The sequence below is a fragment of the Bos indicus x Bos taurus genome, chromosome 5 (genome assembly GCF_003369695.1).
Source record: "Bos indicus x Bos taurus breed Angus x Brahman F1 hybrid chromosome 5, Bos_hybrid_MaternalHap_v2.0, whole genome shotgun sequence".
Lineage (NCBI taxonomy): Eukaryota > Metazoa > Chordata > Mammalia > Artiodactyla > Bovidae > Bos > Bos indicus x Bos taurus.
Window position 1 is genome coordinate 99,177,370 of NC_040080.1, and position 72,089 is coordinate 99,249,458.

The 72,089-nt window shown below is 37.2% G+C and overlaps 1 protein-coding gene across 2 annotated transcripts; it reads left to right on the plus strand.

Annotated features, from left to right (window-relative positions):
* The first annotated feature begins 15,510 nt into the window (after positions 1-15,510).
* On the plus strand, positions 15,511-54,443 carry DCN (decorin). 2 transcript variants are annotated; one of them, XM_027543178.1, is made up of 8 exons: positions 15,511-15,890; positions 19,674-19,920; positions 31,796-31,908; positions 38,552-38,765; positions 39,567-39,680; positions 45,381-45,474; positions 49,331-49,469; positions 53,727-54,443. In XM_027543178.1, the coding sequence occupies exons 2-8, from the start codon at positions 19,707-19,709 to the stop codon at positions 53,919-53,921; spliced, it is 1,083 nt and encodes a 360-aa protein (XP_027398979.1). In that variant the 5' UTR covers positions 15,511-15,890; positions 19,674-19,706; the 3' UTR covers positions 53,922-54,443. The 2 variants fall into 2 exon arrangements, with proteins under 2 accessions (XP_027398979.1, XP_027398977.1); XM_027543176.1 differs by lacking the exon at positions 15,511-15,890 and adding an exon at positions 18,730-18,942.
* Positions 54,444-72,089: the final 17,646 nt, after the last annotated feature.

Sequence of the window (72,089 nt, forward strand, 5' to 3'; positions counted from 1 at the left end):
CTATTGGGGTACAGGAGTTCAGCTGCTTTGCTGAGTTGGAGTCAAGTGTAAAGTTCACTCAGCTCCAGAGCTTTCCATCGGATCTGCCAGTATTGCAGTTGTGACCTCAACACAGTTCAACTTTTTCTGTCTTCCCTCTCTCCCTTATAAGGGTGTCTTCCCTTTCTCCCTTACAACTCTGCTTCCCTCTCTCCCTTGTGAGGGCTGTTTCTGAGCTATTTTTCCAATCAATCTTTATGCCAGAAAGATTTGTCTTAGGATCTACTTTCTGATGAACCTGACCTAAGAAATTTCTAAGTATACAGATAGGTAAGAGTCTTCACTGTTAAAGAAACTATTGGGGGGCAACCTTGTAAATAAGATAAGGCAATATTAAGGGAATCTATTAGGCAAGTCTAAAGTTGGATTTAAGGCTTCTCTGAAGGCTCAGTTGGTAAAGAATCCACCTGTACTGCAGGTGACTCATGTTCGATCCCTGGGTCAGGAAGATACTCTGGAGTTGAAAATGGCAATTCATTCCAGTATCCTTGCCTGGAAATCCCATGGACAGAGGAACCTGGCAGACTACAGTCAAACACGACTTAGTGACTAACCAACTACCTGGAAATCCAATGCTGGATTTCCAGGGTATTAGAAAATAACATTCCAGGTAACTTGATCCAATAAGAGCATTGTAGGTAACTAGCCCAGGATCCATACAGAGTAGATTTAACACAAAGAAAGTAAGACTAGTCTAGTCTTTAGATTGCTGTTATTGGGAATGTCTGTGACACTGAGAAAGAGATTTGAATGACTTCACAAACATGGAAAACTAGGGACATGTTTCTGACCCAGTTCCAACAAACTAATGGGGCCTCACGTAGGAAAACCTCAAATATCGATATGCCCGTTATCTGTTACGGATTAACCATTACTAATATCAAATTAAGTATAAAGTATTGAAGTGTAGTTTTAAAAGCACTGGGTAAGATTACTAAGTATTTTCCAAAAGAGTAAAGCCTGTCTCATTGATAGTAAGCAACGTGCATTTAAGGAGTTAACTATACTAGTTATTTGCTTAAACATATTGTTAAGTTGTGTCCGCCTCTTTGTGACCCCATGGACTACAGCACACTAGGTTACCCTGACCTTCACAATCTCCCGGAGTTTGCTCAAATTCATGTCCATTGAGTCAGTGGTACCATCCAAACATCTCATCCTTTGTCACACCCTTCTCTTCCTGCCCTAAATCTTTCCCAGCATCAGAATATTTTCCAATGAGTCACTCTTCCCATCAGATCACCAAAGTATTGGAGCTTCAGCTTTAGTATCAGTCCTTCCAGTGAATATTCAAGGTTGATTTCCTTTAGGATTGACTAGCTTGATCTCCGTGCTGTCCAAGTGCCCCTCAAGAGTCTTCTCCAGCATCAGTTTGAAAGCATCAATTCTTTGGCCCCCAGCCTTCTTTACAGTCCAACTCTCACATCCATAAATGTCTACTGGAAAAACCACAGTTTTGACTATATGAACCTTTGTTGGCAAAATGATGTCTCTGTTTTTTAATATGCTAAGTTTCTTTAAATATATTAAAAAAATAACTACCATGTGGTTTTTTAGACTTTATTATTATTTGGAATAATAGTCATTAAGTGAATAATTAATAATCAAGTAAAGTTAATAATTATTGAGCAAAACAGCGAAGATAGAAAGCTATGATGGCCGTAATCAACTTCCTAAATTTTGAAAATCACTGAGTTAAAGGGGAAATGACAGTCTTGAAAGAAAGAGGCAGGGTGAAAAAAAACTTTGGATAGAGAAATGGAAGTAAAGAAGAACATAAGAAAGTTTAAACAGAAGAGGATTTGCAATTCTCTGTATGGGTACCTGGGGATCATCTGTGGGGCTTCAGAGAGCAACTAGGGATGGTGAAGTCTGAACCCTGGAACATGGCAGGGAAAGCTGAGAGGACTGAAATCTCCAAAATTATCAATCTGAAAGGAGCAACTTGAACTTGATCCTGTGCCGACTACGGGTCTTTACCAGTGAAGACAGCTTCTTCCAGATATTTAACGATGTAGCATGGAAGAATTGAATGTTGTACGCCCTGAAGCTGGGGAACATCAGACTCTACAGGGCCAATATTCAACAACTCTTGACTTAGGTCTACCATGGGCCATGCCTGTTTAAACACAAGAAATATTGCAGTGAGACAAAGGGCAAATATCCCCTCTTTGATGGAATTTTCATTCTGGCACCCTCAACTAGGATGCCTTAGTATAAATTAAATTTGGAAGAAACTGAGCTATGAGTTTTAAACTGTGAATGAGAGTAACTTCACGTTTCCCAAGGTAGGTTTTTGTCTGGCACTGAGATTTTTTTCCTAAAAATCTTTGCACATGATTTCTGTTGTTTGGAATTAAATATTTAAGAGGTTTGTGTTTAATTGTAACATATACAATGATTTAAAAAGAAATTTTAAAAGCATTTTACATAAATAGATGCTACTCTTTCAGGAAGATATTATCTTTAGTACTTTCATAAAAATAGCTAGTTTGTGCAGAAAGTATCTCTAGTAAGACCAAGATTAAAGGTTTTATTTGGCTATGCCATGTTAGTTTAAATGTATTTTATAGTCACAAAACATACCCTTTTGTTCCTCATTTCACAGAACTGCTGTGACAAGACACAGACATTTTGCTAAAGCTCAGTTACCAGCACTGAGCAAAGAACTGAAAATGAATGCTTGCTAAAGAGTGTCAGTACCATCATTCCCAATGCATTAACTGGCCTGCAAATTACATTCTCAATGTTTATAAACAAACATTTGGTGATAAGAAAGCTTCCTTGGTGAACTTTTTTTACAGATAATTCAGTTTAATTCAGTTCAGTTCCTCAGTCGTGTCCAACTCTTTGCGACCCCATGAATCGCAGCACGCCAGGCCTCCCTATCCCTCACCAACTCCCGGATTTCACTCAGACTCACGTCCATCGAGTCAGTGATGCCATCCAGCCATCTCATCCTCTGTCATCCCCTTCTCCTCCTGCCCCCAATCCCTCCCAGCATCAGGGTCTTTTCCAATGAGTCAACTCTTCACATGAGGTGGGCAAAGTACTGGAGTTTCAGCTTTAGCATCATTCCTTCCAAAGAAATCCCAGGGCTGATCTCCTTCAGAATGGACTGGGTGGATCTCCTTGCAGTCCAAGGGACTCTCAAGAGTCTTCTCCAACACCACAGTTCAAAAGCATCAATTCTTCGACACTAGCTTTCTTCACAGTCCAACTCTCACATCCATACATGACCACTGGAAAAACCATAGCCTTGACTAGATGGACCTTTGTTGGCAAAGTAATATCTCTGCTTTTGAATATGCTATCTAGGTTGGTCATAACTTTCCTTCCAAGGAGTAAGCGTCTTTTAATTTCATGGCTGCAGTCACCATCTGCAGTGATTTTGGAGCCCAAAAAAATAAAGTCTAACACTGTTTCCCCATCTATTTCCCATGAAGTGATGGAATCAGATGCCATGATCTTCGTTTTCTGAATGTTGAGTTTTAAGCCAACTTTTTCACTCTACTCTTTCACCTTCATCAAGAGGCTTTTTAGTTCTTCTTCACTTTCTGCCATAAGGGTGGTGTCATTTGCATATCTGAGGTTATTGATATTTCTCCCGGCAATCTTGATTCCAGCTTGTGCTTCTTCCAGTCCAGTGTTTCTCATGATGTACTCTGCATATAAGTTAAATAAACAGGGTGACAATATACAGCCTTGACGTACTCCTTTTCCTATTTGGAACCAGTCTGCGGTTCCTTGTCCAGTTCTAACTGTTGCTTCCTGACCTTCATACAAATTTCTCAAGCGGCAGATCAGGTGGTCTGGTATTCCCATCTCTTTCAGAATTTTCCACAGTTTATTGTGATCCACACAGTCAAAGGCTTTGGCATAGTCAAGAAAGCAGAAATAAATGTTTTTCTGGAACTCTCTTGCTTTTTCGATGATCCAGCGGATGTTGGTAATTTGGTTTCTGGTTCCTCTGGCTTTTCTAAAACCAGCTTGAACATCTGGAAGTTCACGGTTTACGTATTGCTGAAGCCTGGCTTGGAGAATTTTGAGCATTACTTTACTAGTGTGTGAGATGAGAGCAGTTGTGCGGTAGTTTGAGCATTCTTTGGCATTGCCTTTCTTTGGGATTGGAATAAAACTGACCTTTTCCAGTCCTGTGGCCACTGCTGAGTTTTCCAAATTTGCTGGCATATTGAGTGCAGCACTTTCACAGCATCATTTTTCAGGATTTGAAATAGCTCAACTGGAATTCCATCACCTCCACTAGCTTTGTTCATAGTGATGCTTTCTAAGGCCCACTTGACTTCACATTCCAGGATATCTGGCTCTAAATGAGTGATCACACCATTGTGATTATCTGGGTCATGAAGATCTTTTTTGTATAGTTCTTCTGTGTATCCTTGCCACCTTTTAATATTTTCTGCTTCTGTTAGGTCCATACCATTTCTGTCCTTTATTGAGCCCATCTTTGCATGAAATGTTCCCTGGGTATCTCTGATTTTCTTGAAGAGATCCCTAGTCTTTCCCATTCTGTTGTTTTCCTCTATTTCTTTGCATTGATCACTGAGGAAGGCTTTCTTATCTCTTCTTGCTATTCTTTGGAACTCTGTATTTAGATGCTTATATCTTTCCTTTCTCCTTTGCTTTTCGCTTCTCTTCCTTTCACAGCTATTTGTAAGGGCTCCTCAGACAGCCATTTTGCTTTTTTGCATTTCTTTTCCATGGGAATGGTCTTGATCCCTGTCTCCTGTACATTGTCACGAACCTCCGTCCCTAGTCTATCAGGCACTCTGTCTATCAGATCTAGTCCCTTAAATCTAATCTCACTTCCACTGTATAATCATAAAGGATTTGATTTAGGTCATACCTGAATGGTCTAGTGGTTTTCCCCACTTTCTTCAATTTAAGTCTGAATTTGGCAATAAGGAGTTCATGATCTGAGCAGCAGTCAGCTCCTGGTCTTGTTTTTGTTGACTGTATAGAGCTTCTCCATCTTTGGCTGTAAAGAATAGAATCAATCTGATTTCGGTGTTGACCATCTGGTGAAATCCATGTGTAGAGTCTTCTCTTGTGTTGTTGGAAGAGGGTGTTTGCTATGACCAGTGCATTCTCTTGGCAAAATTCTATTAGCCTTTGCCCTGCTTCATTCCATACTCCAAGGCCAAATTTGCGTGTTACTCCAGGTGTTTCTTGACTTCTACTTTTGCATTTCAGTCCCCTATAAAGAAAAGGACATCTTTTTTGGGTTTTAGTTCTAAAAGGTCTTGTAGGTCTTCATAGAACCATTCAACTTCAGCTTCTTCAGCATTACTCGTTGGGGCATAAGCTTGGGTACCGTAATATTGAACGTTCTGGAAATGTGATATTGAATGTTCGCCTTGGAAACCAACAGAGATCATTCTGTCATTTTTGAGATTGCATCCAAGTACTGCATTTCGGACTCTTGTTGACCATGATGGCTACTCCATTTCTTCTAAGGGATTCATGCCCACAGTAGTAGATGTAATGGTCACCTGAGTTAAATTCACCCATTCCAGTCCATTTTAGTTCACTGATTCCTAGAATGTCGACATTCACTCTTGCCATCTCCTGTTTGACCACTTCCAATTTGCCTTGATTCATGGACCTAATATTCCGGTTCCTATGCAATATTGCTCTTTATAGCATCGGAATTTGCTTCTTTCACCAGTCACATACACAACTGGGTTTTGTTTTTGCTTTGGCTCCATCCCTTTATTCTTTCTGGAGTTATTTCTCCACTGATCTCCAGTAGCATATTGAGTACCTACCGACCCAGGGAGTTCCTCTTTCAGCATCCTATCATTTTGCATTTTCATACTGTTCATGGGGTTCTCAAGGCAAGAATACTGAAGTGGTTTGCCATTCCCTTCTGCAGTGGACCAAATTCTGTCAGACCTCTCCACCATGACCCTCCGGTCTTGGGTGGCCCCACACGGCATGGCTTAGTTTCATTGAGTTAGACCAGGCTGTGGTCCGTGTTATCAGATGGCTAGTTTTCTGTGATTATGGTTTCAGTGTGTCTGCCCTCTGATGCCTTCTCACAATACTTACCGTCTTGGGTTTTTCTTACCTTGGACGTGGGGTATCTCTTCAAAGCTGCTCCAGCAAAGTGCAGCCGCTGCTCCTTACCCTGGATGAGTTGCCCTTCCTGACCTTGAGTGTGGGGTAGCTCCTCTCGGCCGCCACCCCTGACCTCTGACATGGGGTAGTTCCTCTCGGCCACTGCCCCTGACCTTGGATGTGGGGTAGCTCCTATTTGACATAAACATAGCAAGCTCCCAGGCCCACTTATCAGGCTTAATGACTGAGGCCAGGGATTTCTTCCTTGAAGAAACCCATCCCTTGAAGCACCATAGTTCCAGCTGTTTCAGTGCCCCTGCTCATTTCTTCCCATTCTACTCTCCCTCCATTTAAATACACTTAAAAAAAAAAAAAAGCAAAAAAAATAAAAAAACTTAGTTTCCCTTAAATTACAAAGTTGTTGCGATTCTCCTTCATGTGAGGTATCTAGAATAGGAAAATTCATGGAGACAGTAAAACAGAGATTACTGGGGACAGAAAGGTGAAGGAAATGTGTAGTTATTATTAAATGGATACAGAGTTTCTATTTGAGAACATGAAAAAGTTCTGGAAATGGAAAGAAGTGATGGTTGCACAACATTGTAAGTGTACTTAATGACATTAAATTGAACACTTAAAAAGTAAATATGATAAAATTTATGTTATTTATATTTTTACAACAGTAAAAACACACAGAAAAAATAAAGCTCTTAACACCACAGATCTGCCATGGCATCATTAAGTACTTGTTAATATAATGTTGATGCCATTAGGTATTAATTGCCAGCTGGCAACCATCAACGTTTGCAACTACATAGATTAAAAACAAACAAACAAAAAATCTTCCCAGTATTTCCTGTTCTCTCTGAGCAGCTTTCACTGTGGTTTTACTCTTCTCAGACAGGCACATAATGTTCTTGTCATTTAGTAGGTAGGAATCCATTAGGAGCTGGTTTGATAGAACCAATTTGTATGATTTTTGGCCTATGGGAAGAATTAAGTACTCTGTTTCTATTTAAATTTTTTATTGTCTCAGACCGCTGACTAGTGCCAGAGAAGTTATCGAAACTGGCCTCCAGGAAGGAAGATGTTTCATAAGAAGCCAACCTTTTGATACAGAAAGCTCCAAAGAGATTTAAACATGAAGCAACAAATGTGATTATGCCTCCAATTTTCTGTTTTTTTCACCATAGACTCATAATCATTTTAAAGTAGGCTCACACATTGGTGATTTATTGCTTTTATCAATAATATGCTCAGACATCATTCTCCAAAAAATGGGCACATAAATTACTTCTAAACAATAATATTTCTTCAAGAAGTTAAGGTGGATTTATTCAAAATAAAAAAGAATTGGTTCCAAAAAAATAAAAGTACTCATGAGACTTAAATAGGAGAGCACAGTTCACTTTGTTTTCATGTTAGTATCTATCTGCATCAAAGAATTCATCTCATGAATTACTTAAAAATAACCTAAATAAGACAAATTACAAGGGATGAATTATTGCTATTGAAAGGATAACTTGAATCAAGTCAAATAATTCTTAAGGGGCTATAATTATCCCAGAAAAAGTTCCTAAGCAAAGCCATTATTTTGCAGTACAGACATTAGAATCGAACTTTTCATTCATTTGCCTACTTAAAGTGTAGAGGACTGTATCCTGTGGTGGAGCATTTCTTTTTCCTAGGATACAAGGTAAACTCAAAGTAGAATATTTACAGACCAAATAGGTGCCCTGCAGTAAGTACACTGCACAGACCTGACCGGCATTTGAATGCTCCAAACCAAACAGGACAGAACTTTCAGGCAAGAGCATGAATAAAACAAGACGAAGGAGAACATTTCTTAAGTTCTCAGTTTGTTCTGAAATTTGCATTGCTCGACAGAAACTCACAAAGCTTATCCTACAGGACAGGTCCTGTTCTAAACCCTTTGCAAATACAGACTCATTTTATCCTTCTGTGTAATAAAGTGCGATCATTACCCTTGTGTGATAACCTGTGGTCCTTAATGGGGAAATTGCATGAGATCACACAGGTAATCAGTGAGATCACAGAGCCAAGAATCAAAACCTGAGCATTCTGGCCCCAGGGCCTGTGTGCTCAACTCACAATTCAGGCATTACACATTATTGTTGTCTTCTCATCTTCTACTTGGTTTACTTTTGTCTAGGCAGAATGTTTTTCTTTGCTTGAAAAGAAAGTACAGCATTGCCAAACTTTGGTGTGTTTACAGTAGCAGGTCTTATTTCCAGCAGCACTAGTTAATAAGCACACAGGCAGGAGCAAGGCTGGGGGTGGTCTTTCTTTTATCTCTTTCTTTGGTAGTTCCCACTCACTTTTGATAGGTACATCTCCAAATGTGCTCTCACCTGTAAAATGTCACCTTTTTGTCATCACTCTGTGGGAAGCAAGACTTGGTGCAACCCAAGGGCGTTTCCCATGTGAGAATTCACAGACAAAGGTTAGATGTAAATCCTTTCTTTTTTTTTTTAATTCCATACTTCAGATTGCATGATTTCTCCATAATTACTCACACTAAAGTTGCTATCAAGACTACTGATTATCTTAATGCCTTAAAAGTGGTACTCACATAAAATGGTTAATTTCTCATGACTTTTGCAGTCATCAAGAGCTTTAGTTAATCATCTCTGCTGGTCTTTTCCATTTAACAATGTTCTTCTTACAGATAAAGATGCAAGCAAGGAAGTTAACTATTTTCCTGGATTGCTTACATGACAAAGGCCACATACAGAGCCTCTTCAAGCCCTAGTTCCAGGCTTTTAAAACTGATTATGAAAATTAAAGGAGATCAGCCATGAGTGTTCTTTGGAAGGAAAGATGCTAAAGCTGAAACTCCAGTACTTTGGCCACCTCATGTGAAGAGTTGACTCATTGGAAAAGACTCTGACGCTGGGAGGGATTGGGGGCAGGAGGAGAAGGGGACGACAGAGGATGAGATGGCTGGATGGCATCACCGACTCGATGGACATGAGTTTGAGTGAACTCCGGGAGATGGTGATGGGCAGGGAGGCCTGGCGTGCTGCAATTCATGGGGTCGCAAAGAGTCGGACACGACTGAGTGACTGATCTGAACTGAACTGATGAAAATTAATTATGATAGTGCTTAACTGATAAGGTTATCAAGAATCTCAATTGAGTTAATGAATTTTGAGAACATACCCAGTGCTTGGCACAAAACACATGGTCTAAACATTTATCTTTAATATATCATATCAGCTTTGTGACCAGTGGCCTAAGTTTTTGCCAGCTCATTTTCTTGTTGCTAAGGTATTATTCATAATACTTCAACACTAAAGCAATAACCGTCTAACTAGTTTCTTGATTCCAGTTTCATCACACTGCATACACTTGCTAGATGTGATTTGTTACAATAACATTTTATCATCTTATATCTCATTCAAGTACCTTTGAGGACATCCAGCTGCTAGCACAGGAAACTGGCACACAGTCATCATCAAATGAATATTTGCTGAACAAATGAATGAATAAATAAGTGCCCCAAGGGAGACTTTCAAGTCCTGTCACAGTCAGACTCTGCACTCATTTCTTTCCTTATCTGCCTTTAGTTATTACCATAAACACGGAACATTCATTTACTGTGTGACATCGACATGTCAGATACCAGAGTGGTTGTTGAATATTCAAGGATGAGAAAAGAGCTTAGAGCGTCTTTGAATAGAGTCCTTTTAAGCCAAATTGACTGATTTATTGTCTCTTGCTTTCCCATTGCCAAGGTTTTGATAGTGTTGTTCCTCCAGCCTAAAAAGCTGCCTCTCAACTTTCACATTCTTTTTATCCTTCAAGATTCAGCTCGAACTGTTCCTCATTCTGCATAAACACTTACCTAACCACCCATGTGTAAAGTGATCTCTCCCCCATTCCTCTTCTGACTTGCTAAGACAATTATTTTTAATTACATCATACTTTACTTTCGCCAGGAGTTATAATTATATAGTACATTATACTTTTTCTGATACTGCAATACTAAAATGTTATTTTATATATATATATATATACACACACACACACACAAATAACTCTAAAATGTTATTTTATATATATGTGTTTGTGCTTAGTCTTTTAGTCGTGTCCAACTCTTTGTGACCCTATGGACTGTAGCCTGCCAGGCTCCTCTGTTTACAGGATTCTCTAGGCAAATATATTGGAATGGGTTGCCATGCCCTCTCCCAGGGGATCTTCCCAACCCAGGGATTGAACACATGTCTCTTGCATTGCAGGCAAATTCTTTACCAACTGAGCTACAAGGGAAGCCCATATATGTGTATATATAACTCTAAAACGATATCATATATAGATGTATATAATATAATATAGCTTATACCCTACCTCCTTACTGCAGTGAAAGTCCTTTGAGGTCATGCCTTTCACTTTTTATTTTCTGTTTATTAATATCCTCTACAAGTCCTAGGATCAACATTTTCTCCCACAGCTGTTCCTCAGTCAATATGTGCTGATTCATTGATTATTTAGTAGATTACTAGATATTCAGATATTTAATATGCTGGCTTGGTGTCCCAGTACAACTTATCGAACTTATGAAAAAAATAATAAATCTCTTGACTGCAATTGACAAAAGAGATGCTCCTGAACATTCAGGAGTCAGAGAATAAAGCAACTGAATGCTTCCTTGTCATGAAAGAGAGGCACGTATCTCCGTAGCTTTATTTTAATTCATCTCTTGCCCAGTCCTTGTCTCTATTCCCATTTTGCCTTCATTTTTCAGAGTAGAGATTCTTTACCTGGAATCTCTGGATCCTTATACAGTCCTACAAATGGATTTTGTCAAGTTTTGGAAACCAGCACAATGTCATGCATTCTAGGATTAGAAGAAGAAAACTAGACAGTTTTTTTTTACAAGTAGAGGTTTAAACCCAAGCTTATCTAACTGAAAAGTCCCTGTTTTTCCAGCTATATCATTTATTATATCATAGCATTTATAGGATTTCTTGAGTTGCTAGGCAGATAACATCTGTGGGCTAGGACCGGGATGTGATCCAATCACCAAACTGGTATGTCCAAGGAAAGGTCTGTAACAACCACGCCCGCAGGAGTGGCCATAGCAGAAACAATGACGAACACGTATATATTATTTGAGATATGTCAGATGCAGCTCTAAGTGCTTGATGTATTATGTTTTTTTGTTTTTAAACCTCACAACAAATATATAAGGTAGGTAGTACTCAAGTGAAGTGAAGTCACTCAGTCGTGTCAGACTCTTTGCGACCCCATGGACTGTAGCCTTCCAGGCTCCTTCGTCCATGGGATTTTCCAGGCTTTCCCGACCCTGGAATCGAACCCGGGTCTCCCACATTGCAGGCAGACGCTTTATCGTCTGAGCCACCAGGCAAGTAAACAAAGGTAGTACTAAGGTTAGGTATATTTTATAGATTAAAACCCTAGAACACAGAGAGGTGAAGTTACTCATATGCACAGCTCAGGGACACTAAACACAGTGTTGATAGGGTGGGGGGGTGGAGTAATATGGGGAAGACAGAAGAAATGTTCCAGTCCATCCTGCATGCTAGGCTGGCCTGAATTCCACCTTAGCTTGCTTTCTTGGCTAAAGAAGAAAAACTGTCTAGGATGGCTAATAAAGAGCCAGACACCCATTCCAGCTGCTGACCTTACTTTGAAGAGTCAGTCTAAGAATAAACCAGTCACAGGTTTGTAAAGATAATCACTTGCTTCCAGACCTCTTCGAAAATAAAGGGTGTCAGAAGACAACCTTCCGAAGCTCTGGCATTCTTCACATCTTAGTGTGCAGGTACAGTTTAGACCAATTGTGTTTGATGTTGGTGGGAAAGAGTGACTAGCTTGAAATGAACATTGACAACATGCAGAATATAGTCACTCGGTTAACTAGTGAGTTGTCAGTAGAAATCACTGTTTAAGTGGTTTTTACAGCAGATGTGGTATCTGCTCTGAATCTGAATATTTCAAATATCTATAACAGCAGCCAAGGTTTAAGTGAACCCTACCCCCAAACATTCCAAGCCAGGATAAGTTTCAGCCTTCTCCGCACATGCATGGCTTCTTGCCTCAAAATTGTTTCATTTCCCATTTGATTGCAAGAGACCTAGATTTTGACAGTGGTCCCTATGGCATCTTTATGACTTGCTATGTGTGACTTTTTGTAACTTCATTTCTTCTATCTAAAAATAGGTATGACAACAGACGCAATTTAACATCCGGTTAAAGGCACACATTTGAAATAAACTAACATTCAGTAAAGTCCTTAGGATTTGGGAGGTGAGGGTCTTACTAAAACTTAAAAGATAGAAATGTTTGTTCCTCCAGAAAGATAAAGTTTAAAAAGAATTGTAAAACCTGGTCACAGTTTTTAAGCAAGTCTACAAAGACATGTTACTCAAAGTTTTTTATTATTAATTTTCTATAACTTAAGAGTTTGAGCTTTCTTAAAATGAAGTATAGTAAACAATAAAATAGATTAGGTACTAGAATACTTGGATATTTACTCCTGTGTGCTTCTTACTGGCTCTGTGAGCTTGGGCAGGTCGTTGGACTTCAGTAAAATGATTTCCCTTGCCCAACTTAAACGATTGTTATGATATATATCAGAAAACAATAAAAGCTAACATTTACAGGAAGCTTAATTTCCTGGGATAACAGCCATGCTCTGAATTACATGCCTTAAACCTTTGCCTCATTTCATCTTTATTTCAACATTATGAATTAAGTATTACTTTTAACCTGTTTTACAGATATGGGAACTCAGAGAGGTCGAGTGTGCTGAGTTCATACAGCTTACTATCAGAGGAAAGAAACTGGATGTGAAACTTAGCTAAAACGGTTCTGCTTTATAAAATTAAGATGGTCTGCATATCAAGATAATGTGTCTTCTCCTCCTGCTCTAATTGTTCTTCTTTTTCTTTAATGCCCTATTCCCCTTCTCTTTCTCCTTTTACCTCTCTCTCTGGTGACAACCGCTGCTGTTATTCATCGTGTACCCTGTAGTACTGCAGTAGATTGTTCTTTTCTTTAATTTTTATTTATTTATTTATGTTGGGGCTGTGCTGGGTCTTCCTTGCTGTGCGTGGGCATTCTCCAGTTGCGGCGAGTGGCCAGGGGCTACTCTTTGTCCTGTTATGTGGGCTTCTCACTATGATAGCTTCTCCTGTTGCCCAGAACAGGCTCCACGGTGCACAGGCTTCAGCAGTTACCGCGCGGGGGCTCAGTAGTTAAGGTTCAGGGATCCAGAGCACAGGCTCAGTAGTTGTAACATGGACTTAGATGCTCCCCAGCATGTGGGATCTTCCTGGACCAGGGATGCAATCCGTGTCTTCTACAGTGGCAAGTGGATTCTTTACCACTGAGCCACCAGGGAAACCCAGATTGGGTTTTGATAAAGAGTGAACCAGACCCAGGTAAAACAATAATCATCCTTAGTCAATGATCTTTCTTCATGTTATAGTCGCTCACGAAGCGTTTCTTGAGAATTTACTTTGTGCTGGTAGTGGGGACACAACTGTGAAGAGGCTGTGCTTTATTCCTTGAGATGAAAAGTGAAGTCGCTCAGTTGTGTCCGACTCTTTGCGACCCCGTGGATTGTAGCCCACCAGGCTTCTCCATCCATGGGATTCTCCAGGCAAGAATACTGGAGTGGGTTGCCATTTCCTTCTCCAGGGGATCTTCCTGACCCAGGGATCATCTCCTTGAGATGAAAGATGTACATAAATAACCCTAATATGAACAAATGATTGCATGTTATAAGAATGAGATAAATGTAAGAGGAGTTCAAGAGGAAAAAATTAATTGATTCTGGACTTCCCTGGTGGCTCAGACGGTTAAGCGTCTGTCTACAATGTGGGAGACGCAGGTTCGATCCCTGGGTCGGGAAGATCCCCTGGAGAGGGAAATGGCAACCCACTCCAGTACTCTTGCCTGGAAAATCCCATGGACGGAGGAGCCTGGTAGGCTACAGTACATGGGGTCGCAAAGAGTCGGACACGACTGAATGACTTCACTTCCAAGAGGATCATAGGGCTTCCTTTGCCATTCAGCTGCTAAAGAATCTGCCTGCAATGCAGGAGACCTGGGTTCGATTCCTGGGTCAGGAAGATCACTTGGAGAAGAAAATGGCAACCCACTCCAGTCTTCTTGCCTGGAGAATCCCATGGACAGAAGAGCATGGTGGGCTACAGTCTATGGGGTTGCAAGAGTCGGATACCACTTTAGTGACTAAACCACCACCAAGGGGATCATGGATTTTGCACCAAGGTCCAGGGAAAATATTTGCCTTCTTCTAAACCATCAGATTTAAATCATCTTCTTCTAAATCATCAGATTTAAATCAGATCTAAATCATGAGACTAACCAGGCATGGGGTTAAATGCCAAGAAGAAGAGTGGGGTAAGGTGTTAACATTATGGACACTGGGCTTGGAAAATAAGGCAAGTATCATGTGATAACAGCCTTACCCCCTCTTCTTTAGGTAACACACATAAAAATTTAATCCCTTCAAGTTTCATCAAGGCAAAATATATTTACTGTAGAATTGTGTCCTTAGATGGCTAGAGAAGGGAAGAAGGGAGGGTGGAGAATGGAAGGGTTATCCTCTCATGTTTCACAGATGTTGATTTCAAGTTTCCACCTGGTAACAGCCTAGGGGCCAGGGCATAAAGATACAAGTCAAAACATAGAATCACACAGAGAACTGACAGCATCCAGCAAGGGAATTACAAAAACTCAAAAAAGCTTTCACAGGCTGAATAAATATCTTTCCTTGTATTTGCACTTTCTTTTTTCTATTTACTGAATTTGGAAAGAGCCATAGACTTTATTGCCTTTTCAAAGTTCTGGATTACATAAAAATATAGCCTACGAAAATATAATTTTTCATATACAAGCTAAATTAAATTGTGATCATCTTTTAGTATCTATGTGCTTTATTTAAAAAAAAAAACACACACATAACTGGTAGACAACAAGAAAGGTTTTAAATTATAAGTAAGGAAAGTAATAAATGGTGTGCTTTTCATATAAAGTCATGGCTTACTTCCAGGGAACTTTAGAAATATGTTCAAGATATATAGAAAACCTCCATAGCATAGTACTTGAATTTTTGAATGTGCACAAATAGCCCAAGGCAAGTAAGAATCCGAATGAGTACTCATTTATTTTCATAGCCCACACTTAAAATAATTTCATTCCATTTGCCAGACTTACACATCCTGAAAGCAAAAACAAAACAAAACAAACAAACTGTCATTTCGGAAGTATGATAAATGTGACTCATAAAGAAGACTAGAAAGAGTGGATAAAGGAGTAGGGTTGGGGGTGGGGAAATAAACACTTTCGTTACAATTTCAGGGAAATGAGTGGACACAATGAAACAAATTCCAAGTCAAGTTGCTCCACTACTATATTACAGAAGCAGTTTAGAATTTTAAGCAGATGCAAAAGGAATAAAGCATTTAAATGGAGAGAAAAAAAGGCCGATAAAGTTTCTGGCTACAATACAAGAGACATATCATTACCATATGATCTAATGTGGGTGTCAGCCGGATTGTGTTCATTGAGGGAAACCTTATTTTTTAACTGTGCTATGGAGTAGAAGCAGGAGGTTTTCAGCCTAGTGACAGTCACAGAGCAGCACCTTCCCCCTCCTCCTTTCCACACCTGCAAACTCTTTTGCTTGGGCTGAATATTTAGTGTAATTACATCTCAGCTTTGAGGGCTCCCGTGGCAAATCCCCGGATTAAAAGGTATGGTTTTCAATAATTGTCCTGAACTCTGCTACAGACTAATAAAACTTTGATCAAGTTAAGAAAAAAGGAGTTATTTGGTAAGAGAAAAAGAGAAAAAAAAATGTGTACTGAACTTTTAGTAATGTTTATGCAGTGTTTTAAACAAGTATTGCTTGAAAACAGAAACGAAGTATTTGGTAAAATGGTTGTAATGCATTGTTTTAGTTCTTTCTCTCTGTTCTTTGCAAAGATGTTTCTTAGAGAAACTATAACCTAACACGGTGACTCTCTTTATTGATATATTTTGTGTTTTTACTATGAAATGTTTAGGAAATGTTTATAGAAAAGTATTCTAGACTGGCATGCTATTCATAGTTGGATTGTATATTTAAGAATTTATTCTCCTCCTGAATTCTTGTATATTTTAAGAACTTTTACACTTCAGAGAAGTGAACTTTGGTGATTAGTTATAGAAGTCTAGTGTATATTTCTACAACTTAGAAAATAATAGAAACTGTCACCAGAGAGGTGAAAACCAACACTGACTCTATTTATGCTGATTATTAAGGACCTAACTAAGCTAATCTCACAGTTAGCTACATAGTTACTAAAATGTAAAGAAGAGACTCTGCCAGAATTTTTTCTGCAAATGAAATTTTATCATAAGATACATTCACTATAGAATGAAAGTGTGGGTTATTTTCCTTTCTAATTTCAAAACAGGGTAACATGATGACCACTGATTAAGTGGGCTCCCAGTGATATAAATACCTGCGGCTTTTTCTTCGAATTGCTATTTTGACCAGAAAAAGAATCAGATGCCTCCTATAGTACCCCTTATTGATAGATGGATACTGTTTTACTGTTTACTTTTAACTTATTTCTATTATTATTGAGGCTTTTAATTCACCCAGTGCTGGGGGGTTTAATTTGCTCTGTATTTAGAGCTTCACTTATCTCCTGAGGTATAAATTTTGACTTGGAAATTCACGCCAAAGGCGTAAATGACATCATACAAATGCTGATCTGAATGGTATAATTTAATGGGATGTCGTTTACGAAACCTAAAATTATTATTTTTGATAGAACACATTAAATTATGGCAATGAACTTTACTGAAGTAGTGACATTCTTAGCAATTAGTATTTAGGAAATAGGCATACATTTTGAGAATACTTAAAACGGTTGAAATAAAATGTTAATAGTACATCATCTCAGTAACAGTCTCCTTGATGTCTACTTGGGCTACTGCTATAGGTTTGTTTGTTTTCCTGATTTATTAAGAGAGGAAGGAAATGATAAAGAGACTATCACTGTCAGTAGCCTGGATTAATTATTTTAAGATGCTGTGTTTTAAGTATTATGATACTAATCTAAAAGAAGTTATTTCATGGAGGAATTTGTGGAAAATACCTGGCCATATTATTTTTCCCCAGGACATTCAGGGTTAAAATGTCCCCCCCACCCCCGCCCCCGCCACACACCCAAGAAAATGATAAGTAATGGAAGCTAAAAACTGTCTGTTTGAGTTCAGATTCAACCCAAAAGAATATTGTGTAGAGAATTTGCACCATTTTAACAAGAGTAAACAAATGTAAATGATAATATTCCCCTGAGCTAATGTTTAATATTCTGTTTTTTGGATTCGTGAACCAGGCTTTCTTTTTTTTTTTTTCTGGAGAAAAGATCAGAAACAGACATCTGCATTAATTTCTCATTGCTATTTATTAAATCTGCAATTAGTTTGCTTCATTTTTCTCAAAACTTGCAAGACATGAAATATGCAAGGCTAGCAAACTTGTGGTAAACCGTAAACATTGCATTTTAATGCGAAACAGACAGAAAACCACTCCCTGAGATCCAGTCCAAGGGAACCCTGCCAAAACAATAGGGTCTCCTTTAAAAGGCAATGCAGTAACTGAGTGGGAATGGGTTTCCAGAGGGAATCTGATCCTGAATTTAAAGGGGCAGTGTGAATAATAATCTTCGTGGTATTATGTTAAAGTCACTAGCCTGTATTGCAAACGTGCTGCCTTTGACGTGCTTCAGTAATCAACTAAGAATAAAAGTGTAAGAAATTTTAAAACATTTGTTTCCCCTCTAGTGGATCTAGGCAAACATTTCCAGAATATATATTAAAGTTAGCACATATGAAAACTTTATCTTTTCTGTATTGCTATCATTTGGATAGTGACTGGAAATAACATAATTAAAGATGATGAGACTAAAGATCATATCTACAATGTGTTTGGGGAATATTGAGCAGTTTTAATGGAGTTTGAAAATATAACAACTCAAAATAGACTGTTCTATCCATGATCAACTACTTTTCATTATTCAGATTTATTAAGATTTTGTTATTCAGATTCATTTAGTTCACTTCAGCCATCTAAACAACCAACTCAATAACAGAGATGTATATATATCTCGAAGGGCTTGTTAAATGAATGAATAAAAATGGTATAGATGCGCTGAAATCATATTTTTGTCAATTTGTTTACAAAATAATCCTATTGGTAAAATTAGATAACATATGTCATATAAAATAAAATAAAACCAGATAGGATTTTCCATATGTGTTTACTGGTTTACACAGTCCTTAAAAAGGATTCATTTGAGAAACCACCCAAAAGATTTATGTTAAAAACTGAATCATGCTTATATCAAGCTCAGGTTTTCAATTTGATATCTTTCTTACGCTAGAAATTCACTATTTAAACAAAGATAACCATATTTTAAAAAATCAAATTTGGTTGCTTAGAACAAATTGAATAACTTGTATTATTAATAAATTGACGGTCAACTGAGTCATTTATGGGCAAAATATTGTGCAAGGCCCCGGTACAGAACAAAGGATAATCAGACACGCCCTGAAGGAGTACATCTTCGAGTGGGGGGGCAGGCCAAGCACGCAAAACAAATTACAATATAATGTGATAAGTTCTTTAAAAGAGGTAAGCAACGTGCCTTGGGAGCACAGAAGAAGGAGAACGCAGCATCCTGCCCGGATGCCCGGGAATACACAAGGGAAACCCATTATCTTATTTAGCCTTTACAACACTCTCACAAGGTAGGTATTTTAAATGGTGATTAGCTTTGAGTGTCAGGGTTGAGGTGGGGACTGGGAGTAGAGAGAAAATGGAGAGAAATGGTGTTAAGTCGTGCATGGTCTTATTTGCAACAAAGGGGATGGAGACTTTATTGGCAAGCTGTGAGAAGTCAGCAAAGGATTTGCAGTAGAAAATTAATACAATGAAATTGAATTTTTAGAAGATGACTTGGGCAGCAGAGTGGAACATGGCCTGGAGTGGAAGAAATATTTGAGGCTGAGACTATTTGAAGGCTCTTGTTCAGTGATGAGAAGGGTCTGGACTGGGATAAATACAGTGGGATGGAGAAATCAGATTGGCTTCTAGAGATATTTCTGAGCAGGAACTGGAGACTCTCATGTGTACAGACAAAACTTGTTTAACTGTGGCATGGCTTGTGTTGAGTGAGCATTGAAAATTTCAATGTGATTTATCATCTCAACAGTTTTACAGGTTGACTATATAATCTGTGGTCTTAATTCAGACCCCAAATTCAATGAAGTGATTCAAATACTTTTTAAATTTTTCTTCATAAGTAAACAGTGCAAGTTCATCTCTACTGAACCTTATTACCTTCCAAATATATTTCTAATGTTCTGCTCCTAACAGTACATAAAATATTACTTTTTAATGCTTTTTTCTATGTGCACTCCACTTATATAACACATACATTAGGCAAGGCTATTCTTCTAAACCTTCCGCTATTTCCCAGGTTCCTCGGTTGTGAAAATATACAAGAGAAATCATGAAGGCAACTATCATCTTTCTCTTGGTTGCACAAGTTTCCTGGGCTGGACCATTTCAACAGAAAGGCTTATTTGACTTTATGCTGGAAGATGAGGCTTCTGGGATAGGCCCGGAAGAGCACTTTCCTGAAGTTCCTGAAATAGAGCCTATGGGCCCAGTCTGCCCCTTCCGCTGTCAGTGCCATCTGCGAGTTGTCCAGTGTTCTGATCTGGGTGAGTGGGATGCCGGCTGTCTACCTACCTTGTCTGCTTTATTCATGGGAATGGCTTCCCTGGGAGCGCAGCATTTTCAGTTTTAATTTCTGCAATTCCAAATGTGAGAGACAGTGCCACCTAATGAGGAGTTAGGGAAGCAGAGTAGAAGTGAAAGAAGTTAAGTTTGAAGTTAGGAGACTTGATTCTTTTTTTTAAGTCAGAGAAGCATCGCTCTGCAATCTTGGACACATCACTAAAAAAATTTTTTTCTAAGGTTCATAGCTCCCCTTATGTAAAATAAAATTTTGAACAAATAATATCTTGTGTTCTATGATTCCAAGGTGATAGATTATTTTAAGTCTGTGATTTGCTCCCATGAAATCTTAGATATTAAGAAAACCCGGGTGATCTCTCTACTCTTGGCTTAGCCCAGATAGCAGGGTTTGAACAAAACTGTAAAGTATGCAGTGTTATCAAAAGCAAAACCAGTAAACTTTTAGAACAAAAATTTATCTTTCAAGTACCAAAATACTCTCATAATCCCTGGGTCTTAGTTTTGTCTCTGACTTTGGAATTTTGTAATCTAGCTGTTTATATTCTTTAGAAAGTTTCAAAGAAAATCTTTATAACTAAGTCGTGGTATAAATATTCGATATGATCACGAAGCCTATATCTTTAGCTTAACACTGCAGATGCATTTTGATTTATTATCTTTCAAGAAAAATTTGGCCTGGGAATTCCAAGAGCCATATACTCAGAAGATAAATCTCCAGAAAGCTTGGAGCCCTAGCAGATGAGCCGAAGGGAAATGAATTTAGCTTACATGGCAGCTGATTCACATTCCTCTCTTCTTTTGGTTCATTTTCTTACTGGAAAGAAAAAAAGAAGGAAAAAACCTCATAGGATGATTCTGCCATGGAGCATTTTCTTATAGAATAAACCCCGTAGCTTTGTAGAGTACTTATTTGAGAAATCCGATAGTTATTCAGAATATGCTTTCTAGGGGTATTTTGCAGGAAAATTTTCCACTAACTCCTAGAGCTGGAATAAACACATACAGGAACCCAGGAAAACATGAAGCATGTTAAATAGTAACAGCTGCTGAAATGCAAACACTTTGAACTAGATTCTTCGATGCTAACATGTACTGTATCGCCATTTAAACCCAAATGAAAAATGTAAAGGGAGATTTTGTAAAAGGCTACAGGATAATGCCATTAGATTAATTAATTACTCTTTCATTCCGCAGATATTTTGAGATCTTATAATGGGTCAGATCTGTTCTGGGCCCTGCGGAAAAAGCAATGAGGAAGACAAATATGGTCCCAGTTCTTGTGGGTCTGTTATTCCACTGGTGATGACTTTCCTTTTTTGAATTATATATTCAAGACAAAGGGGATTAGATTACTACCAAATTCTACAGAAACTTTTATAGCATCTAGAGATTATCTCCATAACTGGTTTAGACAAGATATCTAAAGAAGAGAATAAACATGTGATGGATATACCAGTAGTAAAAATTTTCAAATGTTGCAAAAATGGCTGGGTTCCTAAGAAGTGTGACAAAAGTGGAATCTCACTTTGCCTGAGGACACGTTTAAAAGGATCCATAATTACCCCTCACTACATATATTGTCAACAATAGAGTTGATATTTTTAAGGAGGATGGGTCCAGTCACTTCACTGAAGTTTTATTTTTTTCCATATAGTTTTACTTTGCTTTCTTGATAAATAACTCATAAATCTTGACTCTGATGAAAGCATTGGGACAGTTTATTATTGTCTATCATGAAAATTTCCCAAGCCTATTGTTCAAAACTAAACAGAAAAATGTAACCTTAGGAAACATAAAGTCATTGATGTGGCTGTTTCGTGATACAGTTTCTTGGTTGTCCTTGAGATTGTTTTGTTTATTTTGTGTTGTTTTCAAATGAGAAAGTTTTCCAAGTTATCTTCTTCTCTAAGATTTCAGAGAATACAGTATTCCTTTGGGCTTAATGATCTTATTTACAGAAGTAGCTGAGATTGAAATAATGATTCATTTTGGGGAGCCATGTTTGAAGAGGAGCCCTGAGTTCCAGTGAGCAGTGAATGGTCTCATACAAGTTACTTTTATTATTTTTTTTAATTTCACAGATGAGTAGTTAAACACATATTCAAAAATTGGTCAGGTATTTCTATAACAGAAAATACATTTTTAAAAAAGAAAAGCAATCCACTTGCCTTTAAAGAAAACACTGCATTCACATTTTCAACGACAACATAGCCTCTGCTCCCTTTATGATCATGGTAAGCTGTTCAGAGTCTTAACATTTTTATCTGCAAAGAAATCACAGTCCTAAAGATCTTACTATCTGTGTGAAGTACCTGGCCCATAGTAGAGGTTCAATAGGTTTTTCCTGTGTGATGATCCTGTGTGATGGAGGAAAAATGAAAGAAGCATAGGAAAAAGCAAAGAAGTGGACAATTTCATTCATAGTAAAAGCATGCATGCTAAGTCACTTCAGTAGTGTTCAACTCTTTGAAACCCTATGAACTGTAGCCTGCCAGGCTCCTCTGTCCATGGGATTCTCCAGGCAAGAATACTGGGGTGGGTTGCCATGCCCTCCTCCAGGGGATCTTCCTGACCCAGGGGTCTGGCATTGTCAGGTGGGTTCTTTACCACTAGCGCCACCTGGGAAACCTAAAATAAAGGCAATGCAGTTTATTTTTTAAATTCTCTAGTGAGCTGAACATGAAGCTTGAATTATTATCATTTGTTGTTCTTCAGTTGGTAAGCAAAGAAAAAAGACAGTGCACTTTGGGATAAGAAATGTGAATGCTTATCATATAAACAATTAATGTTTTCTTAAGGATTATTTTTACCAGAGCTTTTAATGAACAGGGAGGAGCTTCAGTGTTGAAGGATAATAGTGCTTTGTCATCTTATTATCCAAACAGTGTTTAATGTAAGCAAACGTTTCTTTTTAAAATGTCTGATTATTTTGCAGTAAGAAGTATTTCTGACAAAGTTAAACAACATATCATTAAACAGTTCTTTCAAAGCTGAGATGTAAAAACTGTGAAATGAATAATGAATAATCAGCCCATGGGAAGCTTGAAGTGTTCAAGAAGACCCATTGACTATTTTAGTTCCTAGTTCCAACTTATCTGAATAGTATTATCGTATGTTTTTCTAGAGCATGGGGGATTGAAAAAGTAAACATATATTTTAGCCTAAGAAAGTTATGAATTCTCCATTGATATTGACCAAATTATGTGGCTGAGCTTGTATTTAATTTGTAATTTGAACCATAATTTTATGAGACACATATATTCTTTTCATTATCTAGCCTCTTAAGGCATAAAAATATACTCATAATTATAGCATTTATAAAAATATCAATATAAAAATAAATGTAGGGTTAGCAAATTCAGAAACCTATGGATTTCCTTAAAATAAGAAACCCACAATGTAACTCATTCTTGTCAGATCTTTTGAAAAGATGCTTTATTTTACGTACCTAGTACCTTAAGGGAAGACGGTTCCCTTACTTATGTACTCTTTGGCCCAGCCATTCATCTTTGGATCAAGTGTCACCAAGAAGCATTATTTGGTACTTTCATCTCGTTTATTAAAGACAGATCAGCCCTAACTGGTGACATAAGCATAAATATTGCTTTTTGACTATTCTTCCAAATTAAAGCAATGTTTATTAAAATTTTTATTATAAACAACTTTCAAAAGACTTGAAATACCCTTAAAAACACTTGATCATGGGAAGATCTTGGGTTATGAAGTTCGACATATATTTTAGCCTAAGAAAGTTATGAATTCTCCATTGACATTGAAGGTTATCAATGATATCCAATGATATCAAAGGATATCAAAGGATATCTCTGGACTCGAGTTCAGCTTTACCGTTTATGGTGGTTCAGACAGCAGTGAATCTGCCTGCAATATAGGAGACCTGGCTTTGATGCCTGGGTTGGGAAGATCCCCTGGAGAAGGAAATGGCAACGCACTCCAGTATTCTTGCCTGGAGAATCCCATGGACAGAGGAGCCTGGCGAGCTACAGTCCATGGCGGGTTGCAAAGAGTTGGACACAATTGAGTGACTAACATGAAGACTGAGACCTATAACTTTGAAACTTTCAAAGCCTGTCTCCTCACTGGATAAATGGGAATATCTCTTACTTCATTAGGTAAGAATAGAAAATATTTATACAAAATATTTTTCATAGTAAATGTTATGTCCAGTTTACTACTTAAGTAAGCTAATAACATGAGGCTATTTCTCATCAGTTCAGTTCAGTCTCTCAGTCGTGTCCGACTCTTTGCGACCCCATGAACTGCAGCACGCCAGGCCTCCCTGTCCATCACCAACTCCTGGAGTTCACTCAAACTCACATCCATCGAGTCGGTGATGCCATCCAGCCATCCCATCCTCTGTCGTCCTCTTCTCCTCCTGCCTCCAATCCCTCCCAGCATCAGAGTCTTTTCCAATGAGTCAACTCTTCGCATGAGGTGACCAAAGTACTGGAGTTTCAGCTTCAGCATCATTCCTTCCAAAGAACACCCAGGGCTGATCTCCTTTAGAATGGATTGGTTGGACCTCCTTGCAGTCCAAGGGACTCTCAAGAGTCTTCTCCAACACCACAGTTCAAAAGCATCAATTGTTCAGTGCTCAGCTTTCTTCACAGTCCAACTCTCACATCCATACATGACTACTGGAAAAACTATAGCCTTGACTAGATGGACCTTTGTTGGCAAAGTAATGTCTCTGCCTTTGAGTATGCTATCTAGGTTGGTCATAACTTTCCTTCCAAGGAGTAAGCATCTTTTAATTTCATGGCTGTATGGTTTTTATTTTTATATGAAATTAAAAAACACTAAGTATATGGCTTGCCAAGCTGGATACAAAATAGCACCTTTTCTCCCCTCCTTCCCCAAAGAAAGCCATATCACAACCAAATATAAATAGGCAAAAATTAGAAAATTGTATAATTATCAAATTAATATAATTATCAAAATAGTATTCTCCAAAGACTATTCCTTTGAACTAAATTGGTTTGGTTGAGAACCGAACCAATTTAGAGAACAATAAAGTGTTTGGCTATTTTATAATCATAAATGATTCACAACCTATATAGTTAGCCCTCTAAAGAAGAGGCCAGAAGGTGGAGCATTTTATTTTTCCAGGCAAAAGCATTATGAATAACTAATGTTCTTAAAATGTATCTCATGATGCAAATAATATTTTACTTGTCTAAAATCTCAGGAAAATGTACAACCCTTTAAATTGCATAGTTTACTTCTTTTTAAAATCATTTTGCTTCAATTAGGAAAATTTTGTTAGTGGTCACCACTTGGTACTTAGATCCACAACATCTAAGGGGAAACTGTTTTTTTAGAAGCAAACCTTATGTATGAGGTAAATGAACCATTAGAGTTCTTCTGTGAAATCATCTTGGAAGAATAAATTAGTCCTCTTTGTCAAGGGTCAGAGAGAATGCTGAAGGCTTAGTTGCTTTCATAATTTATATCTAGCTTCACATCAGCAGGGGTGAGGGATGACCCTCATTCAGAGTTTCAAATGCATCGAAAGAGTATCTCTAAGATGTGGTACACGCAGGAGGCTGTGCACGGAGCATGCCCATTGGTTGCCTAAAGTAGTTTGGGGTAGGAGTAGAGCAAGAGGAATACTCAGGTATGATCCAGATAACCAAAGCCTCTGACTCAAGGGGTTAAAGAGAAGGAAGAGAGGAGTCAGAGAAGGCCAAAGGAAGCATCTGTCTCCTTGATCTGACTGACAACTAACATATCCCTGGTTTCCTTCTTAGTCCCAGAGGGGAGAAGGAGGCAGCTGTGTGGGATCAAGGCATTTGGTTAGACTGCAGCTGTGATGCATTCTCCTCTGGAAGATCATTCCTGGCTCCAGAGGACAGGATGGGAATAGGTTAGCCAGAATATCAATTTCCTGGATGAAAGAGGAAATGCAGAAGACTCTCTAATCTTAATTTTCTCCTTCAAAAGAGTAGCGAGAAAATTATATATTTCTTTGAAAATAGGCACAAAGGAGAATTAACTCAGTTTGCAATCCAGTCTTAATAAAAGGAAGAAGCCCTGTAGCAGCTACACTGTAACACTCAAGATTCAATTAACCCTTGACTTAGTCTGAAGATGGTTTTCAGGCAATTATTTCATCTTGTCTACTTCCATGTTTTCACTGTAATCTTTATTTGCCTTGATGACTACAATAATCAATTAATTACATTTAAATAGATGGTAATTATTCATTACCTTTAATTACCTATTTAAATATCTACTTTCTGGGACTTCCCTGGTGGTCCAGTGGTTAAGACTGTGCTTCCAAAACAGGGGCAAGAGTTCAATCCCTGGTCTGGGAACTAAGATCCCACATGCTACATACACAGCATGACACAAAAAATAAAAAAATAAAACCAACCAAACAAAATGTAATTAGATTGTTATATAAAAATAAATATCTACTTTCCCTACCAGAAGTAAAGCATGGTGATAATTTATCTTTTGGCCCTCCACTCCAAAAAGTTATACTTGGTAGGTTCTCAAACATCAGTAAATGCTTGATATGAATAAATTAACATATACATGCCTTAGTGCTTGAATGAGTGCTTAATTTTATTTTCTTGACTCTATCAAGCTGGAAACAGGATAGAACATGACTGCCTAGAAATTAGGAGTCAGGAAACTGTAGTGTTTCCTTTCTTATTCTTTTTGAGGATGACTGTTGAACCAGGAGTGGGCTTCCCTGGTGGCTCAGGGGTAAAGAATCTGCCCGCAATGTGGGAGACCTGGGTTCAATCCCCGGGTCAGGAAGATCCCCTGGGAAAGGGACTGGCAACCCACTCCAGTATTCTTGCCTGGAGAATTCCCTGGACAGAGGAGCCTGGAAAGCTACAGTGCAAGGAGTTGCAAAGAGTAAAACATGACTGAATGACTGACACACACATAGAACCAGGAGTAGGTTTCCAGGTGGCTCAGGGGTAGAGCCTGCCTGCCAATGTAGGAGATGCGAGTTTGATCCCTGGGTCAGGAATATCCCCTGGAGAAGGAAATGGCAACCTGTTCCAGTATTCTTGCCTAGAAAGATCTCATGGACAGACAAGCCTGGCAGGATACAGTCCACGGGGTCCCAAACAGTTGGACACAGCTGAGCATACACACACACACACACACACACACACACACACACTCAGAATCAGGAAGCTCAAACTTTCCTTAAGTTATTTGGAAAGAGAATTAAATTAAAGGGAAGTTTTAGTATTTCTGAATCCAACTGCCATCAGTGTTAAATTACCATTTTTAAGAGAAGAAGGAAACGCGCATGCCTTTAGCAGAAATGTTTTTTGATGGATCTGGGACTCCATTATATTATACTGGTCATGTGTCAAAACTAAGTGTATCACCATTGTCTTGATTATTACACTGGAGACAGAAATATTTAAAAAGTGTTGGAAGTCAACGAGAATAAATCTTGCAGTTTGGACCCCTGCCACAGGTCAGAGAACAACAAAAAAGGCATGGTATTTTAGGACATCCTGGCCTTTGTCCAACATGATGTTTACCAGATTGCTGAAATTTACTAGCACAACAATACCATTCATCACCGAGACAACTAGAAAAAAAAATACACTTCTTAAAAATACAATTCTTATTTGCATTTATTTCAGAAATGAGTTCCTGGTAATGTCTTAAATAGAGTTTTTTATTTTATTTATTTTATTTATTTTAATTATTTTATTTTTTTAATTAATTAATTAATTTTTAATTAATTAATTAATTTTTTAAAATTAATTATTTATTTTAATTAATAACCCAATTTTAAAGAAGATAAAGTTTCCTTTACTGAATTTGGAAGAGCAACTAAATAATTCAGTTTAGCCTTGAAAACAATTGCATTTTAACAGAAGATTTAGAATTCTATTAAAGAATGCTTATTGAAAAATAATTGGATTTAGGAAACCACTTTGTTCCTGTTACTATTCTGAATAAATATTACCTCAAAACTTAGTTACTTAAAAATAATTTTATTTGCTCATAATTTAAGCTACAGAAAATTTGAGCAGGTCTTAGAAGGCTGCTCTCCCTTGTGGTCTCTTAGGCATTTGCAGTCAGGTGGCCATGGTTTCCCAGATGGCGCTAGTGGTAAAGAACCCATCTGCCAGTGTTGGAGATATAAGAGGTGTGGTTCCATCCCTGGGGCGGGAAGATCCCCTGGAGGAGGGCATGGCAACCCACTCCAGTATTGTTGCCTGGAGAACCCCATGGACAGAGGAGCCTGGCGGGCTATGGTCCATAGGGTCACAGAGTCAGATGTGACTTAGCACACATGCATGTTGGCTGAGGCCGTAATCGTGGTGAGGCTGACCCAGTCTGGGTCAGCTCAAGACAGCTCACTCTAGTGACTGACAGTTGGTGCTGCTGTTGCCTGGGAGCTCAGCTCTTCTGTCATCTGGAGTGTCTTCAGGTTGCCTCACCAACTCAGTGGTCTCATCGTAGACAGACTCAACTTACATGACCCCACACTTTCCCCAGAGCAAGCATGCCAGAAGAATTGGATAGAAACAGCCTTTTCTGACCTAGTTCCAAAAGTCATGCCATGTCACCTTCGCCACAGCCCCTTGGTTCTGAGAGACATCATAAGGCCATGCCAAATTTGAAGGGAGAAGAATTTGACTCCATCTTTCAATGGGGTTGGACAAGTGTGTATTGAATAAAAATATGTAGGATCCCGAGTTTCCAACTAAGACCTGGAGCAGCCAAATACTTACTTTTTAAAAAGAAGGTCTATTTTAAATGGAGGCAGGAGCTATCCTCACAAAGGTGTGTGTGCACATATATATGTGTATCTGGTAATTTATATCAAAACTAACCAAATTTCCCTATAGGTTTCTGATTTTGACACAGACTAATAAGAACATCATCATAGAGTCTACCTGATCAGCATTTAGGAATCAAAGACTAGCTGATATTTAATGGTCCTTCCCTTTGTGACATTCTAAGAATACGTATCTAGGATTATTTCCCCTTCCTATTCTTCCTGTAATTTCTGAGTGAGCTCACTTAGCACTCTGATGCCTGTCTAGCCCTTTTCAGTATGTTATTGAGTCTGATGTCAGAACAGTTCTTGTTAGGGATACGAATAGGGATGACAGGAAAAAAACAATATCCTGTTGGAAACCAAGAAATAGTTTTTTCATCTGCATTTTGTCACCCCAGTTACATGAGCTCGTTCATGTCAACTAACTTTTTCTAAAAATCATCGAAAAAACGAAATTTTCATAGTGCCTTACCTATTTCATTTGGTTGCTGTGAGATTAATGAGGTAACATATTTTCATTTTTTATAAGTTGTAAAGCTATGTAAATATAAAGTTTTAATAATAGAACACAAATCTGTTAAGTCTCTCAAATGAATATGAATTTTCTAGCAATTCAGAGATTGTAGGGTTATGATTTTAATCATTAAGATGACTCTCTAACAACTAAGCTGCAAAAGCCACAAACCTGATTTTTTTCTGTGGTAAATCATCAGGGGAACAATGTATATAATTCACCCCACGTAGGTCTTGTTATTATAATATTCTAGAATGACAACATAATCAAAATGATCAGCCATCCAGATATATCATTTTTTGTCCACATCTGAAATGAACCTGCACTTTGGCACTGAACAACTGTTAAGGCAACTTTGACACTGAACACTAGAATTCACATTCAACAATGTATAAAAGTAAGCAAAAGTGGGAATTAAGACTTGGACAAAGAAGCGCATGAAGTAATAATAAAATGTAGGCAGTAACTTTTTTCCAAATGAAAGGAAACGTGTCTTTTCTTCATTAAAGAACACTAATTATCAAAGATTTGGCAGAAGTCTGACACTCTTTAATTGCATGAAATTAGCAAACTGACATTTCTGAAAATGGCAATGATCATGAGTATATAGTACAGTTAAATATCCTCCTACAAGGTAGCTGTTCTGTGGCTTGCTGTTTGTCACTGAAAACACTTCATTTCTGTTATTCTTCTGTGAACTATTTCTGTAGTTAGTTCTTAGAATATATTTATGCATGTGCAGAATCACCTGCATTATTGATATTCAAATTTATAACCATAGCTGACCACTGAATTGGAAACTATAGACTTTTTCCCACTATCATCAGATCAGTGATAATGTGAAAAATTCTTTGGAAAGAAATTAGAAGTTGGTGATTTCAGATACATTTTCTGTAATTTCCAAGGACATATGAAGATAGAAATATGGTAACCTTGATAATCTACCTTCATATGCTTATATATAATAAAAATCAAAAAGATATCTTTCCAACCTAGTTATTAAATACTCTGTTGTAATTTTCCTTTTAATTGAAAACTGTAGATTGAATTCTTTTTTCCATGAGAATTTGGGCAATTTCTATCTTGTGCCTGCTATATCCTCAGGCAGGGCCTGCCTAATAAATTAATGATGTCTAAAAATATTCAATAAGCCTTTATTGAATGAATGAAAGAATGATCTTCAGCACTTCAAGTTTCAGATATAAACTTTCAGAAGAGGTTAAAAAGCATTTCTGATTTGTTATACAATCTTAAAATATTAATATGAAAATGATCATATGAATTTGAGTTAATAAAGTATCATCTTATATTAATATGGGACAAAGCCCATGGAACAAACAAGGCAAAAGGCCTCATAGTTTAATATTATCTCCATTAACATTCAGCATGATAATTTATTTTAAATGCCATACCTTTTGAATAAAAGCAATTTATCCTTATACATCTAGTGGAATGACTATGAAAATGTTTCTTTAATGCCATAGAACATTTAGTTTTTCAATGTATTTACATTTATAAACTAAAACCTCAGTCATTTAGATCCAAATTTAAGTCTGAAGGTAATGCTTTGTATAATACACTTTAGAGAAGTTAGAATCACAAATTTTATTCATTTTATTCTGATTAATAGTCATAAAATTGATACTGTTTTGTGATTTAAAACTGAAAGAACCATTCTCCCAAGAGTTTGAATAAATTTTCAAGTTGTTGACACAACAGCATGGTTACATATTCACATAATTTAAATTTTATGTGTAGATCTGTGATAGTGCTAAGTTTATCAAAAGAATATTTGATGATGTGGTTAAAGTTGTCTACTGAAAGCATGTTTATATAGAAAGGTATAGATTTACAAATCACTCCCACTTAACACTTATCAAAGAAATGACTCTAAAATAAGAACAATGAGGTGAAACACACTGTGTACTGAGACATTTGAACCATACCTGGCAAAAATCTTATTTTTATTTTATGCAAAAGAATCATTACATGGGTAAATAGTTTGCTCTGTTTATGATTTTTTTTAAATAAACCCTTTGACTTTGTTAGAAAAGGTAAAGCAGATATTTTAAACAACAGTTGGTATAATTCCTCAGTTCGGTTTAGCTCAGTCGCTCAGTCGTGTCCGACTCTTCGCGACCCCATGAATCGCAGCACGCCAGGCCTCCCTGTCCCTCACCAACTCCCAGAGTTCACTCAGACTCAGGTCCATTGAGTCGGTGATGCCATCCAGCCATCTCATCCTCTGTCGTCCCCTCCTCCTCCTGCCCACAATCCCTCCCAGCATCAGAGTCTTTTCCAATGAGTCAACTCTTCACATGAGGTGGCCAAAATACTGGAGTTTCAGCTTTAGCATCATTCCTTCCAACACCCAGGACTGATCTCCTTTAGAATATAATTCCTAGAAGAAGACAAATATGATAGTGGAAAACTATCACTGAAATACTAATGTCTTTGTAAACACATTCTTTGTGACTCTGTGGTCATGTGTCCCTTTTTTAATGACTGCATGTTGCTTTTTCTCTCCTTCTAGGTCTGGAAAAAGTGCCAAAAGACCTTCCTCCTGATACTGCGCTGCTGGACCTGCAAAACAACAAAATAACTGAGATCAAAGATGGAGACTTTAAGAACCTGAAGAACCTTCATGTAAGAATTGCTATTTTCTTGAGCTATAACAAGATCTGACTCAAAGTATTTTTGAAAACAAAATGTAGGTAAAGTCAAGAGTGCTCTATGGTAATACACAAGCACATAAGTGTTTATTAAATTCTCTTTTTAGGGAGTGATGGAGTAAAGCAGGATATTAACCCCTAAAAATCAGAGCCAATTTTCTCACATATACCCCTATATAGGCTTCCCAGGTGGCTCAGATGGTAAAGAATCTGCCTGCCAATGCAGGAGACTTGGGTTTGATCCCTGGGCCAGGAAGATCCCCTGGAGAAGGAAATGACAACCCACTCCAGTATTCTTGCCTGGGAAATCCCATGGACAGAGGAGCCTGGCGAGCTACATTTCATCGGGTCACAAAAGAGTCAAACATGACTGAGCTACTAACCACCAGCAACAACTCCTATATAGCTTTAGTATCCGCTGTCTAAAAGACACATTATATCTTAATCTTCTCACATTTCATCGATAACAATCTTTCTCTTTCCAATATCTTTCCAGAACGTATTTCAACAGTGGAACAAAATGGACTGATCTTAGTTTATTTCATTGTTCTGTTTTCTTTAGGAGGCTCAAGAGACATGGGTTTGATCCCTAGGTTGGGAAAATCCTCTGGAGGAGGGCATGGCAACCCACTCCAGTATTCTTGCCTGGAGAATCCCATGGACGAAGAAGCCTGGCGGGCTGACTCTGTCCATGGGGTCAGGAAGAGTGGAACACAACTGAGCGATTGAGCATGCACATGCTGAATCCTTATCTGTATCTGTCTGTATATTCTGATTTTTCACTTCCCTCTAATCTATTATAAGGTAACACAGTCTACCAGTCAGGATTCCAGCAGAAAAGGGATATTATAATCAAGACAGTATCTACTTATCAACCTTCAGACAGCCAAGATAAGAAAAGCAATAAACATTTACCCAGTAGGAGAAAATTTGCTGCTGCTAAGTCGCTTCAGTCATGTCCAACTCTGTGCGACCCCATAGACTGCAGCCCACCAGGCTCCCCTGTCCCTGGGATTCTCCAGGCAAGAACACTGGAGTGGGTTGCCATTTCCTTCTCCAATGCAGGAAAGTGAAAAGGGAAAGTGAAGTCGCTCAGTTGTGTCCAACTCCTAGCGACCCTATGGACTGCAGCCTACCAGGCTCCTCCATCCATGGGATTTTCCATGCAAGAGTACTGGAGTGGGTTGCCATTGCCTTCTCTGAGAAAATTTACCAGATTTTAAAAAGGAAGCAAAGAATTTTTCCTTGACATTTTAAGATTGCTCATGAAACAGTTAATAAAAATAATAGCACATAACAAAATGACATCATCAAATTACTGAAGTAATGTAAGCACATTATGATATAAGTAGTTAATATTATGGGCACTAATGATGAGAAAAAAAGAGACATGTTCCTACATCAGGTTACCCAGATAGTCTTTTGAGATAATAAGAGACAAAAGGGTCATAGAGGATTAGCAGAATTTTGAAAGGAGAAGAGAGTTTTCTGTGCAAGAGGAAGGAAAGGCAGAAGAAAATGAGCGAGAAACAAGAATAGAAGATGGCTAAAGTGAAAGATGCAGGCTCCAAAATAGTGGAAGCTAAGGCCTGAGCTGGAGATGAACCCTGGATCAGTGGGATCCTTCTCCACTGCCAGGACAGAGGACATGGGACCCTACTCACCTTCCTCCGTTTTTCATGTTATGATTTCACTGGGAGTGAGCTGATGGAGATGCCAACAAAGTTTGTTAGTGATTATTTAAACTAACTATTGAATAAGTTAAAAGAGGCAATAATAAAAAAAAATGAATATATTAGCTTCAATAAACAAAACTATAAAATGCTTCATTTTATTTGCATAAATTACCCTCAAGCTACTTTGTAAGAAAGGAAAAGCCTCTTGATTTCAACTTCCTGTTTGTTTAAATATTATCTCAAAAGTTTGTTTAAACTCCTCATACCTTAAACAAGAGATACCTAGCTTCTGTGACTTTCTCACTAAATCTGATGTTTGTAATAATGTGTCCTTTCTTTGCCTGATCCCCTATGTTTTTAGGCAACTTATCATCTTGGCAATCCCTTTCTTTCTAATTTAAAGTATATACTGGAAGAAGAGAGAGAGTTTATTAGAGCTTCTAAACATTTAGAGGATGTTAAAAAGCTATTTTTCTCTTACTCTTTCATTCATGATCATTTCTATCCTTGTTATTATGCAAATAAACATCGTAATTTTAGCAAAGAAAGCCACCCTTGAATGAGAAGGGAGAGAAATAAAAATTTACCAAGGATTACAATGGAAAGGATTTAAGAGAAAAATGTTGCTTTTTTCCCTCAGTCAGTTCAGTTGCTCAGTCGTGTCCGATTTTGAATTTTTTCAGTTTACACTGCGCCTCCCTTTGAGCGGTACGTACTGCTTGAGAGTAGTTGTATTCTTATAAATAGCATAAAAATAAATAATTATTCTATAAAATAATGGAAAGTTAAACATTATAATCCAACATTCTATGTATTTCCTTTGAATTAAAGTTTAGTTGCATTCTTGCTCAGTTGTGTCTGACTCTTTGCAATCCCATGGGCTGAAGCCCACCAGGCTCCTCTGTCCATGGGATTCTCCAGGCAAGAATAATAGAATGGGTTGCCATTTCCTCCTTCAGGGAATCTTCCCAACCCAGTGATTGAACCCATGTCTCCTGTGTCTTCTGTGCTGGCAGGTGGATTCTTTACCATTGGGTCACCTGGGAAATAAATCTAGTAAAAAACTTTTGTTTTAATTTAAAATGAACAAACATTGTCAAGGATTGAATAATAGCAAATATTTGTTATTTTTTTGGATTTAATATGTGTTTTTTTTTAATTGATTGAAAGAGTCTTTAAACTCTATAGTGCTTTAATTTGCAAAAAGCAAAGCACTTGTTTAGTCATTACTATGGGGCTTCTCTGGTGGCTAAGCTGGTAAAGAATCCACCCGCAATGCGGGAGTCCTGAGTTCAATCCCTGGGTTGGGAAGATCCCCTGGAGAAGGGGGTCCTGTGGCTACCCACTCCAGTATTCTGGCCTGAAGAACTCTATGGACCGTATAGTCCATGGGGTCCGCAAAGAGTCAGACACAATTGAGCGACTTTCACACACATACTAAGCACTGTTTCTAACATCTTATATTCGTTTATTCATTGACTTATTTAATTCTTACAGTTATTCTAATGAAGTAGACACTCTAGATAACACCTTAATACAGATGAGGGCACACAGACACAGTGAGGTTATGCTACTTGCTCATTGTCACACAGCAAATGATAGCCAGAGCTTGAGATCTAAGCTCAGGAGCAGTCTGGCTCAAGTCTGTGCGTTTATAACTGCCTGTAAATACGATAATAACAATAAAATTCCTTAAAACAACCCCTGGTACAGTATGAGCCCTACATTAGTGGCTTTGGGGAAAGTTGAACATACTATTAAGTTGGGTTTCAACATTTTTTCTTTCAATTTTATTGAACTATAATTAATATACAGCACTATATATCTTCACCGGGGATACCCTGGTGACTCAGCCAGTAAAGAATCTGCCTGCAATGGAGGACACCTTGGTTCGATCCCTGGGTTGGGAGGATCCCCTGGAGAAGGAAATAGCAACCCATTTCACTATTCTTGCCTGAGAAATCTGTGGACAGAGGAACCTGGTGGGCTGCAGTCCACAGGGTCGCCGAGAGTCAACTGAGCGACTAACACTTTCACTTTCATACAACTTCAAGGAGTACAGCAGAATAACTTGGCATCCATGTATTATGAAGTGATTACCATAGCATGTTTAATTAATATCTATCATCTCATACAGATATTAAAAAAAGAAGAACAAATGTTTTCTTTGTGATGAGAACTTTTAGGATTTAGTCTCTTAGCAATGTTCAGGCATGCCATACAGCAGTGTTCACTATAGTCGTCATTTTTTTTTTTTTTTGTACATTACATTCCCAGTACTTACTGGTCTTAAAACTGGAAGTATGGACCTTTTGACTACTTTCTTTGACGAAGGTGGTGAAAATGCTTTTACTCCTCCTTCCACCCTATTTCTATTGCCAGTCACTTTTTCATCATCTCTCCCCTACTACCAGGCTATATCACTTTTTCTTTAGTTACAAAGAAGTAGGTAGTTCTGATTTTTTGAGCCTGTGCTTCAGTTTTAGGTTAAATGGCACTCAGGGCATTTTATGATGCTCAAGCTACAGTGTCCCTCCTAATTCAGGTTCTCTCAGCCCGTTATCTAAATAATGATAGTCCATTTCTGCTTGTCTTTCTTCTTTTCATCAGCTGATCTCCTGAACAATATATGTGGTTTACCTTTGACTCTTTCTCTGGTTTATCTGGGCCTTGTCATTAGTCAATGTAATTAGTCCACTTCTTTCCATATCAACATTTGCCATAAAATTTTATAAACTATGCTTTCTTAAATACCTATCCCTGTGTATAGAACTAATGTTAGCCATTCTCAGCAGTACTATATATACATGAGTAACTTTTTTCACACATGTATCTGTTTTATATGAAACTCTAATTTATACAGGTCTTGGAAAAGAATCTACCTACAATGCAAGAAACCTGGGTTCAATTCCTGGGTCGGGAAGCTTCCCTGGAATGGCAGCCCACTCCAGTCTTGCCTGAAGAATCCCATGGACAGAAGAGCCCAGAGGGCTATAGTCCATGGGGTCACAAAGAGTCAGACACAACTGAGCAACTAACACTTCACTTTATGTCATGATGATCAAAATTTGTAGTTTATTTATTTTTCAGTGGAGATTCTTTTTGCTGGACTAGACCTTTTCTACAAACAATGCTATTTGAAAGTTGCTTTGCAAGAAAGCAGTCTATATACATGATTGATACTTTTAGTCCTCACAACAAGCCCCTGTAGGTATTATTATTATTTCTGCTTTACTGAAGAAAAAACTGGGGACAAATGTCACACCACCTCCAAAATATAGCAGCAGTTATTACTATAGCATACTCACCAGTAGAGACATTGTCTAGTTATTATCTAGTAAAAGAAATAATATTTTATTACCCAAAATGGCAGGTAATACATCAGCAGGTTGACTCTTCATAATAGGTTTCATAATAGGTTGAATATTTTATTCAACATAAAATAACACAGATTTTTCAGACCAGGTTTAATGCATTTAATAATTAAGTGCATTATATCAGCCTTTCAGAATTTCCTTCCATGGATGGCAATTAAGGACGTCCTGCGTTTACAATTAAGCATCCACCATTTTGACTGTTTTTAAATGATGCAAGTCCTCTCTTCTCTCCTCTAGCTCTGGCTTTTACTGATTTTTCTGGACATTTTGCTTATTAATATCAATTTCCTAAGACTTTAACCTTCATGTTTTTTTTTTAACTTTCTATAATAGTTACTGAAATTACCTAGGATTTTATTTTAATCAAACAATTCACCAGTGAGGATTAGTTAAAAAGGTTATTAACTTATTATTTGTAATAAGGTTTAATTAATCAAATAATGTGAACTACATGAGAATGTCCATGGGTTATTAAACTAGCTATTACCTTCTAAAAATAGTCATATTTTTGAGATGGAAAGTTCCCACTGTTCTATTCCTCTTGTTCCTTTCTTGCCCCTTTGCATTTTCACATCTGCCTAAAAACAAATCACAATTGAAAATAGAAGTTTCTTAGATCTTGATAAAATTATCCTAAATTCTTTATGATATGCCAACAAGTTGATATAATGCAGTGTGGTTCTGTATACACACAGATCATTGGAAGATAATTGAGGTAGTCCAAAAGTAGGTGTAGCAGTATCTATAGTATAACAATAATGGATTACCAATAATTTCTTATATTAAGAGAACTTAGAAACACACATTTTAAAATTACAAAAAATTAACATATTTGACTACATAAAAGCATTATGTGCAAAATGAGCAGAAACAGAAGAAAAATATAATGTATCCATAAATCATTTATTAAAATACATTAAACATTAAGAAAAATGAGAAGTTTTGTGACCAAGCAATCCTTTTCCTCCAAAAAATAAAGCTAATGGTAACAAAATAAAAGGAAATTTCTTTAACCTCTTAAGAGACAAGAAAGTGCAAAGTAAAGCAATAAGCTACAACATAATGTGTTGATTTGCAAACTTTTGGAAAATGACTATATCAAATTCTGCGAGGCTGCGAGATAATGTTGCTCTCCGGCAGTGTTGGTGATGGTATAAATTACTGCCACCATTTTGTAGTGGGTTCCATGACAACAGCCAATGAAGACGGACTTAGAGGTTGAAAAGCTGACTGGAGAATGGATGTCGTTGGCACTAGATTCTTTCCAGGTCACTCTAGTAATTTCAATATTTTGGAGCATTTATTGTTTAAAAATTAAATAGCTATATCTCTCTATGTATAATCTGCTTTTTATCAAATTTCTCTCCCCTTCTCTCCTGAAGTTCAGGTTCTCATGTGCTTTTCAAGTAATCAGATCAGTTTAACTTCTTTCCAATTTCTTCTAATTTTGCAGATTTCTCTGCTAGTCCCATAAATGGAATGAAATTACACACTTGCTGGACATACATATTTTATGTGTGGAAGGTTCTGGAATTAAGATGTTGCTTCTGTTCACTATCTACAGACACTGATTCTCATCAACAACAAAATTAGCAAAATCAGCCCTGGGGCATTTGCTCCTTTGGTGAAATTGGAACGACTTTATCTTTCCAAGAATCAACTGAAGGAATTGCCAGAGAAAATGCCCAAAACTCTTCAGGAGCTGCGTGTCCATGAGAACGAGATCACCAAAGTGCGAAAGTCTGTGTTCAATGGATTGAACCAGATGATCGTCGTAGGTACATATATTCTTATAGCTCTAAAACCAGGATTCAAGGTTCACCTTAAGAGATTACAAGTAAGCTTTAGCTACAGGAAGGTAAATTAGCTAGAATTTACAGCTCTTAAAGCATGTAGAGATAACAGTAGCTGGACCAGGAGAAATGGGTATTGAATCTGTGCCTTACAAAATTTTAATTCTTGGACTTGAGCATCTGAAAATGTAGGAAGAAGTCTCTAGGGCTGATGCTACACTACCTACTGCACCCAAGATGCAGGATAGAATTAAGCTGTGCTTAATTAGAGATATTTGGAGAATACCTTTACATTGTGGGAATTAATTCTAGTCTGAACATCTATAAATCATTTGCTTTAAATAATGTGTTGTAATGTTTTTCTCTGTATGTGGTAAAATATGTCATATTATAATTGGCTTACCAAATGCTAGATTCATATTATTTAACAGTATTTTAATATATCTTAGTAATTGCCCCATAACAAGTGTGATTTATAAACACTCACTTTTGTTGATTTGTTGACAAACAGGTTTATGGACCTTAAATAATTTTGTTGTTATTGTTTTTCATATTATTACTTTTTCCTAAATCACTTTTGTTGTTGTTACTGTTTTTGGTTGTTTTAATAAGGGAAACTTTTACCACATTTTGCCATCCCTATGAGACACAAGCTTTTTAATTTCTCTTCTGTATTTTCACTCAAGTTGTTATTGATCCAAATTTTTTCTTGTTGAGCAGACACTACTCTGGCTTGCAGTTTCCTCAGGTTGTCCTCTAAAAGTTTTGCACTTATTGCATTTGTAGAACTTGGCACCAACCCGCTGAAGAGCTCAGGCATTGAAAATGGAGCCTTTCAGGGAATGAAGAAGCTCTCCTACATCCGCATTGCTGACACAAATATAACTACCATCCCTCAAGGTGATGAAAATTCTTTTTTTTAATATATATTTTGTTCATTTGATATTCTTTTAAAAATTAATTTATTTATTTTAATTGGAAGCTAATTACTTTACAATATTGTAGTGGTTTTTGGCACACGTTGACTTGAATCAGCCACGGGTCTTCAAAGCAATTTGAATATCTAAATCCAAAGGCCTTGACACTAAAAAAAAAGTCTTTGAAAATTTGAATGGTGACTCAAGTGGCCAACATTATTTCTAGTAAATTCTCTATCCATTGAAGTATTTCAGTGAAACTAGCTGGCCACTGGGCCATCCAGGCTGACTGTAGAGATGGCTAGACTCTTTCAGCTATAAAGATACTTACATCTAATATAAGATGCAAATTAACAGACAATGATTTTATATTATAGAATTGTGATATCATAAAGAAAAAATTATGGTTATTTAAAAAATAGACTGCTTTTGTAGTACTTTGTTTTAAAAAATGATACCATGGAAGAACATCTGAAATTGAGCCAATTTTTACTGAGTCTCTAATCCCTTAGTGAATTCCATTGCATTTGAGGACATTCTAGTCACTACCATCTGAATAACAGGATCCACAGTGGTCACACTCTAAGAGTGGGGGTTATATGTTGTAAAGAGTGTGGATTTTGGAGTCTGCTTGAGTTCAGACTGTCACTAATTGGCTGTATGATCTTGGACAAGTTATTTAACATCTATGACACATTTGTAAAATCTGTAAAGTGGTAATAATATTAGTATCCACTTCACTGGATTGTTTTAAAATTAAATAAATAGAAAAATATCTGGCCGGTAAATAAGTAGTGGGTTACTGTTACCTTCTATTACTCATTAAAAGTTTTTTAAACACTCATGTAGCTCAGGCAAAGTATAAGCATGGAGAAAGGGCAGTGAATAGGATATAGGCCTGCCTTCAAGAAGCTTATTGCCTAGAGCAGAGCCAGGCAAGTAAACAGCCATCATCACAGTCACAGGGATAAGCTCACCATTCTAAGGTTTAGTCAGGAGAGGCTTTTAAGCCAACAAATCAGCAAAAATAAGTTTCTCTAATTTTCACAGTTTTCTGGTCCCAGGTATTTATTTCAGTCACACAAAGCCTCCTCCGTATTCTCAAATTTTCTCCTCAATCTGGCCTTTCCTCAGTTTAGATGTCTTGTTCTTGAATTGATACAAAATATAGGTACTTGCCCACAGAAAACAATTATCCTTTATTGTGCTTCTACTGAAATTTCAGGTCTAGAGAGTACTTAGTCCATAGGATGGTTCTTACTACCCCTTGCCCTCTCTATTGTATTTTTGCGACAAAGTGTTTTTGATACCCATTGATAGCAACTACTGGCATAGATGATAGATAGATAGATGATAGATCAATAGACAGATGATAGACTGATAGATAGATGAAGGGAGATTGATTTATAGTTCACAAAGTACTTTCATTTTGAGTCTCTGACTTGTTACACGGTAATAGGTAATTTTTACATCACCAGTGTACGGATTTTATATTTGTAAATATATTTTAATTTACATTTCAGTCCAGTTCAGTTCAGTCACTCAGTCGTGTCTGACTCTTTGTGACCCCATGAATTGCAGCACGCCAGGCCTCCCTGTCCATCACCAACTCCTGGAGTTCACTCAGACTCATGTCCATCGAGTCAGTGATGCCATCCAGCCATTTCATCCTCTGTCGTCCCCTTCTCCTCCTGCCCCTAATCCCTCCCAGCGTCAGAGTCTTTCCAATGAGTTAACTCTTTGCGTGAGGTGGCCAAAGTACTGGAGTTTCAGCTTTAGCATCATTCCCTCCAAAAAAATCGCAGGGCTGATCTCCTTCAGAATGGACTGGGTGGATCTCCTTGCAGTCCAAGGGACTCTCAAGAGTCTTCTCCAACACCACAGTTCAAAGCATCAATTCTTCGGCACTCAGCCTTCTTCACAGTCCAACTCTCACATCCATACATGACCACAGGAAAAACCATAGCCTTGACTAGACGGACCTTTGTTGGCAAAGTAATGTCTCTGATTTTCAATATGCTATCTAGGTTGGTCATAACTTTCCTTCCAAAGAGTAAGCGTCTTTTAATTTCATGGCTGCAATCACCATCTGCAGTGATTTTGGAGCCCAAAAAATTAAAGTCTGACAATGTTTCCACTGTTTCCCCATCTATTTCCCATGAAGTGATGGGACTGGATGCCACGATCTTTGTTTTCTGAATGTTGAGCTTTAAGCCAGCTTTTTCACTCTCCACTTTCACTTTCATCAAGAGGCTTTTTAGTTCCTCTTCACTTTCTGCCATAAGGGTGGTGTCATCTGCATATCTGAGGTTATTGATATTTCTCCCGGCAATCTTGATTCCAGCTTGTGCTTCTTCCAGTCCAGCGTTTCTCATGATGAACTCTGCATAGAAGTTAAATAAGCAGGGTGACAATATACAGCCTTGACGTACTCCTTCCCCTACTTGGAACCAGTCTGTTGTTCTATGTCCAGTTCTAACTGTTGCTTCCTGACCTGCATACAGATTTCTTAAGAGGCAGGTCAGGCGGTCTGGTATTTCCATCTCTTTCAGAATTTTCCACAGTTTATTGTGATCCACACAGTCAAAGGCGTGGGCATAGTCAATAAAGCAGAAATAGATGTTTTTCTGGAACTCTCTTGCTTTTTTGATGATCCAGCGGATGTTGGCAATTTGATCTCTGGTTCCTCTGCCTTTTCTATACATTTAAAATAGTACATTTTATTTTATATATATATATATATATATATATATATATATATATATATATATATTCTCTAAAGCCTTAGAGCTGTAGGAGGTAAAGTAAAGTAGCTTGAATTTAAAGTCCAGGTATTTTTTATTACTTCATGCTACCAGATGACTTGCATTAAAGCACATTCTTTGATTTTGCTGTCCTTCTAATTACATCTCCTAAATATAGCTCAATAACACATTTCATCAGTTAGTGATCAGTTTTCCTTGATTTCTTATATCTGTTTATTACTATGCGAGGGCTCTTTTCTCATCTTTTCTACTTGCTTTTATTTATTAAACTCTTAATAGTATTAAAATCATAATAACTCAGTTTTATTAAGCACTTATGCCAAATGCTTTTCATGAATTCTGTTATATTATGCAAAATGCTTTTCTTGGCTTCTGTTATATGAATCTCAAAATGACCCTTTTAAGTAGTATTATCACACCTGTCTTATAATTGAGGAAAATAAATCTGAAAGACATAAAGTAAATTGTGACCAAAGCCTCCAAGCTAGCCAGTGGCACGGCTGGCTTGTGCTGGGCTGATGCCGTAACTCATGTGTTTGACCGTTTCATTCTGCTGTCATCTTAAGTCCTTCTTCCTGTGCATATCTATACCTGTGTCATGTAAGAGTCTAGCTTTCCTAGACTGGTACCCTTACACCTGAACGTAGCCTCTTTCCAGGAGTCTTAATTAGCACATGTTATCTCCGTTCACTGAGTGACATCAAAAGGCAGTGGAGTGGAGTATAGATTTATGTTCACACTGTGAAGTCAGACCTTCCTGGGTGAGAGGACTGGCTCAGTCTTTTAGTTATCCTGTGACTTCAGGCTTATTATTCCACACTTCTAAAACCTCAGTTTTGCTACCTATAAAATGGTGGTATTAGTGACGCCTCTCTTGTAGGATATTTGTGAGGGTTAATAGATATAAATAAGACTTGTACATACACAGTATCTGGCCCAAAGTAAGCTCTCAATATATTTTATCTTAAAAATGGAAAAGGAAAAGAAAAAGCAGTAACAGGTGTAGAATCTTTGGCTAAATGCTACTGTGGCAGAGGCTAATGATGTTTTCTATAAATTTGGATCTCTGATGAGATGGCTGGATGGCATCACTGACTCGATGGATGTGAGTCTCAGTGAACTCCGGGAGTTGGTGATGGACAGGGAGGCCTGGCGTGCTGCGATTCATGGGGTCACAAAGAGTCGGACACGACTGAGCGACTGATCTGATCTGATCTGACCCTCCTATTGCAAACTTCTCTTTCACAGTGAAACTTACCATAACTTTCCTTTTGGGAAACTGATGTCCCAAAGGGAAGACACTTAGAAATGAGGTAAGAATGAGGGATGTGATGATGATTGTTGTTCCAGAGACACTACATTTTTAAAAACACCTTTTCATAGTGGCAGGGAAGAAAGGATGTACATTCACTGCCTTGCTCTGTACTCACTTGCTTTATTTATGAGAGTATTTTAAAAATCCACATTTATATATTCTGAGACTAAAGTGATTGAAATCCCTTAGTCCTTATTGACTTTGATTTCCTGACATTTATTTGCAAAAATCATGCCATTGTTATTTCATTTTCTTCAGTGAAGAGCATGTTATTCTCTTTGGCCATCTGGGAGCATACCACAGTCCCCACTTAGTAGCTAGATAAGCTACAAAATGGGTAACTGTGAATCTCTGTTTCTTCATCAGTGAAACAGAATTAATGAAAAATAAATTAATATATTGAAAAAACTTACATGAGCTAGGTTAGGAAAATGCTATTCTCAGTGTTCAGCACATAACAGACAGTAAAGCAGAAGTTCCTTTCTTTGGTATCTCCCACATAAAACATACTACTGTTGAGAAATTAATAGTCATTTTCAAATAAAATATGGAATAAACTTTTACATTAAATGGAATGTTTTGACTGAGTTCAGTGGGATGTAATGAAAATTTCAAGCCGAACATAACCTGTGATTTTCCAATTTTATTCATTATAGACAAAGAACCAACCCTATCTGCTAAGCAGATGTTAGTTCTCCATGTAACCAATTTGCTATTTTCTTTGTAGTTGTTGCTGTTCTTGTAAATGGAACAATATGTAGTTTTTAAAAAACTGTAAAAAAACATAATAGATCCTCAGATGGCAAGAGGAAATGAAAATATACTATTTAAACTTTTATACTTAACATTACTACATTTTCAGAGGTCATAGCCATTCACAAGGTACTATCCAGAGGTCTAGCTGATACGCTGGATTTCCCCAGGTGCCCTACCTATGACAGATCACTTGATTATAGGACTCGGTATTCCTCTTGTATAAAGAAACAGTCTTAATTTAAAAGGATCAAGTAAGCTCTTTCTACACATCATGTTACAGAAACATTTGATGTTTTTATGGAAAAATTGATTAAAACTAAAGCCAGCACAGTATATAAGTGTTAGTTATTAATGAATCTCAGTAAGGAAATACATGATTAAGGTTGTTTATAGGTTGAACTTATCCATAATTACTAATTTATACTTCAAATGCCAAAAGCTTCATTTTAGAGTCATTATCCTTTGTCAATGGCAGTGTGAGCCCATTAACAAAGGTGTGAGAAACTAATGAGATTCAAAGAAGAGAAGTCTTCACTTCTACAACTGTACTGACAATGTCTAGGACAAAAATCTACTTCATGATGATCTACTACATAGCAAACACAGTTTGTTAAAAGCAGTTTAGGAGAAAAGTAGAAATGGCTTGTACTACTTCCGAAAACATGTATTATTGTAAAAGGGATGAAGGAAAAAGATGAAAAGCAAAACTGATGAATAAGATGCAAAGCAAATCCTTTGAAACTGAGTGTCATTTGGAAAATTGATGACATGTGTCTGCATTAAGTCTTCATACATTCTCTAATTATATTTCTCTGCTAATTTAACTTCCTGTATTTCCATATTTCAGGTCTTCCTCCTTCCCTTACTGAATTACATCTCGATGGCAACAAAATCACCAAAGTTGATGCAGCTAGCCTGAAAGGACTGAATAATTTGGCTAAGTAATAATGTTATTTCATAATATTCTATCAGTGAAATGGATCGGTATATTAGTGCCTGTACGCTCAGAATTAGAAACATGATGATTGATTTTTGCCTGTACCACAATTTTTGTTTTTGTTACTAATAACCACAAACTTTTGCTGAATTATTTAAAATAAAAAAAAACTCACGAAATAGAGTACTTATCATAAGTCCACTAATATCTGCCTTATATTTTATGAATACCATACTGTTTTTAGATTAAGATATATCATATGTACCAAGTATTTGATTACATCCATATTCTCATGCAATATGTTCTAACTTGATTGTATCAAACAGAAGTCTAAGTAATTATAACATAGTATTCAGAATTTGAAAATGTATTAAAATGAAAGCTACCAGGACATGAAAATATTGGGCATCTTACAGCATGTATTAGAATACATATCATGTGATTGTCTAACTCCTGTTCTCTGAAGAGTTTAAAATGTCTATCTGGACTTTACATATACTCTCAAAATTTTTTTTATGACCCTTCTAAACTTTTTTTCCTTATAGATGATCATTAATGCCCACTCTGCTTTCTAACCTAATTTCAATTTTTTTTTATATTTGTAATCTGGCGAAGCAGTAAAAAGAGAGTGTTGGCAGACCCTTTCAGCTGTCTTCACGAACAGTCTGCTCCTGATTCACATGTACTGCTGATGTCCTTGCTGAGAAGCATAGTGTCATGCCAAATTGGCTCACTCCTTTTTTTGCACATAAATTTCATCATGGATAAATAAATACAAAGCATATCATTTATCTTTGAGAAATACATAAAAGCAGATGCATATATAGTGCAGTTTTCCCCTGTTTCTGTGCGTATCCCCCGGTGACCCAGGGGAGCGTGAGGGATGAAGGTGATATATGCATGTGACTGTAGCTGCAATATATAACCCTGGTGCCTCAAATGATAAGAAACCCGTTATCTAAAGCAATTTTAATTAGTCTCGAATGGAGAAAATAATATTCAAAATAGTGTCACCTACCTTTGTATGTTGACTAAGCCTCTCTAGCTAGAGAGGAATATAGGAAGATAAATTGCATTTCTCACTGTGTAGAAGTGTCTTTGAAAGAAAGTGAAGTTGCTCAGTCATGTCTGACTCTTTGCGACCCCATGGGCTGTAGCCTACCAGGCTCCTCAGTCCATGGGATTTTCCAGGCAAGAATACTGGAGTGGGTTGCCATTTCCTTCTCCAGGGGATCTTCGCGACCCCTCTCCAGGGATTGAACCCCGGTTTCCCGCATTGTAGGCAGACGCTTTACCATCTGAGCTACCAGGGAAGCCTTAGGACAGCTATTATTATTGGATTATTATCAGTAGTATTAGGAGGAGTATAAGTAGTAGGGATTGGCAATAGTATAAAATTCTAAATGTGGTAAATCATTCATAATATTGTGCCATTTTAGAAAAGTAAGTTTATTTTGTGCTGAAAGTGGTATAGAGACTTTAAGATTCCACACTTTAAAATTAACATCACATACTTTTTATCAAACAGAAGCATAAAGAGCTAATAAACTTTGAGAAGGTCAGTAGAAATGAAGATTTTTGTTTAAAAAGATTTTGAATTCCAGTCATTAAATAAGAGAAAATTGCCTCACTGGCCAAGCAAACTTTCTTAATTCTTAAATTGATTAAATACATTTCTCATTGGAATCCAGTTCAGAAAAATCTGTCTCATAAAGCATCAAATCCTTATGTTGTTTGCTCCTCCCTGATTCTGGAACATGAGAGGTACATTGGTGCTAAAAATCAAAACTGTGAAAAGGAGAAAAAAGCAGCCACTCATCTCAGAACATTGTTGCAGGGCAAATATTCCAATTAGTTATTAGGAACAAGTAAAGAGAAAATCCTGTATGTCCCTCTGCAAGAATATAAAGTGATTTTTCAGGCAAACTTCCTTTTTCTTATTAAGCATATATACCATATTCTCTCCTAACAGGTGGAATTTTCTTTGATGGAAAGAATCATGGTTTTTGAGTCATGTCTCCTCTGCTCTCACAAGCCTAGAACAAAAGTCTTTAACATAATAGGTTCTAAAAAACATTTGATGAGCGACTATAAATTGATCATTGAAAATGTAGTTTCCTTCAATTAAATTGTTAGGAATATTATATTCTAAGACATGTATTAGTCCAAATTGGATATGGGACTTGGAGTGCTATAAGAACTAGGAGTCAAGGTTCTGAAATAGAAAAGGAAAGACGAGAAACAGATGAAAGTTTAAGACTGAGGGAAAGACAAAATATTATGAGACAAGGTGCCAGGCTGATAATCAACAAGTAAGGCAAGCCACCTGTGTTATCAATAGCCTAAAATCAGCACACTTTAATCTCAGTTATTTCAAATACCAAGTCACGATGAAAATTGGAAGACTTTGGTTACCTAAAGTGAAAGTCGCTCAGTTGTGTCCGACTCTTTGTGGATCCCATGGACTATACAGTCCATGGTATTCTCCAGGCCAGAATAGTGGAATGGATAGCAGTTCCCTTCTCCAGGGGATCTTCCCAACCCAGGGATAGAACCCCAGGTCTCCTGCATTGCAGGCAGATTCTTTACCAGCTTAGCCACCAGGGAAGCCCTACGCCAACATCTAAATCCCAAAAGGGCTCAAAAATCTCAACTCACTGAAGGCAAGCAGGAATCATTCTTCAAAAAGGGCCAAGTCTTTTTCACTAAATTTGCAGGATTTCAAGATATTCTTCTGCTTTCTCTCCCTTTGAGCTTTCTGGTTCTCTTCCACTACTTTATTGCCTCATCACTCTCTGCCCTTTTCGACTGACAGCACCCTGGTTCTGCCAGATACTAATTCTGAGAATGTTGGGTACAATGGTTCTGTCTTCAAGTCAGCTTCTTCTGAGTTTTGAATCTGATTTACTGTGAGGGAGGGCTTCCGTGGTGGCTCAGTGGTAAAGAATCTGCCTGCAATGCAGGAGCCACAGATTCAAACCCTGGGTCTTGAAGATCCCCTGGAGAAGGGCATGACAACCCACTCCAGTATTTTCGCCTGGAGAGTCCCATAGACAGAAAAGCCTGGCGGGCTCCAGTCTATAGGGTCACAGAGAGTCGAATATGACTGAAGTGACCTAGCACGCACTGTGAGGGAACATCAAAGCTGCAGACTCTCACTTGTTAAACATTTAATTAAAAAAATACAACCCAGAACCTTGAGTGGCATTGTATGAGAAGTGGAAGAAGGGGCAAGATCAGGGTCAGAGATCAGGGCTCTAAGGGTCATAGCTCAGAGGTCAGTGTCAGAAGCCAGGAATATTGACACCAGGCATAATCTGACAGTAACAGATTGTCATTGATAGACTGTTTTAAACACATTTTCTGTTAAGCTTTCTGGCAGGTAGATTTATTGACATTACAAACTTTCACTTTTTATTTACAACAAATAAATTTATACAATAAAAATACAATTGCTTGATTTACAAAGTGACCAAGATAGTAATAGGGACACTTTCATTTTGCCTCAGTTGAGTTAACTGCATTCATTATACAATCAACTCTTCATTACATCAAGCTCTGGGTTAGTACCAGATATACAAGACAGTCACTTTTCTCAAAGCAAGACACACAAGTGCACAGCCCCTTGAGTGTTACAAGAGGGTGACAACAGGGTGCTATAGGAGCATTCACTAGAAGCAGACTGTATCTGAGATGAAACCTTAAGAACAAATGGGCTCTATCCAAGCTCAAATAGTTTGGGAAAAATCACATTAGGCAGAGGTAACAGTAAGTACAAAAACAAAACAAAAAAATGCCTTTCCTATTGTAAGAAGGCATCCATGTGCAGTGGATCCATTCATTTCTGTTTTCTGTTGCAGGTTGGGACTGGGTTTCAACAGCATCTCTGCGGTTGACAATGGCTCTTTGGCCAACACTCCTCATTTGAGGGAACTTCATTTGAACAACAACAAGCTTGTCAAAGTGCCCGGTGGGCTGGCCGATCATAAGTACATCCAGGTAACATAAAGCCACTACCTATTGTGAGGAATATCTAGGGAGCAAAGCATCCCTACTGGGATGCCTGGAGGCAGGAAGTTCTGCTTAGAAATGTTTTTGCAGAGAAATATTTTTGATGTTTCTATATGAATTTTCATTCTGGTTCTGTGAGATATATAGGTTTAAATTAGTATTAATTTTTTAAAAATTAGGACTACTACCTTGAACTTACTATAATACTTGCTTCCAGAATGTCATTTATTTTTTATGAAACAGGGTAGTTTCAAGATACAGATCAGTGTAACAAATCTATAGTGGTTAGATATCATCTGTAATCTATAGATATGAAATAAAACAGTAGTTTTAACTTTGAGTTTCAACAAACATCTTGTAGGTCAAAAGACAATGTTTACCTAGCAGTGTGACCGAGTCAACTTCATATAAATTATCAGTTATCATGTATTCTTAAAGATAAGAAGATATGGTTCAGTGGTTCACTATGCTAATAGAGCTTTACAGTTCATAAACCTATAAATGTAAGTCATGCCTATTACTTTAAGTAGTCATAGTGATTTCATATATAACAATATAAGATTTCCATTGTGATCTTGAGGAAATTAAACAAACGTGTTATTTAAATTGTGTATTTTTAAAAGATTGTATATACGAAAAGCTCAACATATAGTGTGTCTTACTGTGGTCACAGAGAAAATACCATCAAACATGCCGTTTTGAAATCTTTGTTGAATATCAGCAAATTTCATGGACATTTACACAGGGCCCCACATTCAGAAGGACCTTACTCTTAGTTTCCCATTTCCAGTTGGCATCCATGTACTCATATTACCTGCATTTCTAGAGGCTCTTAGAGGTTTCACCCACTCTACTTTTTTTTTTTCTATATCCATATAGTCCAAATATTTTTAGTAAAATTATGTAATTATCCAACTATCACCACAATCTAGTTTTAGAATATTTTCATTACCTCCAAAATAGGCCTCTTATATATTTATTTCTAGTTGTTCTCAATCTCGTCCCCAGGCACAGGGAATCATTAATCTGTTTTCTGTCTTCTCTATACATTTCTTTTCTAAATGTAATCATACAAGGTGTGGCTTTTGGCTTCTTTCACTTATCAGAGTAATTTTAGGTCATCCACATCACAGCATGTGTCAGTAATTCATTCATTTTTATTGATGACTTGTGCATCATTATATGGATATACCACATTTTATTTTGCTAGTACTATACCTTTTGATAACTAACTTCTGATTATGTTTAGAAATTAGAAATGAAGTTCCTCTAACCTTGTTCTTAGTTTTCAAAATTTTGGCTGTTCTTGTTTCTTTGCATTCCATTCAAATTTTAGGGCCGGCTTGTTCATTTCTTCTCAAATAGATTGCCAGGGCTTCAATAGGAATTGTGTTGAATCTATAGATCATTCAGGAAAGAATTGTCCTTGTAATAACTTCAAGTCTTCAAATGCACAAACATGGAATATCTCTATTTTGTCTTTATTTTCTCACAGCAATATTTTGGCATTTTTAGTATGCAAGTTTTACAATTTATTAAGTTCATTTCTAAATTTTGTGTTATTTTTGGTGCTGTTACGGATGGTTTCCTTTAACTTTATTTTTGAGTTTTTTTGTTAGTTTATAGAAATTCAATAGATTTTTGTACATCTACCTTCTGTCCTAGTTCTAGGGTCCTGTGCTAAAATTATTTTTAATTGTAGTACTTTTAATACATTCCTTTGGATATTCTACATTCAGGATCTTGTAATTTGTAAATAAAGAGAATTTTAGTTATTCTTTCTTATCTGAATTTTTAAAATTTCTTTTCTTGCTTCATTGCATTGGCTGGAATCTATGGTACAATGTTGGTAGAAGTGATGGAATTAGACATCTTTGAACACTGGGGTATGTGTGACCTCCAATTAAAAAAAAAAAAAGAAATTAGATATCTTTGTTTGATCCCTATTTTACAAGGGCAATCAACCTTTTGTCATTAGGCATGATGTTAACTATAGGTCTTTTGTACATGTTCTTTATCAAGTTAAAAATGTTTCCTTTGATTTTTAATTTACTGAAAATTTTTGTCATAAATGTGTGTTTTTTCCCAATATTTTCTCTTTCTGTTGAGATCATGTGATTTTTGCTTTTATTCCTTTAATATGCTATATTAACTTAATTGATTTCCAGTTAAATAAATTTTACATCCTTGAGAAAAATCATGTTTGGTTTTGACCATGGTGAACAGTCCTTTTTTAAATATGTTGTGATATATAATTTCCTAATATTTTGTTAATTTTTTGTCTATATTCATATGTGATATTATGACTATAGCTTTCTTTATTGTGATGATTTTTGTCTGGCTGTAAGAAAATATTGACCTCATATAACGACTTGGAAATTTAATTTCCTTTTTACACAGACTAAGACTTGCTTTATGTCTTGATATTTCCTTCTCTTATTTTAACTATTAGCCATAGACTCTCACCAAGCACCTCTCCTTTCTTTTTAATGATTGTTAAACAATGGAGACTGTCAAATGACAACAAGAAATTTTCAAAGTTTGAGAATCACATACACACACACACACACACCTTACAGATATTGTTTTGATATTAATATCCCTTGTTTCTGTTTTTGTAAAACATCTATGGTTCTCTTCATAAACCTTTTTCTTAATCAAGACTCTTAATCAGCATATGAATACAAATATTCTGGTGGGTGGAACAATATTTCAAGTCAGTTATTTTAAGGAAGGACCTCATAGATTTTATAGCTTGCTTTAGAAATTATTACTTTACCATTATATTTTTGCCTTGGTTTTATGATCAATCACTTCTGATCTTCAGAATTCACATATAAATAATGGGAGTAAAAACTCATTTTCAAACTTCTTTTTAAGTCTGATATTTAGTTTTGCTTAAAAAAAAATCTATGAACAAATTGCCATTGTCTTAAACATAACCATAAAATATATTTCAGAAAAAAACTTCTAATGAACTATCATATTATATTCATTGAATAGTACTTATAACTTAGAATACATCTTTGTTAAAAATTTCTAGGTCTGCTTATTCCAAATACAGTGACATTCAAGTATTTCGTAGAGTTTGTGATTTTTAATTCTGATTCTAATACTCTATACCCTCTCATACTTTACTATATTACTTCCTTATTTTAGGCTAATTCTTTAAATAGTCTATAATTTTGTCTTTGCCCTGAAAACATAATATTCCATGTGGATACAATTTATGAAATAACCATGAAATCATTCATTTATTCATTCAACACATATTTATTGAACATCCACTCTGTTCTAGCAGACACCAGAGATATAGTCACAAACAAAGCAGAACAGGTTTCCTGCCTCATAGAGCTTTTATTTTAGAGGAGCAAAACAGAGAAAAAGCAAATATAGTGATCATTGCTATGAATAAAAATAAATATAATTGGAACAGCAAACAGCAGAATGGGATAGTCAAGAAAGACTTCTTTGGTAAGGATAAATGAATTACATGAGTCAGTAAGCCTGGCAGACACCTTGGAGTTTATGGCAAAAGAAGGATGTGGTGTGTGTCAACCTGAGGAGGGACAGTGCTCTAGTTGAAGAGAAGCGAGTAGGTCAGGGAGGTTGGACTAAACAGTGAAGGGAGGTGAGCTCAGAGTAGAAGGATGGCCAGCCATTGTGAGAACTTTAGATTTTACTCTGCATGAGACGGGAAGCTGCTGGGGTACTGAGTCAGGATGATATAACTTGCTTACTTTTTAAAAGAATTGTTGGAAGGAAGGAAAGTAGGAAGGTAGAAAAGAGAAAGAAAGAACAGACTTCAAGAAGGCAAATGAGGAAACAGGAAGATCAGAGCAGCTTCAATAATTTAGAAGGAGATAATAGTGGCTTTGGATAAGGTTGTAGGAGTAGATATGGGGAGAAGAACTGGATTACACGTTTTTGTTTTTTTTTAAGGTTACACTAGCAGGATTTGTTGATGGTAAGGCAGAGAGTATAAGACAGGGAGAGTCAAAGATAATGGCAATGTTTTTAGCCTGACTCATCTGGAAAGACTGAAATGCCATATACTGAGATAAGGAAGACTAAGGAAGGGAAAAACAAGATTAAAAAGGGAGAGAGAAACCAAACATTTGGTTTGATAAGTATTAAGATATTTAAACTGAAGGATGAGCATGCTAAAAAAGAATTAAGTGTTCACCTGTACGGTCTCCATATATTTAGAGAAAAATAACCATGTGCCATTATTTGGGGTTGCAGGTTGTCTACCTTCACAACAACAATATCTCTGCAATCGGCTCTAACGACTTCTGCCCACCCGGATACAACACCAAAAAGGCTTCTTATTCAGGAGTGAGCCTTTTCAGCAACCCAGTCCAGTACTGGGAGATCCAGCCATCCACCTTCCGATGTGTCTATGTGCGTGCTGCCGTTCAGCTTGGAAACTACAAGTAGCTCCCAAGAAAACCCTCATTTTTATAACCTGGCAAAATCCCATTAATGTCATTGCTCAGAAAAACAAAAAAACAAAAAAAAAGAAAACTAGATACTGGAAATCTATCTGCAATGTGGATGTTTTTCCCACATGACTTATTATGCATAAAGCCAAATATGCAGTTTAAGTAATTGCCTACAATAAAAAAATATTTTGCCTGCCATTTTCAGAATCCTTTTTTGAAGCTTATTATTGATGTTAACTGAGCTATTGCAGATATTCTTGTTTCACTAAATGTAAAATTTGGAGTAAACAATTTTAGTAGAGCATTTAATTTCCGGAAAGAATCAAATAAAAATGGTATCAATCTTCTGTAACTCACGGCGGGGGATTAGCTCCATTGACATAGTCTAGCAATGTATTCATCCATATTATTATTGATAAAGCCTCATTTGAGTGTGTGAATTCAATCCAGGCTATGTAAAATTTTTGCTAATGTCATTGTTTTGAAAAAAATAAATTCACAAGTACATTTAAACTTACTATTGTATAAAGGCGTAATTTTAAATCTTCCCTAAACTCAATCTTCTGAAGGGAGTAGACATTGCTTTCTTGATAAAAACAGCACATCTTTTCAAGTTCTCAGGTTTGTATTCTACCCCTGTCCTTTGATGTTTGTGTATTATAACTTACTTAATCTATATTCAGTGTTAAGCTGCTGCTGCTGCTAAGGCACAAAACTGACTTTTTCTTATTGGTCTAAAAAAAGAATATTTTCAGTTACTGGATACTAAATTCGTTTTAAAACTTTGTGTATAATCAATCTGCTCACATAAACATTTCTGTCCTTACTAGACGTATTAGAAATATTTCTTGCATTTAGCTAAACCTTCGGTTTTATAAATTCTTTTGTGTCGAATTTAAAAATAGCTATCAAAGCAGATCATTCAACAAGCCTGGGGAATGGGCTGCTTTACCAAGAGTAAATATTTATCAAAAAGTACGCGTGTGATATCAACGTCTAATAAGCAAACACGTGAGAACAGTCTATGTCTTCTATAACCTTGTATGTTTTCTGATTGTAAATACTGCAACCCAAACTGGTTTAAACTATGAAGGGAAATACAAAACAGTCTTGCTAGTAGGTGAGCCTTTATCAGAGTTTCTCATCAATTCTTTCAGCTTTGCCTTCCTGCATTACGTTTTCAGGCTGGCCTCTCTTATGGCTGCACAATATGAACTTCCTCCATCATTGACTCCCAGACATATTAACACATGTAACATGTGTTACATTAACATATAACACAAGAGCATATTAACACAAAATTCCAGGAAAAGTCATGAGATTGTCCCTCACTATTACATACAGACTTCACAACCCTGTAGAGTAAATACTATTGTTATCCCCATTTTGTAGAAAAGTCAACTAAAATTAGGAGAAATTTAGTAACTTTCCCATAGTCAAATACCTGGGAAATACCTGGCAACAGAGCTTTCTCTTTTAATCTTTGTACAAATCAGGGTCTGGTAGAAAACAGAATTCACCCCAGAGAATTTAAATGAAAGCAATTTGATGACGGGGTTGCTCTAGAGTGTGCTCAGAGTTAGCCACAGGAAACAAGGGATGGTGAGGCACCTAGGAATGGACAATGGAGGAAAGGCATTCCCACCCATGTGGCTGATGGACAGGAGAAGAACTGAATTTCCGGAGCTAAGTGAGAGGATGCATCCAGGGAGGCATGCTCCTGGTGGGATGCAGTACCCACCAGAGGTGAAGAACTGAAGTAGGGTAACTACCTTCCCTTCCCACTTCAGGTCCTCCCACTGGTCAAACCTCAAGGGAAGACAGTCCTTAAAGAAAACCAGAGATTAAGCCACCTCCTGGGCTGAGTGGGGAGGAGAGGGGAATGGATGTCTTCAGGACATTCAGAGAATAGCCCAAACACTGTAATCGTATCTGTAGGATCATTGAACACGTTCCACCAGCTAAGCATGAGCTTCCCTGGTGGCCTTAGAGGTAAAGAATTCGCCTGCCAGTGCAGGAACATAAGAGACACAGGTTTGATCTCTGGGTCAGGAAGACCCGCTGGAGGCGGGCACAGCAAACTACTCCAATGTTCCTGCCTAGAGAATTGCATGGACAGAGGAGCTGGTGGGCTACAGTTCGTAGGTTGTAAAGAGTGGGACACGACTGAAGCAACTTAGTACACACTCATCTAAGCATTACATTTGCATTGTAGGTCATCCCAGGCAGTTTTTCTGACCCCGATTATTTTAGACTTTTCTGCATTGAGCAGAAGTATTAATGCAGAGATGCATTAGCAGAGGTGCTAATAAATACAAAAATATTTGACAAAACTTTGTCAAATGATTAGCTAAATCTGATTTTCCGTTGTGAAACACTAGACTGCTTTTATAATGGCTTTGACTAAAGCAGAGTTTACTTATTGAAAGAAATGTAGTTAGTGTCAAAAATCGAAGCGTAAACAGAAAACGCATACTGTCAATATTAATGGGCAGTCAATTATGTATTGTACATAAATATAGCAGAAAACCAAAATAATATTTGCATAATCATGAAGATCATAAGAATCAAAGCTTGAGCTCTAAGCTGTTTTGGTTAAAATCATATTCTCCTCATACCAGTTACTGCCTGGGATATACAAAGCTCTGTAGGAACAGTTTAATTATGTGGCAGACTCCCATGAAGTGATTATGCTAGTGATTTTTATTCATAATCCGTTATCAGTCCATAACTGGAAGAAGCTATTTACTGCGTTAGCATACTCTATTCATTCTTTTGTTCATTCATTTATTCAATAAACTAGCAGTGAATGTATTGCAGACATGTGATAACTCTTGGTAGAAAGATAAGAATGACAACAATAACAGTAGCAGAAATAGACATTTATTTCTGGAGTTTATTCAGTGCATACAACAAATTGCCAGCTTTTGTATTGGCTCTTTGGGGACCATGTCTACTTATCACAAAAAATCCATAAGACTGTGTTATTCCATTTCACAGATGATGAAATTGAGATATTGGAAATGCAGAGTCAGAATCATAGTCCTGATCAGGTTAGAATCAGCCTTTGTTTTGCAAAAATTTATATAGTTCTGCTGCTGCTAAGTCGCTTCAGTCGTGTCCGACTCTGTGCGACCCCATAGACCGGCAGCCCAGCAGGCTCCCCCGTCCCTGGGATTCTCCAGGCAAGAATACTGGAGTGGGTTGCCATTTCCTTCTCCAATGCATGAAAGTGAAAAGGGAAAGTGAAGTCGCTCAGTCGTGTCCGACTCTTAGCGACCCCATGGACTGCAGCCTATCAGGCTCCTCCATCCATGGGATTTTCCAGGCAAGAGGACTGGAGTGGGGTGCCGTTGCCTTCAGCATGTCAGAACCAAAGGTGATAGTCTTTAATAAGGGAATCTATTCATGGTTCTCAGAAGTAGTCCTCTGTGTTAATGGGTTAGAGTATTGAGGTGCAGTTTCCATAAAAATAATCACTGTAATTTATTGAATATTATGATTTACCTGTATATAAAGCATCCTATTTGAGTTTCCTTGGTGGCTCATTCGGTAAAGAATCTGCCTGCAATGCAGAAGACCCAGGTTCGATCCCTGGGTCGAGAAGCTCTCCTGGAAAAGGGAACAGCTACTCACTCCAGTACTCTTGCCTGGGAAATCCCATGAGCAGAGGAGCCTGCCAGACCACAGCTCATAGGGTTGCAAAGAGTTGGACACAACTAAGCAACTAACACACACACAGAAAGCATCTTATTTAATATTTACAACAGCTCTGTGCACTATCTCTGGTTATTTAATATCCCTTTTACAGATGAGCAAATGGAGGTCCAGAGAAGTCAAGTAATTTTTCCATGGATATACAGCTTGTAAGTAAGAAAGGCAAATTTTCCATCACTTCAATGTGTTGTCTTCTGCTACTTTAAAATAGATCATACCCAACAATGAGGAATCACCGAACATCTCCCATATAATGTAGAGATATAAAATAATAGACAGTCTCACCAGTTCAAATTAGTGTCTTCACTTTTCAAAAAGGATACATTTGTTCATAAAAAATCGAAAATATTCTTCAACAACACTGTTCAGTTTTGAAAGTGTTCTCTATCAGTACTGTTCAGGCTTGTATCCACTAACCATACATGACTGTGAAATGATTGAAGAACTTACTTTTAAGTTTTATGTAATTTTAATGAATTTTAAGTTAATAGCCATATGTCGATATAATAATGGAAATCATATTCTTAATAATCACAATGATTTTAAATATCATTTTCATGGTACAGAGTGAATTTCTATTCTTGGAAAAATATTTACTAGGTCCGTGTCAGACACTGGAGATGCAAGAAGTAAGAAGACACCATCTTTGACTTTAAGGTGATTGGAGTTTAACAAAGGACACAATCTTTTAACCAAACAACAGAAATTCAGAGGGATAAATTTTATCATAGGAATGTATGCAAATTACAGCAATGGCTCACAAGAGGGATGGTCACCTCTTCTAAGAGCAGGAGAATAAGAACAGAGGAGCCTGAAAAACTTCACAGGTAGGGACTGAAATGGATTTTGATGATTGTGTGAGCCTTCCACAGGGAGATTTGGAGGCTATTCAAGGCAGAGAGTAAGTTCAACCTCTCAGAGGTATACCTAGCACATTGTCTGATCCTCTGGCATAAAGGAAGGCTTTCTGCTACTTCTTCACCTTCTTCTGAAGCAGAAGCAGTGGTTTATAGTTACTTATGGTATACACAGAGCTGAGGATAACATTAGGGAAAGAGGCTTTTTTTTTTCTTTCCACAGTCTTGTCGGTACACAAAATATCAGTTTTCCAGAACGTTCAATAGGAAGGAGGAAATGTCTTTCTTCTTCTTCTTTTCTCTCATATGTCTCAAGAGGTCCTACTCTCATGACTACAGTGAAAAGGTAGGCATTGGAAGGCATTTGGTGTTCAAGGATATCTCTGGACATTTTTTTTTTCAGAGCTGGAATGCTATACTGTCCTCTCAAGTACAGCCTCCTTCATGCTGTAAACTTCCTCCTGGAGAAGAAATGTTTGCAGCTACCCTGCTGCTTAACCTACAGCTGGGGGAGGGATGGATAGAGAGAGAACCATGGGAAAGATTTTGGACTTTCCTCTGCAAGGCAGATACTCAGACTTACCTTTTCCAGTGGTAAAACTATTTTTAATTTTTTTTCCAATTCATGGGAAAGAGGCCTGACCCTTCAGAATCCCACTGTTAGGTATCAGCACAACTTCTTTCTTGAATATCTTTTCTTTGAAATAAGGAAAAATGTAGTTCATTTCCTTGATTTTACCTTTTTCTGTTCACAGGACTTAGGAGAGTTATTTAATTTTTTTTAAATTTTATTTTATTTTTAAACTTTACAATATTGTATTAGTTTTGCCCAACATCGAAATGAATCCGCCACAGGTATTCCCGTGCTCCCCATCCTGAACCCTCCTCCCTCCTCCCTCCCCATATTGAGGCAATAAACTCTAATCTCTGCCTCTGTCTCCAACATGGCCTGTTTCTCGTGTGTGTCTGTTTTTACAGTATTGGGTTAAGTCCCATTCCAACTCAGTATGGCCTTATCTTCATTGCATCTGCAAAGACTGTTTGCAAGAAGATTACAGTCACAGGTACTAGGGGTTAGATCTTGAAACTGTCTTTGAGGGGATGTAATTAAACCATTAACACTCACTTTCTTTTTATCTTTATAAAATTTTTTATTTCTTTTTCTTTCTATTGACACTTTTGTTTGACTGTGTGTGGTTTACGTAAGAGGTTGGAAAGTATGAATTTGCTCCTGACCCTTTGTGACTGGGTAAACCACACACTCATGCTAGCCTAGGCTGCACACCTTTTTATCCTAAGGGCTGTCATCTATCATATTCAAGCGCCATAAAATTTCCAGAGCACAGTATTTATGTTCTTTTAATGCACTCCTGATCAATGACCTTGACCTGGCAATGAAAGTACCTATGTCTTTCTCATCACATAAATCAGGCGTAACTTGGATGTCCACTTTTTTCCTGAATCACTCATTTTACTGAATCATGCCTACACCTTCCTTCTCTTTTTTCCTCCTCCCTCTCCATTATACAATTCCTTATTCCACATTTTCTTATAGCTGCAGCTGCAGGATCTCATTGCCTTGTCTTCCAGGCTAACAAAGAAACGCCTGATCCCTTAAGTAAACTAAAAACTAAAAACGCGTATACAACACTTTCTCACTCATCCAGAGTTCCAGTGAGGGCTGTTCCAAGATTGCTCCTCAATGTACACTGTTAACTCTTGACAAGAATTCATCGCCCTGCAGACTCTCCTCCTGCGACACACGTTACAAGTTGTTGAGTTGATATTTCATTTCTGATTTTGCTGCTCAGTTTTTAATTCCTATATTCATTGCTAAAAGAATTTCTTTTAGGGGATCTGTTCATGTATTCTAGTGCACCATCTGTCACAGTTATTTCAAGTCACAGGTCTGTGACAGACTGTTAATTTCATACTACAAGGTGTAACAGTGGGAAAAAAAAGAAAACTCAAGAGAGGGAAAACACTAAAGTTATTAAAAATCAAACATAAACATCCAGGAATGTAAAACAACCTTCCAGTAGAGTTAAATTTGAAGAGAAAGTCCATATGTCTGCCACTCCCGCCTCCACAATGCAAGATAACAAGAACAGGACTGGATGAGTTGCTTACCAAGTACATGACCCTCAACTGTTGATTAACCATTGATGAACAGAGAACTTGCTCGCCAGACACCTTATTCCAATAGGGACTATGAGGGCTAAGTTCATACTCCCAGGCCTTCACAGACAAGTGTAGGAACACAAATCAATTTTTAAATAGACATAGAAGTCAAATAATCCAACCCTTCTATCCATGTCTGATATATCTGCCAACACATATCACCTTATTTATTCAACACATATTAATTAAAGACCTGCTGTGTGTTTCACATTGCCCTAGTGGTTGACATAAAGCAATGAACGATGTCTCACTCTCAGACAGCAGACGTCACAGTGGGAGGAGACTTTCTGGACATGAAAAATAAAACGGAGGAAAGTTAAGGACCAGGGAATAGACAGTATGAGATGGGAACTTGCTGTTTTATATAGCATGGTCAGAAGAAGACCTTAAGATAAAGTGACATTTGAGCAGAGCTATGAAAAATGGAAGGAAGCAAAACAAAAAAAGGAGCCAGAAGTTAGGAAGATGTGTGGTAGGTTCTAGTAATAGCAGAGAGATCAAATGTGAGCAGGTAAAATGAATAAAGAGAGGCAAGATACGGCATGAGGTCAGAGAGGCAATGGGAACCTAAATCTTACAGGACTTTAAGACTATCTTTTCCTCTGAGCAAGACAGGAGGCTATTGAAAGGTTTTCAGTAGAGAAATGACTTGATTCAACTGTCTATGAAAGGGTACCTCAAGTTGCACGGGCTGTAGAGCAACAGGCATGGACCTAGGAGGGATATTTATCAAGAAAGAAGTGACGATGGTTTTGACCTGGTTAGTATCAGACAAGGAAGTGAGAATGGGGTCAAGATATGGAAATGTTTTGAAGCTACAGAGGACTGGATGGCTGAGAGATCAAATGGGGTGTGAGAGAGAAAGAAGAGAGACAGAGATGACTCCAAGAATTTTGGCCTGAGCCACAGGGAGGATGAAGTCACCCTTGACTGGGATGGAAAACTCTGAGGAGGCTGGGGTGGATGAAATGAAAAGTCTGGCTTGGGATTTGTTCTTTTAAGACGCCTATTCAGTTTCGAGGAGGAGGTATAAAAGAAGCTTTTGATCTAGGCATCTGGAGCTCCAGGGAGAGGGTTGGGTTGTAGACATAAATTTGGGAGACATCAGAATATAGATTACCCTCCTTTATCAGCACAGAAATGACTTGATTTTACCCAAACTAAGCAGTCATACTGTATATCTTAGCAACACATTTTATAAGGCCAGTTCTGGCCTCTTGCAATGTTCTTGTGGTTTCTAAGATAAATAAACATATTATATGTTTCCCTCTGGATGCCTTTGCTAAGATCCTGTCAGCATTTCCAAAACAGTCCTTGCTTGAACAACACCACGAAGGAAAAACCTCTTGAGGAGAAAGCATTTTATTTTATTTTTTTTGAAAAAGTTCCTGTGTTCTCTCTTCTGTGTTTAAAATTGTATAAAAATACAGCCTAGATTCTGTTTCCCTCAAGAGTTCACATTAACACAAATTCAGCTTGGTGCCTGCCTTGAATGTGGATTGATAACTTGCTGGTGGTTTGACAGTTATGAGTAAACAGTCCTGTGCCATAAAGAAAGTATATTTTTGAAACTACAGGAGGTCTCGGTGGGCGTTAGGCCTTGTACCAGCACATCTAACTAGATAACCACAAAAACATGAACCAGTTCCACAGCTGGTCATTACTTCACGAAATCCCAGCATAGACGATTCTTTTATAACTTCTATTGATCACTGGTTTATGAAGAATGCATGAAGTCACTTGTTCTAGCGTTGATACGTGAAAAATATAAAACATTTCTTGTGAAATAAGTTGCTTTTTCTCATCTTTCCACAACACCAGTTATGTGTGTGTGTGAGTGTGTCTGCCTGTGGAAGGGTGGTATCTTCTTGTCATCTTAACACGCTTATTAGAGACAAAGTGGCTTCCCTGCTGACTCAGTAGTAAAGCATCTACCAGCAATCCAGGAGACTGCCTGTAATACAGGTTGGATCCCTGGGTCAGGAAGAATCTCTGGAGAAGGGAATGGCAACCTCCTCTAGTATTATTGTCTGGAGAATCCCATGGACAGAGGAGCCTGACAGGCTATATAGTCCATGGGGTCGCAAGAGTCAGACACGACTTAATGACTAAATCACCACCAAGAGAGGAAGGAAAATTTTAATTAATTTGCTCATTCATTCATGTATTCACTTAATTCACACATTTATTGAAAACTTAGAATATGACTGGAACTATGCTAGGTCTTGAGAAAATAAAAACAAAAAATGTATATTTTATTTCCTGCAGTCAAAAATGATGGGATGTGAAAGTGTGATATTATTTCAATAAACTTTAAAAGTGAATAAAAGGATAATATCTGAGAAGATTCTGAGAGGAAATGAAAGTCAAAAGTATTGTGTCTCTGTTCATGATTAAAAATTATAATGTTAAACAAATTTCCTGTGGCTGCCTTTGACTTTGGGAGAAAAACATCTGGAACGCTGTGAGAAACACCAGGCCACCTACAACTCACAAAGCTTTTTCTGAGGTCTAGGAAATGATAAACAAAGCTTATGAGACCAGATGTTCATGAATGTTGTTATTTTGATTAAGATCCTTCTCATACCAGCTGGACTGATACATAGATTTCCACTCCTCTCCCCACTCTGGTATTTCTTCCTGAGCTTCAGCAACTCTCATTGATAAAGATATTAGGAATCTGTTTACCTAAGATGAGGGACAATAGAGTTCATAGATTCTGAAAGGGAAAGTTTGTGCAGAAAACAACTATTCATTACTGGGCTGTACAACACAGCTGGGATGTCAAAGTTCTGTCACATCCATAAGGCCTACATTTTCTCAGATATCTAGGGTCCCCCTTGGACTCCTTTCTAAGAAAGAATGCCTTTGACCCTAGTGGGCAAGAAGTGAAAATCAGCTAATAATATAAACACAGTCTTTTTGTAGGTTGCTAGAACTCCGTGACCTTGGTCCTTTTTGACTCTGCAGATAGTAAACTGATTTGAAGTTGTTTCAGCTTATTTTTTTCACCTGGGCAAACATGTATTTTTGCTCTGTTTTATTGATATATAATTGACATACGACATTATATTTAAAGTATGCAATTGACCCTTGAACAACGTTAGTCTGAACCATGCAGGTCCACTTACACACAGATTTTTTTTCAATAAAAACATATAGCATGAGCCACAGTTGATTGAATCCATGGGTACAGAAGAGCAGATGTAGAGGACTGACTGGGACTCGAGTCCCCACAGGTTGTAGTTTCCGTGGGAGGTCCTGGAACTCATCCCTCATGAAAACCAAGGACAACTGTACAACATAATGACTTGGTGTTTACTATACTATATATATATATATATATAGGCTTCCCTGGTGTTTCAGATGGTAAAGAATCCTCCTGCAATGAGGAGACCTGGGTTTGATCCTGTGTTGGGAATATCCCCTGGAGGAGGGCATGGCAACCCACTCCAGTATTCTTGCTTTGAGAAACCTCATGGACAGAGAAGCCTGGTTACAGTCCATGGAGTCACAAAGAGTCTGACATGACTGAGCAACTAAGTATATATAGTGAAACAATAACCACAATAAGTTTAGTTAACATCCATCTATTTATATCCATTCTCTAGGTTTTCTCTCAGTAGCAATAATAACAATAGCAATAGGAATGCTTCTCTGCACTGATATGACAGTGTTTGGTTGACAAGTGTATTCACTGATATAATCTCATTGCTGTTTTACAACCAGCAATGGAATTGGTTTACATTCTGCTACACAAAAGAGATAAGGAATAAGTGATTTTAAAAGGCTTTGATAGAGAAATAAAATTAAACATAGGTGTAAACATAGGATTATCCATTGGCAGGGGACAAGCGGTTACACTGGTAACAGAACCCGGGAAGATCTTCTGTCCCATTCCATCATCTTTTTGGGATCTCCCTTACCCCTTCACTGGCTTACTTCTTCATTCTCCCATTTATCTATTGCGTCCCTTTTATGGACTGAATGTTTGTGACATTCCAAAATTCATGTGTTGAAACCCTATCTAAAGTGATCGTATTAAAAGCTAGGATATCTTTCTCTAAGGACAGGAAATAAGAATGAAACTTTATTACTCTATTAAACACTGTACAGAAAGTCCTAGATAATGTGGTAGACAAGAAAATAAATAAAAATATGAAGATTAGAAGGAAGCTGTAAATCCATTTTTATTTGAGGATAAAGTGAACATATCCATAGAAAATACTAAGATGACTATTAAAATTAATAAATGAATTTAGCAAGATTACAGAATACAAGGTTAATATACAGGAATCAAGTCTGTGTTTACTAGCACCAAAAATCTGGAAAAAAAAAAAAAAACTTTTATTCTGTTTACCTTAGAATTATAAAATGTGTGTTTGAAAACTTATGAATAAATTTAACAGGAGACATGTAAGACCATATACACAGAAAACTAGAAAATATCCCTTATAGAAATCAAAGAAGACACTAAGAATGAAGACGTATACAGTGTTCATAATTTGGCAGTTCAATATTGTAAGATAGTTGACCTATAGATTCATCACTTCCCTGATAGCTCAGACGGTAAAGAATCTGTTTACAATTCAGGTGACCTGGGTTTGCTTCCTGTGTCAGAAGGACCCCTTGGAGAAGGGCATGGCAACCCACTCCAGTATTCTTGCCTGGAGAATCCCATGGACAGAGGAGCCTGGCAGGCTACAGCCCATGGGGTCACAAACAGTCAGACATGACTGAGCAACTAACACAATCAATAGATTCATCACAATTCCAATCATAATTCTAATAAAAACTTAATATAGAAATTGACAAGCTGATTCTAAAGTGTACATGGAAATACAAACAACCAAGTAGATATAAAGGTTTTTTGTTTTTTTTTTTCGAGGAAAGTATCAAACATTTATACTCATTTTTTTTTCAAGTTCTATGATGCTGCGGTGTGGCATTAGTGAAGGGATAGATATAAAGATCAATTGAACAAAAGAGATCAGCCCAGAAATGAGCCCATGCATATACAGCCAAATGATTTTCACCAACAGTGACAAGGCAATTCAAAGGAGACAGAAGGCACTTTAACAAATGGTCATGGAACAACTGGATATTGGCATGAAAAACAATGCATATTGACCATTAATTACCTAACACTGTGCGTGCTAAGTCACTTCAGTTGTGTCTGATTCTTTGTAACCCTATGGACTGTAGCCTGACAGACCCCTCTGTCTAAGGGATTCTCCAGACAAGAATATTGAAGTGGGGTGTCATGCTCTCCTCCAGGGGATCTTCCCCACCCAGGGACCGAATCCTTGTCTCTTACGTCACCTGCATTGGCAGGCACGTTCTTTACCACTGGAAACACCTGGGAAGCCCACCTTACACCTTACACCTTACACTCTACATAAAACTTAACTCAAAAGGGATCATAAATGTAAAAACTAAAACTATAAAATTCTAGAAGAAATCATAGGATAAAGTCTTTGTGACTTGAGGTAAGCAAAGATTTCCTAGATAAGATACAATTACATAAACCATAATAGAAAAAGTTGACAAGCTGGACTTTATCAAAACTAAAATTTTTCCTCTTCAGAAGACATTTTAAGACAAATAAAGAAAGCTACAGAGATAGCTTGAGATAAAACATTTACAATACATATATTTAACAAAGTGCTTTTACCCAGGGTGTGTATATATGTGTGTGTATGTATGTGTAAGGGCTTTCCTGGTAGCTCAGTGGTAAAGAATCTGCCTGCAATGCAGGAGTTGCAGGAGATGCAGGTTTGATCCCTGGGTCGAGAAGATCCTTTGGAGGAGGGCGTGGCAATCCACTCCAGTATTCTTGCCTGGAGAATGCCCTGGATGGAGCAGCCTGGCAGGCTATAGTCCATAGGGACGCAAAGAGTTGGACACAACTGAAGCAACTTAGCATGCACACGTGTATTTGTATGGGCTTCACTGGTGGCTCAGTGGTAAAGAATCTGCCTATTCAGATCCTTTACTCATTGTTTTTAACCGGCCTGTTGTTTTTGTTTTTAATATGAGTTGTATGAGTTATATATCTTGGATATTAATCCCTTATCAGACATATTATGTACAAATATTTTCTCCCAGTCAGTAGGTATCTTTTAATTTTGTTGATGGTTTCCTTCACTGTGCAAAAGTTGTTACTTGTGATTAGGTCTCATTTTTTTGGTTTTTTTGGGGTTTTTTTACTCTTATTTCCGTTGCCGAAGGAGACAGATCCAAAAAAATCTTGCTAAGACCATTGTCAAAGAGCCAACACTATTATTTATCTAGAGTCAATTTCTGAAAGAGCAAGAACTTTTATAGTCTCTAAACTTTTGCCTTAGTTAATATTTTTTTGCATGAACTTGCAGATTGGAGTTTCAATAAGCTACATGCAAAAATGGTATTCCATGTGCAGCAATGTAAGTTCGGAAATGGAGAGGCAATTTATTTTCATAACATCTTATACAGGCTTTTTGTTTTTGTGTCCTGGTAGAGATACACAAATGATGCACTTTTGAATTTCTAAGTAATTTTTTAAACTTTCCTCTTTTTATTGTACCTGGAAAGATAAGATGACCAAATGATGGAACCAGAAGTTTCTTCCTTAGCTCAGCAAGTTCATATTCTAAAAATCATTATGAAAGATCAGAATGTTGCATGTCACTTAGTTTCCCTGCTCAATATATAAAAGGATTATTTTTAAAAAGCCAAAAGAAAGAAAAAGACAAGAAGAAGAATATGAAGTGTTTGTTGATAGGCAAAATGCCAGTCTGAATGGAGGATACTCAAGGATGAAAAAACATTGTAAAAATAGCTAGAACTTTAGGAAAATATTCTGCAATATACAATGAAAAGGAGAACTGAATTGGCATGGCGAATCACTGCTTTGAAAATAATTTATCAAGAAAATAGAAACTGAAAACTTCTAAATAGATATTGAAAAAGCATGTATGAAACTAGAGATACTGTTGTTGTTCAGTCACTAAGTTATGTCTGACTCTTTGAGACCCCATGGACTGCAGCGCTCCAGGCTTCCCTGTTCTTCACTATCTCCTGGACTTTGCTCAAACTCATATCCATTGAGTTGGTGATGCCATCCAATCATCTTATCCTCTGCCATCCCCTTCTTACTCTTGCCCTCAAACATTCCCAGCATCAGGGTCTTTTCCAGTGAGTTGGCGCTTCACATTAGGTGGCCAAAGTATTGGAGCTTCAGCTTCAGCATCAGTCCTTCCATGAATATTCAGAGTTGATTTCCTTCAGGATTGACTGGTTTCATCTCCTTGCCAGTCCAAGGGTCTCTCAAGAGTCTTCTCAATTAAAAGCATCAATTCTTCGGTGCTGAGACAGAGAAGGAAAGAACTGGGTGATGGACAGAGCTTAAAAAATGAAAATACATTATGAGAAAAATAAGATATTTTTAGAAACAGTAGAGATGTAAATCAACACTGCAGAAATAAAACAAAGGAAAAAGACCAAGATGTGAATAGATCAATGGGATGACAAATAAAAACTGAAAGAGGAAACTATCCCATAGGTAAGTGCTGTTCTTTAAAAATAAACTAAATCAAATAGTCCAAAATAAATAAAGGCAGAATAGGAGAAACATCTTCTGAGTTGAAGACTGGAATCTGAAGCTTACCAGGGGAGCCCATGAAATATGAATGGAAAAAAATATTAAATTTTTAAAGATTTTTAAAGAAACCTGGTAATGTACTTGGATATCAAAAATGAACATAACACCAACCACAAAAACATCACACAGGTATAATGTGGGACAAACAACAAATAAGAGTCTTTCCATAGGTGGAAAATTATTACATGTGCCTTGGACTTCTCTACAGCACCATACTCCAGAAGAGCACGGAGCAAAATTTCTAGTATTTTGAAACTTTTCTACTATGCCTATGTACTCTTTCGTGTTATTTCCCTGAGGCTTGGAAATTGATAAATATCTGTTAACTGAATTCAGAAGGAATAGATAAAAATACGAGTAGAGAAAGCCTTCTAAAATCACTAGGGAACACAGTGGTGTACTGTAACAAACCCATAGAATTTTAAACAAGGAGTATCAGTTTTACTTATTAAGTAGGAATTCGTGTACCTGTTTTTCAACTAATCATTATTAATATTCTTAACTTCTTGTTGTCCAAGAGAATGAAATATGATTTTCATTCCCTCCACATTATTGAGATAATCAAACATTTCTTGTCAATATGATAGAGAGGCATTGATTAGTTCACCCAAAGTCTGGGAAGCTTTTCTAATAATCCATCAGTAGTAGTGAAGTCGCTCAGTCATGTCCGACTCTTTGGGACTCCATGGACTGCAGCCTACCGGGCTCCTCCATCCATGGGATTTTCCAGGCAAGAACACTGGAGTGGATTGCCATTTTCTTCTCCAGGGGATCTTCCTGACCCAGGGACTGAATGCAGGTCTCCCACATTACAGGCAGATGCTTTTACCATCTGAGCCACCAGGGAAGTCACAAACATAACGTTCAAAGTACCTCTCAGTAAGCCCCCTTTTCATCAACTCTGCTGTCAACCAGTTCAGCACCATTACCCCTCACCTGAGATGTGACATATTCTGAGTGATCTTCATGCTTCTACTTGCCCTCTCTTTCTCTCGATCCCACTTCAAGATCCCACTTATAGATCCCACTTATAGATCCTACATGATCTATAAGGCTTTACATGAATACTTTCTTGTCCAAACCTCTTCACTTAACTCTCACTAGTAATATGCCAAGCTGGTCCTACGTCGGGGCATTTATATTTGCTCTTTCCTCTGCCTAGGGCACTTTTATCCATGCTCAAATGCTGTTTTCATGCCCATCATTTATAAAGCAGGATATATTTTCATCAATTTCCATCTGTTTACCTTATTTTATTTTTCATAGTACTTACACTATCTTCTGACATTGTCCTGTTTACTTGTTTACTATCTTTTCCCTCCAAATAAGCTCCTTGAGGGCAGGGACCTTGTCCATCTTGTTTGTTGCTATATGCCAAGAACAAGGGCTAATTGTAAACACACAGTTGGACATTCCCCATATCTGGAGCAAATGAATGAAAGATTAAATTAATGAATGAATGCCAGAGCAAAGGAGATCATTCAGTTAAATGATATACTCTCACTCACAACTAGCTACTCATAAAATTTGAAATTATTATTCAAAAGTGTGCAAACTCGTTGCTTTTATTTACCTTCTTTTCCTTAATTTGGTCTTCAGAGTGAAACAGTTAATAGAGATATTTTTTAACAATCTTCCAGAAGAATCTGAGGGAGTAGTCAGGATTCTAGAAGGCAGGGCAAGGAATAGGTTCAAGGTGACACAAGATTAGCATTTAATAAAGTTTTCATCACTTCTTGTATCTGCGGTATGAAACAAGTGTGTCCTGGTAGGATTTGTGGTACTGATAATTCACTTTTTTTTTTTTAACAATATTACTTCCATTTAGCCATAAGTTTCCAAAGAATAATTGACTGAAGAGAGAGGGTAGGAGAGAGAGAGAGAGAGGAAGAAGAAGGAGGAGGAGGAGAAGAAAAAATAGTAGTAGTAGAAGGACAAGGAAGAGGAAGAGAAGAAGAAGAAAGAAAAGGAAAGGAGGAAGGAAGAAGACAGAAGGAAGAAAGAAAAGAAGTCTCCATTTCAACAGCTGGATTAAATTAGAAAACCAAATGAAATTCTCTGGGTTGGGTTCTTAGACTAGAAAGCTGCAGTTGTGGTGAAACACCACATTATTTTCAGCAAGCAAAATGAGGGGAAATCACATCTGTTGTCCTGGGGTCTATAAATGTTGATGAATTAGACAGACAGATACCTTAGGAAACAGTCCTCAGGAATTCTGATCATTACTGAAGAAATGGAAAATTAGAGTTAATGAAGTTTAAAAACAGTCACCTAAAAGATTCCATTTTGCAAACTGAGCCAAGATTTGTTTGAGGTTGGCTTGTGTTTATATGAGGCATAATGTCTGAAAAGCTTCCTTTGGTCATCAGATGGTACATCTATTTAAAACAGCATTTTTTTTTTTGAGGTGAGGAAATGCTGAGCACCCAGAGTACTTTCTTCAAAATAAATATGGGCATGAAAATAAGAGAAGATGTTCTTGACAAAATGTATCATAACATTTATGATACATTTATGATATTGTGATGTGAAGAAAATGTGATGTGAAGAAATTCATGGCATTAAAAAATTCAAATTATTTGTTTTATCTTTTCTCAAATTTGAAATGCAAAGTATAATTTCATTTTTAAAAACTACTATGATTGTCAAAGTATGAAAAATTAAATGAAAACTTTGAAAGTTTTGGGCTCCCCATATGGTGCTAATGGTAAAGAATCCGCCTGCCAATGCAGGAGACACAGGTTTGATCCCTGGGTCAGGAAGATCCCCTGGAGAAGGAAAAGGCAACCCACTCCAGTACTCTTGCCTGGAAAATTCCACGGGCAGAGGAGCCTGGCGGGCTGCAGTCTATGGGGCTGCAAAGAGCTGGACACAACTGAGTGACTGAGAACACACACAAGGCTTTATCCAAAATGCCCACATAACTTTAACAGGCAAATTCTTCATTTTATTTCTGGTTGGAATAAAAAAACATAAATAAGATAGAGAATTAGATCATAATTACAAAAAGGACCCATAGAATAATGGATTCTGTATCTGTATTTAGGAATTTGCCATTATTAAGAATTTCTTAGATGATTATTTTGATATTAGGTTATGTAAAATTATGTGACTAGAGATAAAGAAATTTTTAGTTCAAGGAGATAATTGTGTCAGTGACTTCACTTTAACACTTCGTTGTTAGGTATGTATTCTGATGCAGTTATATCACTGCAAAGAGAAATTATGAATTTTTATATTGCACTTTTACTGATTTATTTAAATAAAAATGCTTCCTCTTTTTTCTTTCTTTTTTAAAAAAATTATTTATTTATTTTTAATTTTTAAATTAACACCGAAAACATTTTGTATTAGGGTATGGATATAATTTTAGCAATATATTATATTTCATTATATGAGGTTACTTACCATAGTCACTTAAACATGCTTTTTTTCCTTTAAATTAGAATTTCTTTTAATTTTCTTTTATTTTTTTTATGGAACAAATTTTCAATTTTTAGTTTTGCTCACAAACTTTTAAAGATATTCTTCCTTTGAATTGGCTCACACACTCTTCCTACCTACACTTTCTACTACCATAAAATAATATATAATGTTTAAAAAATTATATACTGTATAAAAATTTATTGTCCTGATTATAAATCACTTCATATTTTGATATCTAGATATGGAGAACACTGGATCAAAGGCTTTGAACATTCCACTACATTTTGCCGAAGAAAAGATTTTTCTTAAATTAATGTTATTTCATAGGTCTAAAATAGTA

Excerpts from the sequence above, each read along its gene's own strand:
- DCN (XM_027543178.1), top strand. The coding sequence starts at position 19,707 with ATGAAGGCAACTATCATCTTTCTCTTGGTTGCACAAGTTTCCTGGGCT. Across the intron at positions 19,921-31,795 it reads TGTCCAGTGTTCTGATCTGG|GTCTGGAAAAAGTGCCAAAA; the intron begins GTGAGTGGGATG and ends CTCTCCTTCTAG. Across the intron at positions 45,475-49,330 it reads GGACTGAATAATTTGGCTAA|GTTGGGACTGGGTTTCAACA; the intron begins GTAATAATGTTA and ends TTTCTGTTGCAG.